This window comes from Frieseomelitta varia, unplaced genomic scaffold, assembly GCF_011392965.1.
Source record: "Frieseomelitta varia isolate USP_RPSP 00005682 unplaced genomic scaffold, Fvar_1.2 scaffold_845, whole genome shotgun sequence".
Lineage (NCBI taxonomy): Eukaryota > Metazoa > Arthropoda > Insecta > Hymenoptera > Apidae > Frieseomelitta > Frieseomelitta varia.
Window position 1 is genome coordinate 1 of NW_025110640.1, and position 65910 is coordinate 65910.

Genomic DNA, 65910 nt, shown 5'->3' on the forward strand with positions numbered 1-65910 from the left:
TTTTTCTTTTTTTTTTTGCGACCTTTTCGCGGGAAAAAGAGATGGGAAAATATAGACGAGCGTACAAAATACAACTGAGTTGGTCAGAAAGTAATTACGTTTTTTTCTTCTTTTCTAATGGACGTATAACATTTGCGCGACACATGTTCATATCTTGAATTGTAATTAACTTCATCTTAAACAGCCAATTCATTCTGTAATCTGTGATTCTGATCGTTCAAGCTTGTTTTAGAAAAAGAGAATACATAATTTCGTCAACAGTTACGTTTATTTGGCGTCGATTTCAAAATGGAAAATCAAAAGGGAACACTTTTGCTGTTAAAAAATTATTTAACATGTATGGTGAAGAGGCTCTCAAACTACAGCACTGGTCAGAATTGGTTTGTTCAATTTTTCATTACCAGTGAGAGTATCAAATCGTTCTTGGAACTTTTTTTCACCAAAAAAGATAATCACACAAAATGATCAATACATTGAAATTTAATAAAGTTTTTGTTCTCATGAAAAATTCGCCTTTCATTTGCACAAAAAAAAAAAGAAAATAAAAGAACGCAGTTACTTTTTGACCAACGTAATATATCGTGGGCATTGCATTATAGAAGATAAGAATATTCGTCGCAATACTAATTCTTATTGTGTGAATGTGCATCTTTCACGTCTGGATTTTTTACGCTCAATAGTATATTTTTATTATCGGGATACTATTTTTCACGAATAGCAGCAAAAATTTAAACGGAAAATTATTATTCTTTAATACAAAAAAGTTCATTTCTTTATATATATATATATATAATAATTATTATTATTATTACTTTATATATATATTGTATTAAAAAGTGATGTTCTATATTGAAGAATAATAATTTTCCATTTGGCCCGAAAGTAATTGCGTTTTTTATCTAATAGATGTAATATATACACACATATATATATATATATATACACTGAACCTTTCGAAAATTACCATTTAAAATTCGAATCTAAGCAAGATTAAAAGGAACCGCCGTAAACGTCAACTCGACGACACGCGCAGCGCGCGAAAACTGGCACCACGGCGAGCGTTCCTAGAACTCGGCGAGGATAATTGGCGAACCACAAGGGAATTCGCACCCCCTGCCCCATAATCGATACGTTGCCATTGTCTTTCCTTACGTGCAGGCGTCGTAAATTTAGGAGAATTTTGATCCTGGCCCGAGAGGAGTCGGCCCGGTAATTTTCGTAACCCCGTTGCCGGGCATAATTGCCACGTTTTCGTAGCCCCACGGGGCCTAAAATTCGCCGATGGATCTCATAGCCGTAGAACCTGTTGGAGAACAGAGGGAGAAAGTGTTGCATGGCCGACCTCGACCGACACTTCTTCCCTCCAACTGCCACTTTTCTCCCCCGACTAAATCGGGCCTGGTCGTTCGTTCGGTTCGTATCTCTGCTGTTTTCTTCCTCTTTCTTTTTCGTTTTGTTCCTTCCTTTACGTTCTCCCTTTTTTTTTTCTTTTTTTTTTTTTATTTTTTACGGCAACGACTGTCTCGTAATTCAGTTACCTCGAGAAAGCTGTTCACGCTTCCTTTCGAAACTGTTCACCGCTGTGCGTCGCTTCTGACGCAAAGTGCCAAGTGCTGCGTCGTAGAAGAATTTTTACGATGACTTGCGGCTCTTCGGAATTACCTTGGTCCCTCGGCGTGTACCCCTTTCGTTCGACGTTGGTTGTTTCTGAGTTATTTCCTCCGTGTATAATAATTTTCTCCGGCTGTTCCACATGTTTCGATCGTGCTTTTATCGAGAAGTATCAACGATACAACAGCGTCAAGTGTGAACCAGACGAAAGTTCTCTGTATCAATTATCCTGTCGCAGATCTTAAGCAAAATATCCATGCGCCGTGGAAATGAAGCGAAACTGTAATTTCGCGCATCAATTACCCTGTCTCGGCTCTTAAACACAAAGTGTTCGTGCATGAAAGGAGGATTTAAACACCGAGTCGACGAGGTTTGCGAGAAATGAAGATGATTCCACGGAGCGTACACGCACCGTACCGATGAAAAGTTCCGAAGAAGGAGAAGAAGAGAAACAAGATCGACACGTCCCCGGAGGGTTCGGAACCAGCGCTCCTCGTATCCCTGCTGCTGTAAGAATTTCCATCGTACCGGCCGTTTCGCTCGTCACGGAACAAAGTAGAACGAAGAGGCGCGCACGTATCGTCCTGAATATAAAAGGGAAACACGCAGGATGGAAAGGAAACGATCCTGTTGTAAAATAGCGAAACGGACAGAGGGGCAGACGAGCCGGGGTGATGTACGAGAGCGTTCCGAGCGTGGCGTTGCCTGAAAAGGAAGCCGACGGCGCCTCCGGTTAGCGGAAGTCGCCCTCCAACTAGTTTTACACACAACTGATCCGCGAGCCTCGTTCTACGCGAACTGTAACCAGCAGCAACGCGACTAACAATCGAGCCGGTGAAGTTATACGGCGCGCAAACGTCGCTAATTACGTGTTTTCGAACGAGAGGTGGACTTTTTGAAAATTTGGTGTCACTATAAAAAGTTTGGATGTGTCCGTATTGTATACTTGAAGTATCACATTGCGTACCGCGCTCGGCACATTTTTGGAACAGCAGGGAAACTGCACAATGCATATATGCACTTCTTTAATTCACATTGATAAAATCTTCTTAAATATTACTATATATTTTTTATAGTAATATTTAAGTTTATGGTAATATTATTATAGTAATTATAGTAATATTACGTTTATAGTATTATTATTTATAGTAATATTAATCTATTTACCATGTATTTTAGATTTTAATTTATATTATTATTATTTACTTCATATTTATATTAACACATTGAGGATGGTATGCTCTGATAAACATATGGCCTGTATTTTCTCGTATTGTTTGAATTATTTAATATATGATTGAAAGGGTTCAAGAGCATGTATAGCATTTAACAAGTGTATTATTCTATTAATAATTAAAATCATTAATTATTTTTCATTTTAGAGGTATATATATATATATATTTTATTAAATAAAATGAAAATACCTCTAGTAACGTTTCTTGGTGCAGTATGTTAGGAAACAATTTCCCTACTTCTTGAAAAATTATATAACATCATAATATATAATTATATATTATATATAATATTATATAATATAAATTACGTTCTCCGTCCGCAACATTGAAACACGAAAGACGAAAATTCTCGTCTCCCATCCGCAACAGTTGAAAGCTGAAAGACGCAAGGTAACGTTCGTAACGACGGTGATTTATCTCTCCGTTAATGAATTAGTATGGAGAAAACTAAAGCTTTTTATGGGAAACGAAAAGTATCTACAAATATCTTTTTGTATCCATCGTGAAAATGTTGAACTTTGAAAAATTCCATCCATGCATACTTTCACACGCTCTGACCACACGCTTCGACGCTTCCTATCAGTCTCATTCAAGAAACGCTCGTTAACGAGCTGCAAAATGGGACGCGACAACGTCCCACCAGGCAGTCGCCGACAAATTTAATAACCCTAATGAACTTCTTGCTTCGTCGAACCTAACGTTCCACCGAACGTCGCAATCAGCGGCCTTAGTCCTTCACATGTCTCCTTCGCAAGAAATCATGGTCGCTGTTTCTCCCTCTCTCTCTCTCTCTCTCTTTTTTCTTCATCGTCGACAACGATTAGGACATTAATCTTCCAAGCGGTCGAAGCGCAGAAAACGCGGCTGCGCGGAGGCCGCGTGGGGCTTATTGGCCGAGCAAGAATCCCGGAGCGATGCAGATCCACGGTCGATCCGCATTCTCAAAAGTTCGTGGCGCCGTGGGCCGGTGCGCGCGTTCTGCATTCGCCTTGCACGCAGATATGTCGCGCAGCATCTGGTCAGTACGAAATACCAGGGCCCGGTTGTACGCTTCTTCCCTTCTTTTCTTCTCCGCGCGTCCTCCTCTGACGCTCCTCCGTGCCCCCCATCGAACCATCTTCTTTCACAGACGCTCGGCCACGGAGCTCGCCCGAGCAAGAAGGATGTCGTTGCGCAATTATTTTCGCATGATTCCGATCGGTCAGCCAGATTAAGACCACCGATGGAACGCAGCGTCGCGTTCGTTTGCGATCAGCGTTACGCAGCAAAACCAGAATTCCCCGAGTCGGAGACCGGCTACGTGCGACTATGCGCCGCGACGCGGGCGACGCACGGTCGTCGTGCATGATTCCGGGTCCCCCGAATCTCGCCGCCACGATGGGACAAAGACGTAAACAGATGAAGAAGTCCGAAAAGGAGTGGAACGGGTTCCGTTTCGTGTTCCCGGACGTCTGTCGATCATCGGCCATCGTTTTTGTCGCGGCCTCGCGATCGCTTTTGCCTCTCCTCCCCGATACTCCGATTCACGTTCCGGTTATTAACCGAGTTATGAATGATTCCGCGCGATCGATCGCGCGAAACGATAATTCAGGTCGTTCAGAGTTTTTTTTTTTTTTTTTTTTTTTTTTGAAAAGATATAAAAAATTGCAGCCTAAAAATTTTTTTTTTTTTTTTTTTTTTATGAAAAGATTCGAGATACGTAATATTTGGAGAATACTGAAGGACAGTCTTTTCACAGATAATCAGATAATCTTTTTTCTGTTATCGCGTTCTCGACCGATATTTGCCTTTAGAAATGATACGGGATAGATGTGATAAAATGAAAGTTTCATTGTCCAGGGTGAAAACGTGCAGTCAAGTTCATCGTTTCGATGAAAATCGAGAAACTCAGCTTATCTGAGCTTATCTTAGCTAAGATGAAATGACGTCCAAAAGACTACTGTTGGATAAATTAATTAATTATTCCCTTACATACAGTATCGATTGACGAGGCATGGTCACACAAGGATCTTCGACACGTACGGTAGTCGTCGATTGCACAACGGAATTAACCGCGTGCACACGTGTGTGATGGAAGTTGTTCGCCCACTAGCACGCTTTCAGAGCTTAGAAAGCTATCTATAGATCGGAGAAGCGCTTTCGACGATGTGGGTGGCGACCTCAGTGGCCGTTCCACTTGGTAATTCTATAAACGGGGGAGGATCGTCAACGTAGGTACGGAAGCCGTGCGACCAGTCTCTATATCTCAGACATTTATAAAATGCCGTTGTAGCTGGATCAACAGCTCTACCGGTGTAAGGTTCATTGCATTCGACTGTACATGTGCTCCTCAAATACTGACATTTAAGTATCTTGCTCGACCGCGCATAAATAAATCGTGGAACGCGGCGATCGTTAACCTTTCAACCATGTAACCAAGATTGTTTTGCAATTGTGATTCATGAACTGCGTGGATACACGTATTTAAGTTTTCTGTTCGATATTTCCTCGATGTAACAATGAATTAATGAACGTCTCTTATAATGTCACCTAATAAAATGAAATACTTTGTATAAAATAATAAATATTTCTTGCTCAATACTTTCAATTGTGTTCCAATTCCAGGAAAATCTCTGCTTCGTCTTTTCGATGAAACTTTTTTATTCAACTGCGTCAAGTAATTGATTGAAAACAGAATAATCACGTTATTGCTTCTTGCATTCGATCGTCTGGCATTCTTCTCTGTGAATCTCTATTCTAAAAGTTTCCTCTCTCTCTCTTTGGTTGCAGTTTGCATCGGTACCAATGGCCGCCTCTCCGTTCCATCCAACAAACAGCATCACTATAGGAATCTTCGAGACCGGTACACCAACTGTACCTATGTCGACGGTAACTTGGAGATCACGTGGCTGCAGAATGAGACATTCGACCTCAGTTTCCTCCAGTATATACGAGAGGTTACCGGTTACGTGCTCATCAGCCACGTGGACGTCAAGAAGGTTGTTCTGCCGCGATTGCAGATCATACGGGGCAGAACTCTCTTCAAGCTTACCATTCATGACATCGAGTTCGCCCTGTTTGTCACGATGTGCCAAATGCAGAACTTGGAGATGCCGGCCCTCAGAGGTAAAGAGGAATTTGTCGATCTTTTTTTCTCAATGAGCGAAATTTGATATTCAAAGTTGTAAAAATTCTTCCTTTCACTTCCCTTTTATCTTTTGCTCGATACTTTTCTTCCTTCTCGTTTTTCCTTTCAGTATTTTCTTTTCATCTCTCCGTTTTTTTTTCTCTCTCTTCTACCTTGCCATCGCTCTTTTCTCTTTTGTAAGAGAAACAAATCTTATCAAGTCAAAATATCCCTAGAATCCTAAAACAATTTCATTCTGTATTATCGTTACACGTTATTCCAATTCTCTAAATACAATGTCAAACACAAACAATGCTACGAAAAGTCACAAAATAAATATGAAAATTATCTTGCAATCGTCCTTTCTGGAATAGAAAGAACAGTGAACAATATCATCTGGATATTGTAGAGAAATACGTGTAGACTTGTACCATGAATCCAACAGCGTTTCGAGCAGAAAAAAAGGTCTGCTTCGCGTTGTATTAACAATAAACGTGTAACTGTAAATCACACGTGTATTTGCCAGATATCCTCAACGGGAGCGTGGGCATATACAACAACTACAACCTGTGCCACATCCAAAAGATCAACTGGGACGAAATAATCACCGGGCCGAATGCAACGTACTCTTACGTGTACAATTTCACGTCGCCGGAACGCGCCTGTCCGCCATGCGATAAGAGCTGCGAGCAAGGCTGCTGGGGCGAGGGGCCTGAGAACTGTCAGAAGTACTCCAAGACAAACTGTTCGCCTCAGTGTTGGCAGGGCAGGTGCTTCGGGCCCAATCCGCGCGAGTGTTGCCATCTTTTTTGCGCCGGTGGCTGCACAGGCCCGAAACAGAGCGACTGCATCGCATGCAAGAACTTCTTCGACGACGGCGTATGCACGCAGGAATGTCCGCCCATGCAGAAGTAAGTGGATCCGATCCGTATCTCCTTCGTTTTGTCACGAACAATTTCGTTGCGTTGATTCCACTCGCGAATCAAGTCGTATCTGAATCGCTTTCTATTTTGATCGGCGAGTTCAACTGACAGATAGACCGCGGATTTTCACGGTACTTGTGGAAAACTTTTAAAATTGCAGAGTACGTGTAATATAAAGAAATATGTAAAACATCGAGAACGTAGAACTTTCTGCTTCAATGTTTGGCACATGAAGCAATTTTCTACACCGATGTTCTATTTTTTAAATTATATTCTCAGAGTTACAATTTCATGTAGAAATCCGCGTTTAGCATTTTTTTTTTTTTTTTTTTTTTTTAGAATATTGAATATTGTTATTTATCATCCTGAAAATTAGAAAGCAGCAATAAATTATGGTGACAATAGTAAGCAATGTGATAAATTATTATTAAAAAATTTAAACAGTGGATTCTACCACGACGAAATCAAAAATAATTGCAATTTCAATCTCACCATACATGGTTCAAATAACAAAATACGCCTTGCCATCCATTGCGCGCCACAAAAAATCGATATCCTCGCATAGAAAATCTTTTCAACCTATTCCCCCATAATATCGTCATAATCTCACGGATCTTATACTCTCTGTAATTGGAAACGCAAGAACGGTCTATCGAGTCGCGTTGATGTTCACGCGTTCGCTCAAATTTACCACGGCCTGTTCGAACCCAGTGACGCGTTTTACCCCTGGCGTTTTGCAACGGCGTCTTTATCACCTATAAATCTTCCCTGTCTACTATTGACTTTCCTGCCACGGTATGCCTACGACCCTAGGTCTTAGGTCTTAGTCGCTCGCTAAAAATCATTAGGAACGATTTTTGAGATACGGAGTAATAAGGATTTTACGACGATCGTTTCAGATACAATCCTACGACGTATTCGTGGGAGCCGAATCCCGACGGGAAGTACGCGTACGGTGCAACTTGCGTGAGAAGATGTCCGGAACATCTTCTGAAAGACAACGGGGCTTGCGTGAGATCGTGTCCACCGAAGAAGAAGGCACTGAACGGAGAATGCGTGCCCTGTGACGGACCTTGCCCGAAAACCTGCGAGGGCGTGGAGAAAGTGCATTCTGGCAACATCGACAGTTTCAAGGACTGCACCATCATCGAAGGATCGATCACGATCCTCGACCAGAGCTTCCAGGGATTCCAACACGTGTACCCGAACTTCAGTTTCGGCAAACGTTACGAGAAGATGCATCCGGACAAGCTGGAGGTGTTCAGCACGTTGAAGGAGATCACCGGGTATTTAAACATTCAAGGGGATCATAAGGATTTCAAGAATCTGTCGTACTTCCGCAATCTGGAGGTGATAGGGGGAAGAAGCCTGACCGATTACTTCGCGTCGTTGTACGTGGTGAAGACGTCGTTGGTCTCGTTTGGCCTCAGATCGCTCAAGAAGATCTACTCTGGAACGATAGCTATATTGGAGAACAAGAACCTGTGCTACGCGCAGAGTATCAATTGGACCAACATCAAGAAATCGTCCGAGCATGGGAGCTTGTTGTCGAATAATCGGAACGAAAGCGAGTGCAGTAAGTAGTGTTCACTATTATAATTCACTGAAACGAATGTTACTAGAATAGAATATTGTCGAGATACTGATACCGAATAAATTTAATGATTTACTATAGAGTAATTTGTGTAATATTACGTTATTTTAGTTAATTTATTCTAGTGTGGTTAAACAGTAAAATCAAAGATCCTTTTTCTTTTCTTTTTTTTTCTTCATACAAAACATTTACAGTGATTATCCATCTTTTATTGTCGTACAATTTTTTAAAAGTCACGCACTTATTATTCCAGTGATATTCATTCACACGAGTAATTATTTCAAATGCAATTTGAAATCGAACATAGTATAAAATTTATGAAACAAATGGCGTACATAAATACCTTGTGCAATTACAGTAAAAGATGGTTTAATATGCGACGAGCAATGTTCCGACGAGGGTTGTTGGGGGCCTGGTCCGGCACAATGTCTGTCCTGCAAGAACTTCATCCTAGGGAACGACTGCGTCCAAGACTGCACCGCACCAGGGTAAGATTCACTGAATCGAACATCTCTTCGTAAGCTCGTATATATATATATATATCGATTACATCGTGATGTAAATAACACACGTTACTTCTGTATGTTAAATTTGCCTACCTCAGATTGTGGATCGAAGGTAAACTGCAAACACCTGAGAAGGCTTCCTTAATTTTCTGCTTCGCGTGCGCACGTTTTCGCTCTCTTTCCCAACGTTTGTTTGCACGCCACGAGAGAAATTATTGTTATTTTCATACGATTTTTTTTTTTTTAGAATCTATCGAGCGGATGAAAAGACCTGCAAGGTGTGTCACGAGGAGTGCGCTGGCTCTTGCACGGGGCCGAACGCCGAGCATTGCAAGAAATGCAAACACGCGCGTGATGGCCCATACTGCGTGCCAGAGTGTCCATCCTCCAAGTATTATGACAACGGTCTGTGCAAGAGCTGTCACGAGAATTGCGTGGGTGGCTGCGACGGCCCTGAAAACAACATAGGCCCTAACGGATGTCACAGCTGCGATAAGGCGATCATGAACGGTCACGTACCTAAAGGATGTCTGCAGAAAAAGGAACCCTGCCCTGACGGTAAGTAATCTTCACCGTTTATTCCGTTTTAAAGCGGACTCGAGTTTTAGTTCAGCAAATATTTTAGACTTCTCGATTCTGGGACACTAGAAAAGAAAAGCGACTTAATTACCTCTCTGTGTATAGTAATTATTTCGTTGATTGACTGACTAATTAAAATTTCGTTCAAACACAAGTAGAGTTTGGCAATGTATTTGTTTTGCAATTGTATCTCGTGCTTGAATTCATCTGATAATTTCCAATTTTGAACGTCGAATGATGAGGCCGGATAAATCTGAAAAAATATATTTTTGTTTGATAAATAGGTAGTTATCTATTGTTTTATCACTCTGGATACACTTATCTTGTCGTGATGGATTTTTATATTGTTAATCAATGTATGCAAAGATGTCACGATAGAATTCAGAAATTTAATAAAAAAGAAAAAATTTCTGTTAAAGGATACTACTATGAATGGGTGAGTCCTCAAGAGCAAGGAGCACTGAAACTACTAGCAGGCAAGGCCGTTTGCCGCAAATGTCATTCACGATGCAAAAAGTGCACGGGATACGGTTTTCACGAGCTCGTGTGCCAAGAATGTACAAAATACAAGAGGGGCGAACAGTGCGAAGACGAATGTCCCGCGGATCATTTCACGGATGCTGATACTCAGCTCTGTATACCGTGCGACAGCGAGTGTCGAGGATGCTTCGGACCGGGGCCGAATCAATGTTACAAATGTCGGAACTACAAGATCTATATTGTAAGTGCAAGTTTTTCTCTCGGATACACAATATTTGTACCTAATTCAGCGAAGAGAAATATCCTTCATTTATGAAAATTCTATTAAATTGAAATTGATTTTCGATTGTTTCATATAATTCAAGTATCATAGTTTGGATTGAATGAGTAAGCCAAATTATTGAGAAAAGAAATTGTAAAAAAGTTACAAATGAAAAGTGATTTGACAATTATATTTTGATCCTCATAAAATGTACGATGAATTAGAAATAATAAATTAATGATGTATCAAAATTTATTATACAGTGATCTAATAATAAAAAAAATGCCCAATTTTGCTAAATATAGTTACATATTATTACAATTCCTAAAGTTTAACTTCCCAATAATTCTTGAAATTAATTTTCTATAAGTAGTCAACGATAAAAAATTCACATAATTCTACGTTCAAGTTAAAATAACCAATTTCTGTGTTTAAATTTTATTTTTTAATTTCAGGACGGAGATATAGATGGGAACACCACGTCTTTCAATTGCACGGAGACATGTACCCCTGAGTATCCGCACAAGATCTTCAATCCAGACAGCGAGCCATATTGTTCGCTGGAAACCGTCGGCTCTCTAGTGGAAAACGAACTTCAACCAGCCATCTTGGCAGGCGTTGTGGTATTTGCTTTAGCGTTCCTCATAGTAGCAGCCATAATCATGTACTTCTGGCGCGTACGAGCGAAAGCCAAGGAGAACACCGTGAAAATGACGATGGCCCTGACTGGCTTGGACGACAACGAACCACTCCGTCCGACTGGCGTGAAACCAAATCTAGCGAAATTGCGTATCATTAAGGAAGAAGAAATGAGGAAAGGCGGTATTCTAGGCTACGGTGCTTTCGGGAACGTTTACAAAGGTGTTTGGGTGCCAGAAGGAGAGAACGTGAAGATTCCAGTGGCTATAAAGGTTTTGCAAGGCAACGGCACAGGAGCGAACACGTCCAAGGAATTTCTCGACGAGGCTTACATCATGGCTAGCGTGGAACATCCGAATCTACTTCAATTGCTGGCCGTTTGCATGACGTCGCAGATGATGTTGGTGACCCAGCTGATGCCCCTTGGCTGTTTGCTCGATTTCGTGCGTAGATTTAAAGATAAAATCGGCTCGAAGGCGTTGCTAAATTGGTGCACACAGATCGCTCGAGGGATGGCCTATCTGGAAGAAAGAAGATTGGTCCATCGAGATCTTGCCGCTCGAAACGTTCTGGTGCAAACGCCTAATTGCGTGAAGATTACCGATTTCGGATTGGCTAAGCTTCTGGACATCAACGAGGAACAATACAAGGCCGCCGGTGGAAAAATGCCGATCAAGTGGCTGGCCTTGGAATGTATTCAACATCGAGTGTTCACCCACAAGTCGGACGTTTGGGCCTTCGGTGTGACGATCTGGGAGGTTCTTACTTACGGCGGTAGACCGTACGAGAACGTGCCCGCTCGAAACGTACCGGAATTATTGGAGAAAGGTGAAAGATTACCTCAGCCGGCAATTTGCACAATCGACGTATATATGATTATGATTAAGTGTTGGATGTTGGACGCTGAGTCGAGGCCCAGCTTCAAAGAACTGGCCGAAGACTTCGCCAAAATGTCTAGAGATCCTGGTCGATATCTTGCTATCAAGGGCGACAAATATATGAGGCTACCTTCGTATACACTACAGGTTGGTGAACCACACTCGATACTTTGCTGATTATCTTACCTATTATAGTGGTTTCTCATCGTTGAAACATTTTTTAAGTTCAAGAAAAAACATTTAGATGTATCTGTAAGAAATAAAAATATATAAAATACGAACATATATATATATATGTACATAAAAATATTACACAATAAAATTTTGTTGAAATCCATTAAAGTGAAAGAAAAATTGAGATATCAAGTAATCAGGCATAATAATCTGGCAAGAATAATAAGTAATTACGATTTTGTATTTAGGACGAAAAAGAGATGATACGAAATCTCGCGTCAGCTATGGACGGACCCGAGGCTTTGGTAGACGCTGACGAGTATCTACAACCAAAATCTAGGGCTCCTATTCCGCCAGGACTTTCAGCATCCAGTACTTCCGGCTCTCCGCCAAACACACCCGTGAAAGCTTGTTGGCCAAATGGAAAACCGTTGGCCACTGATTCACCCACGCCTCAGAACCAACAAAATCTAGACCGAGAGTTGTTGAGGTACGGCGCGAATCATAGAAATGGGAACATATCGCACGAACCAGGAAATTCCGGTCAACACGGGCATTACGCGCCTCCGAACGGTCATTGCGGGCATATCAGTGGCTCGGACACCACTAGTTCGAGATATTGTTCGGACCCGTTGAAAATGATCGTTGTCAGAGGTGAGTTGATTATTATTACTCTAAAATTCTTTAATCCAAGAAACATCTCTAGTACATATAAATATAATACACTATATGAAAATACATAATACTTTTTAATTACATACGTAAAATTTTTAATTATATCGATTAAAAGTTTGAAATTATTCTCAAAACCTATTTGTCTGAAATTGAAACGAAATTTTAGTTAATGTCTCATTTGCTTATTCTACTACTAGATCGTACGTGAATTCATTTTGTAAACAAACATTGATATTAGATAGTAAGATAATTTATTAATTTCCTCTCTTATAAATTGCTTATTTCCGAATAAATTTAAACAAATGGAATTCTACTGTGCAAACGTAAATTCCCAGAAACATGTCAAACATTAATTTCATTTTTCTGTTCGCTTAGACTGCGACGTGACAGACGATTGTTTCGACGGCGAAATAAACTCTGCGCACCAGCAAGCCCAAGTAGGTAATCTGAAGCTCGACTTGCCATTAGACGAAGATGATTACTTGATGCCATCGCCACAATTGCCAACAAATACCACGCAGTACATGGATCTCATAGGGGACTCGAAACCGACGGGTAAGGCTGTGACGCATTTTCTAAATCACTCGAATACAAAATACTTGTCGCTTGCCATAACAATTCTCAAGTGACGTTATTGCTTTTCAGAAATGGAACCAAAGCGAGTGAACAACGGTTATCGAAAGTATCCCGAATTCCTAACTATCCAAGGGAAGACGTCGTTGGATAATCCCGAGTACATAATGTCGCAGGACGAAGGGCCACTAACGCCGCAAACTTTAGGTATCCCAACGCCTGACCTGGAAAAGGTTCTAACGAACGGAACGTTCGGCTCTCAAGTGAGGCAAAGGAGCTCGGAAGAAGAATCTGATCACGAGTACTACAACGACTTCGATCGTTTGGAACGAGAATTACAACCGCTGAAACCCCTCAGGAAGAACGAGACGACCGTTTGACTTCGAGATCCTTGAGAAAATACGGACTGGTTCTAGTTAGAATTCGGAAAACCGGATGTCGTTCGTCGCACGAAGATACAATTTCGAACGCAAACAAGTCCGGCTCCTCGTGCTGCTCGAGGAAACTTCACAGTGTACTTAGAAAGGACACTTCGCTGCAAAAGTGCCGTGCTTTATTGTGATTAGACGTAAAAACGTGTGAAGCCTGTGCTAATTTCTCTTCTCAGCAATCTGACTGTTGTCAAGGAATTAAAAAAAAAGAAAAAGAAAAAAAAGGAACTCACGTGTCTCACGCGCCATGAACTGTAAAATCCGTCGACGAGTGCGCGTACGATAAACAAGTAGTGCAAAGATAATCTTAATGTGCCATTTACCGTGGCTTGTAAATAAAAAAAAAAAAAAAAAAGAAGAAGAAGAAGAAAAGTACTGTTTACTATTTCTGTAAGGCTATTACAAGTTGTAGGGAAACGACGTGAAGTAAATGGCATAAACAATCCTATCTCTGTCTCCGACATTTAAACATACTATCCTTCACAGTCCACCTTCAACGTGTTCTTTTATTTCGTTGATTTGTTTGACACATTCGCGCCTGTTAGAAAACTTTTATACAAAAGTATGCGAACGTAGACTCTTTTGCTTCTCAAAATTAAATCCCTGTAAATTCGATCGACGGTCGCGAGGATCTCCGTTTTACGTGATCGGGCACGAATCACAAGATGTCAAAAATTGCGCGCGGGGCAAGTTCAGAAATTACCGACTACATTCAACGAAAAATTTAAACCGCTTCGTGACGCAGAACATCTGCGCGATTCGCCCCTTGACTGTGATAAAAAAATATAATTATTGTTACTAGAGGACACTTAACGATCACATACATCTCAATCATTTATAGATCTATTCTTGCTTCCCTTCTTTTTATACATTGCAGTAAGCTACGACAGTACAACGAATTGTCCTAATTTACTGCCTTAATAGTAATAACATTTCCGAATCGTGACGTAAAGATCGATCGAATTCCAGGGATTTACCTAAGCGAAATCGAACGAAACAGACTCGAGAAAGACTTTTCTTTCAAAAGAAAAAAACGTCCAAGATATCTGTCGTTTCCCAGGATTGTCGTCACCTCTACGGCTCTACTTAAAACGACACCCTATATTTTTTTATGCCATCGCCTTTTTGTACATGGGACCAATGAAATTGGCCTCGGCCACAGCACACGGAAGTATCTCGATTTCTTTCTTTTTTAATGTAGGAACGCGTCTGTGTACATAGATTAGTGATTAGCGCGTAAGATATTCTACGTACGCGCGTAGAATACGGAAAGTACTTGAGTAAAATAAGTAATCTGTATCTGTTTTTCTTTTCGAGTAATCACGCGGACGAAAAAAGAAAACGGACGTGTGAAATAATGAAATAATGAAAAGCGTAGCGCCGGTATGCGAATTATACAGGATTGCGCTGTGCCGCGTAATCAATAGGATTAGGACGTGCCATGTTGTGTACAGGAAACGCGCGAGAGAGAAAAAATAAAAATAAAAGTATGACGAACGCGTTTCGTTGTCGGGGAATTCGTGACACGTGTTCGTGTTAAGTTGAAATTTAAAAAAGAAAATGTAAATCGGAAAATTATTCGTGCTTATTGCATTTGATTAGCCAGGAGAAGCGTGCATGAGTGTGTGCACGAAACTTACGATCGTGATGATGAATTAAAAATCAAATTCTCAACGATGTTCGAGCTTCTGTGATAAAACGGGATCGAGTTACAGAAATAAAAATCATTTAATATAATGTAAAATATACTTTTAGCAAGCTTTTACAATCGTACGAATTTCAAATCTTGTTGCACGCGAAATGCATGCTTTTACCTTTAAGGATGATAAGCCAATGCGTGTCATGTACATTGCGTTAATCGTTATTAATGGTTACGTTATTGATTTCTCTTCTGTAATATATTATATGTGTATCAATGATTGCATTGCCGAGTAGATCGACGTGTACCTCGAGAAACACATACACGTTCATTTTCGACATATTCTTGTTGAAAAAAAAAAAAAAAAATGAAGAACAAAAAAACATGTCTTTCTGTATGCTTTGCCTCATGTTGTCCCCGTCTGTATGATTCTGTGTAAAATCGGCAATGAGAAAACCGCGTGTCTGAATTTGAAATTGTATAATACCGTTCGATAGCCGGGATAAAATAACTGCGATGAATTGCATTTGCCATTCGGTTGTGGACATAGAACTTATAAAACTTTATAATAACTTTATATATCGTAAAAAAATTATTGTAATAAAGAATCATCATCATTCTTACAAAGCCTTGCTACTTTCTTTCTCTCTTTATTTCATTTCTTTCGATATATATTATTATATAATAATGTATGCTATTTATATTATGTTACATAATAATGTAACATATTAATATATATTATTATATAATAATGAATCACAATTATTATTATATAATAATGAATATCTTATCACTTGATATTCATACGATGTCTGGCAATTTGCTCTTTCCTTTTTATCACTTATCACATATGAATAATTAAATTCGTTTTTAAACATAAATTGCGAAAGAGAAAGAATATTTTTGGATAAAATATGGTAATATCGTACCATAATTTGTAGTAAAAAAAAACTTGAATACATTTTAATTCAGAATGACATAATTTTTATAAATTTTTTTATTTTAATAAGTAGTTAAATTTAATTTAATTACTATTTTAATACGTAGTTAAATTTCATTTAAATTGTAATTTTATTTTATTTCAATTTCTCATTCAACGTAAGAAGTTATGTGCAGACAAATATTTACTTATTTTAATTTTTATCATGTAAAAATTCTTTGGTCTGAAAAATTTTTTTTTCCAATTAACTAATCAATTCATATATTGAGAGTTTTGATGTATATTTAACAAATCATTTGTTTGTTTGTTCGTTAACAAAAAAAAAAAAATTGTATACATATAATTCTGTTATGTAACATTCTCTAACATGCCGCGAACGAACGAAGTTGTACAAGGTATTACTCTGAATCATAATTTTTCCCACTTTCAGTCTCTGTAACTCTGTTATCTCCAGTTACGCACAGATAGTCGCGCTGTGCGGATATTTAAGCTTCATTTGTATCGTTTCAGCCATACTTTAATGTTTATTATAAGAATAAAACAACAATCGTCGAGTCATACTTCGTATATTACTCATGAATCCGATTTTAATCAAATTAATAAAAATATCGAAAAAGGAAGTATTGTTTAAACGAGTCAGCAACTTATTTATTGAAAACAAAAGTTTTGATAAAACTCATTGGATCTCTTATCGAAGATACGCAACTTACAAAATGGAAGCAACAAGTGATCCGTATCGGAGACATCTTTTCGACGATGATACTTTATTCAATGTTTATAAAAATGAATCAATAAACTTATCGGTCGGTGCCCCTGGTCCGGATCTGCTCCAAAATTGTGTAGAACTTATGAAAAGAGCCACAGATCATCGCTTGGTAAAACGTTAAAATATATTTCATGTTTTGTTGTAATATGCTACCAGTGTAATCCAGTGTAGTGCTACTAGTGCACAAAATATATAATTTTCAGGAAGAAGAAAAAAATGAAGGAAAATATTATCTGTTTCAATATGGTGTGACAGCAGGTTTATGGGAGTGCCGTGAAGAATTGTCCAAATTCTTGAGCAGACGTTACGGTGATCCTGTGAAACGAGAAAATTTAATATTAACATGTGGAGCTTCTCATGGCTTAACACTTTTGTTGAATACCATCCTTTCACCAAATGGAGTAATTTTTGTAGAAGAAGTAACTTACATGATAGCCTTAGATACTTTCAAACAATTTCCATTAATGAAAATAGTCACAGGTACCGCCATAATAATTTCATTTTTTCCTGATTGAAACAGTGACCAATATCTTTCTTGTAAAATTATTTAAAGGATCAAACATACATTTTGATAATAATAGAATTTTATCAGTGTACCTAACACGATCAAGTACCTGCCTGATAAGTACCAATTTGATAAATCATTGATGAGTTTTGATTGATTAATGATATATTTGATCAAATTATTTGAGATATATTTTTAATTCTTACGGATTGATTTTTATTAATTACGTAATAAATAAGTAGCATATAGCAGCTAAGTAATGAAAATATATTTTTAATGCAGTACCAATGAAAGACGATGTAGTAGATTTAGATGCATTTGAAAAGATAGTCACAGAAGAAAAATGTAATGGTAATTTTTTAATGAATGAGCAAAAACTATTCTGGGCCATGTTTTACACGATTCCTACTTTTCATAATCCGACTGGGACAACCTTGCCTCCTGGTAAGTTATAAATTATATCTACGTATCATTAAAATTTGCCAAAAATTCAAGATATGACATTAATTTTCTTTTTAATAGAAAGCTGCAAGCGTCTTGTTAAAATAGCACGAATGAATTCTTTATTAGTCGTTTGTGACGATGTATATAATTTATTGCATTATGGAGACGGTTTACCACCACGCCGATTATTCTTTTATGACCAACCAACGGATCCTGAATATAAAAGTGGAAATATTGTATCAAATGGATCATTTTCAAAAATTCTTTCTCCAGCACTTCGTTTTGGATGGATTGAATGTAGCTCACAACTTGCCAGTATCTTTAGAGTTTCGTAAATATATTTGTATGCTGTTCTATATTTTTCATTTCGTCCAATATATATTAAATATAAAGTTTAAATATACAAATGTTCTAAAGAATTATTAGTTCATATTTTACAGAGGAATTTTATGCAGTGGTGGTGCAGTTAATCATTACGGCTCTGGTGTTGTTACAAGTTTATTACAACTAAATCTTCAAGATAATTATCTTGATAAACTGATTGAAACATATAAGGTACGTCTTCTAAGTTAAATTATTTATTAGATATATAATTATAATAATATATCAATATATAAATTTATATAAAAGACAATATAAATTAAAATTAAAAATATTATAAAAATATAGATAAAACATGCATAGATATATTTAAAAATAAACATAATTTATATAGGAACGATTATCAGTATTATGTAATGTATTGGATAAGTATTTACCACAATGTTGTTTATATAAAAAACCAGAAGGTGGTTACTTTGTGTGGATTCATCTACCTTCAGGTAATATATTTTCACCTAAAAATGTTTATTATAGTGAAAAAAATTTCTAATATGTGTAAACAAATTCATTTATAGGAATAAATGGTACTGATTTTGTTCAATGGTGTCAGAAAAAATACAAGGTATCTGCCATACCAGGTATACGATTTTCACATTCAGGAAAATCTCACAACTTTTTACGACTTAGCATAAGTTTTCATAGAAAAGATGTTTTAGAAACTGCTGCAATGGCTCTTTGTAAAGCTCTTTCAGACTATGTTACAGAAAATAATAACTGTATAATATAATAATTTCCCAATGTTATAATATTATAAAGAATAATATAGTAAAAAGAATATTGATACAAACTTGTTTTCCTATCTCTATGAAAATCTTTAAATAGCCATCTAATCTTAAAATTGTTATGAATGCAAAATAAATAATGCAAAGATATGAGATATCGCGAGAAAAAACTTGATAATAGTGTCTACTATGTCATAAACATTTATTATGCATATATACATTGTTTCAAAGTTTCATATCATTACACTAAGTAAAAATGAAACATTTTAGTATAGTTTTATGATTTTATGATTCACCTAAAAGTTCTTTCTGTTTGGCTTTCAATAATTGTTCTGCTTTATCTACATATTGCTTTTGTATAGCACCTATATAATTTTCAGCTTTAAACATCAAGTCTTTCGGTATTCCATCTTGTTTTTTCAGATTTCTGATATGTTCGTTTCTTATATTACCAACAAGATCTTTGCATTTTACAAAGTATTGCTTTGCTATTTTTGCTAAACCTTCTCTGTGTTCCTTAGTGACTCTATTAAATTTAATGATAATATTAATACACTAAATAAAAAATATGAATTTAATTTAATATTAACAAAACTTACTTAGGCAATGGAATATAAATAGTTGTACCATCTTGTTGTGGATTTAAATTCATTTGAGATTTTGATATAGCCTCTACAATATTTGGAATTATTTGTGGAAATGCAGATGCATCCAATACTACCATATTAGATTTTCGATTAATCTCTACAAGCTCTTCAAGATTATGTTCTTCGTCTTCAAATGTTATTGTCAGTTCTTCTATGGCACCTACTCTTGTACGTACTGCTAAGTTTTTAATCATCTCATCTTTGTACTTTTCAATTGCTCCATCAAATTGGGACATCATACGATCTACTTTCACTATATCAGATATTTCATTAAGATTAACGTGTATCACTTGTTTTTTATTGCTAGGTCGATCTTTACTTTTTAATAATATATCACCAGTAGAAAATTTATTTATGTTACATAATTTAGGTGAAAAATTATATAAATTATACAAATTAGTATGTGTATTGGTTGATATTAGTGTATTAGATATATTTCTGGAGTTTTTCAAATAATGTAAACATCTAGCATGTTGTGATAAGGTATTTAATTCTATAATACAAATTCTCAAAAAACTTAAATTCATTATTGCTTGAATACTTAAAAAACGTTATATAGTGAAAATTGATTAGAAATTATTAACAAATAATACTAAAATTCCACTATAAAATTCCGGCAATCGATGCTCAAACTGATACACGATTAATAAGGTTAGAAACCACAGTACTACACTGTACCATATATGTACATATTTATAAAACCTAACCAATTTTTTGTAACTTTAACAGTACTCTAAATTTGAAAGACTAATAAGTATTAGATTATAGCTGAAGTACAGCAGAGTGTGATAGTATACGTTATATTTATTATGTAATTTTAATTTTATTTAAAATATTTTAAATGGTACTCCAATAAATGTTGTATATAATGTGACAAATATAATACGTAACATAAAAAAGTAAGTACTTAATTTTGTTTAAAGTATTTTTCTGCAATATATATATCGGAAAAAAACTATTTTAATAAAATTAATGTAGCTGCTTTAATAAAATTAATGTAACTAATACTTCTTTTATTTATGTTATTAACGTAAATTATTGAAATACCTAACAATATTTTTTGACAGTTTTATGGATTTTTCTGGAAGTTGCTATACTTGATACGTACTGAAGAAAGAAAATTTTGAAAAAAATGCAGTAAAATATGTTGGAAAAAGAAAGTGATTAAAAATTGTATTTACGATTTGTATTTGCAATAGTTATTTATTTTTCTTAATTAAACATATTGATATCTGAGTAAACATATTGTACTGCAAATATATTTATATTTTGTTATTTAAGAGTCTTTTTTATATATTTATATATTTATAAATATGTTCAGTTGAGTTTTTTCTTTACAGATAGTTTAATATAACAGATAACAAGATACTGATATACATTTATTTATGTATCTAAGACAATAGTGCTGTATTAATATAGTTAGAAAGAATTATAAAATAAATACAAATTGTTAAAAATAAGATATATAGACTTATAACAATCTACAATGAGCAAGACACCAGTATCTATTTTACAAGAAATGATGGTGAAAAATCTATCAATACCTGCTTATGAACTTATACATGATGGAGGTGGATCACATATAAATACTTTTACATACCGAGTAACATGTGATGGTCTCACAGCAACTGGTACGGGACGTTCTAAAAAGGATGCAAAACATGAAGCTGCAAAAGCAATGTTAGAAACTATTGCTGAACATAGAGGCTATTTACAATTACCAGCATCACCAGCACAATCACCTGTAAGAACACCTTTACCACCAGTAGTTCCTGAAGTACAAAGAATTCCACCAGATGTACCATTTGTTAATGCAGTTGGTGCTTTACAAGTGAGTAATGTTAACAACGAATAGTATTTAAATCAATACAATATTGTTATTAGTATGCTTATTGTTATAGGATTTATGTGCTGGAAATAATTTAAATGAACCTAAGTATGAGCAAATTAGCGAAGTTGGTCCTCCACATGCAAAAGTTTTCACCATTCAGTGTGAAGTAACCACTTTTACAGAAATTGGTGTTGCAAGAACAAAAAAGCAAGCCAAACAAGATGCTGCTAAAAAGATGTTAGCTAAATTAACAAATTTAGTACCTGAATTAAAAGTATCATGTGACTCAGAATTAATTCAACAAGCAGATATTTCTCACGAAATTGCTAAAACTCGATACCCTATACTTTCAAAGTTACCTATATCTAAAAAAATTAATGTAGGTGTTAAGTTAGCAGAATATCATATTCAGTTAAAGAGCCAGTTTGATGATGAGCTACGCCAAGATTTAATTGAGAAATTATCAGCAATTAGTCCATCATCTGAAAATTCCACAAATAAAACAACATTACTAGCAAAATTTCAAGAGATGTTGATGTCTACTGGTTTAAATATAACAGTCACAACAGTCTCATCTTCAAAGGACATACTTGTAGGCATGACAATAAGTACATCACCTAATATTGTTGAAATAGGATTCGCAAAGACAAGAACAGAAGCTGAATTGGATGCAATATTAAAATTAGTTAATACATTGATACTTCGTTTAAAATAAGAATAGAATAATTACAGATAAAATAAATAAATGTCAAAGAATATCTTGAAAAATATGCAAATTTTCTTCTATTATATTGACATATTTCAAAATTAATAACAATTTATTGACTATCAATTAAAATATTTTAAATATATAATAGTCACAACTGATATTTAGTAATGTAATTAATTTTGAAATATATAAAAAAAATTTATAGTAACAAAATATTTTTGTCCTATTTTAAGTTGTAATATTTCTATTACAGTTTATATTTTTGCTACAAAATAATATAAGCATTTTTCTTTGATATTCCATGACAAATGATAATTGCTTTTTTAATAATGAGTATATTTTTCTAATTCAAAATTATTATAAATATTATAAAACAAATGTTGCAATAACATTAATTTTTTCTATTTAAAATTCTATAATAAATAGAATTTGACATATAAAAATTGATGGATTTATTAGTTTAAAAAATTTAAACCATAAAATCACTCAATAATTGTGTTTCATTTTCTTTTTTTTTTTTTTTTTTTACAGAATTCTAAATTTTCATTCCGAAAAAATCAAGATATATATAAAGAAATAATTTTTGTGCTGAGTATACCATCAATTATGTTTTGTACTTTTTTGGTATTATATTACTTCTGATTATTGCTTTAAGAAAATTTATTAAGGAATGAAAGCGTTTATATATCGCAGTGAAAAATAATTGGATTTACTTTAGAACTAAATTCTATAAATTCTAATTTATAACTAAATATCTTTTATTTTTATTATATTAAAATAAAATTGTGAAATAAGTGATAAAAATTTAATAAAAAATATTTTGAATTTTAAAACTTTAGTTTTTATATTTAATTAAAAAGAAAGAAAAGAGAATAATATTGAATATTCAAATATATTGAAGATCTTAATATTTTTTAAAAAATCTTTCGTTTTGTTAATCGACAGCATGTGATTGCAACTTAACGAATTAAATGGATATCATTAGAGTAGAAGGATGTGTGTTTGAAATATTTCATTTTATTTTATATCGCATAAAAGTGCTACACCTCGTAGCGTCCAGTGTCGAGGATTATGATCAGTTTCAAAATCTATAGATCCGATATACTTGGAATCTGTTCTCTGTGGTTTCCTATATATAGGGCATTCATAAAGTTTCGGATCCTTCCCTGCAGTTGTGTTTATTGCATAAATATAGATTACAGGCATCTGTTCATATAAAACTTTCGGTTTACTTTCTACTAATTTGCTTGTTTTACGATCAAGCGAAGCACCTTCTAAGAACAGGCCATGAACGTATACTCCTTCTTGTGGTGGATTTTTTATGTCTTCTTTATTATATCTTGTGATTAAATTTTGCAATACAACGGAATCAAGAGCCCAACCTTTATGTGCCCGAGTTACTTCCTGTGAAATATAGAGATTTCAGAATTGAACTTGCTATTTAGTACATACCGAACAGTAATTCAGAACGAGATATTACGAATTATACATTTTTAGTTCGTTCGAGACAGTCTATGTCATAAATAGGTGTCATTGTATGTTAAAAGTAAGTGTCATTTATAGTCTAGAAAAATTAATTTTTCGAAGAATTTATATATCTAACTTGTCGCATTGCAGTTAGAAATCCCTGAGGATTGAAGAACCCGGTCATCCAGAAGACCTTGGGTCTGCCATAGGTGATCCATTGTCTGAATTGGTGATCTCGTTCCAGAAGCTCTGTGTACCAAAATCCAAGCGTTGCCGATTCCCAGGAGATCTTCAACCATTTCTCCGGAATGCGAGCGTCGTACATTGAATCGAGTGATTTTCGCAAACCTTGACTCATCACGATGGTACCCTCGATAGCTAACTTCAAATCTGTTAAAGTGCTATGCACCTCTTTAATGACTCTGCTGATTCTGTAGAAATTCGATTGAGGAGCAAATCATCATTAGGTGGAAAAATGAGAGGAACCCAGGGAAATATACCTGTCGATTTCTTGTCTCAAAAATATATTCATAGGTAGCAGCGCACCCATTCGTTGAAGTGCTTCTTTCACTTCGAAAGAATTATATTGTTTCGGTAATTTGACCAGCATGTCATTAGCGAGTTTGTAGACCACATTTTCTCTGGTTTCACCACCTTGTGCACCCCCTTCTTTAGGCTGTACACTCAGAATTGTATCGAGTATTCCTTTTGCCGTGTTTATCTGATAAGTGATGTCCGCGTTTGGATGTAAACCAAATACTTCTGGTGTGTCCGTTGCATGTAAATTGTCGATATAGTCCAAGTATTCTTGGAGGTTTCTCGTCTGTGGCACTTTGTATCCACGGTAAAATTCGAAGCCAGGTCGTAACAGTACATCGCAAAACCAAACATGAGTAAACGTAGTTAACAAACGTTTGTCGAAGTCATCGGTAACTCTGCCACCGTATTGAACCTAAATAGATGTAGGGTAAGTGCAGGATAGTTCGACCACTGGGAGAGACCAGTCAATGTTAGCATTTTAACATTGAAAGAAGAGGAAAATCTGTCTCATTGAGATAAAACAAATGAGTCATTTCGTTGTAAATCTTGCTTCAATTGGCATAAAAGCGTATTTAAGTTATAAATTACATTTGAAGCTTTTAATAGATCTGAAAACTTTTGCATTGCAATTTTAATGATATTCGAAAGATGCTTACAGATTTATCAAATCTGCATAAAATTTTAATAGAATACACATGTATTCATTTTTACTTTACGTTAATAAGATGATTTTGGTATGGTTCGACCACTTTGATTCGGAACAATTCGACCATATTAAATCAATATATACGATAATATTACTACAAATTAACAAAAAATGCCTATTAGAAAAAGAAAATTGAAGAAGAAAGACATACCAATTAATTTTCTTATTCATTGTACTTTAGTCTCATCTGAATGGTTAGAACTGCAGGTGAGACTGGCCAATTGTAGCATTAATGTCTTTTTTTATTGGAAATGAAAAAAAATAATTTTATTAAAATATGATTTACAGATAAATAACACGAATAATATTTAAATTTGTCCAAGATAACAAAAATCTGAAAAAATAATTGTACAATGTTTTTTCAAAAGGTGGTCGAAACTTACCCTAAAATTTTCAGGTACAATAAATTTTTTATTTTCATTTCAGCAGTGTCATGTTTATGATATTTACAACGATGTATTAATTTAATGTAACATCATGTCAAGGACATAATGACAGGAAATATTTAATGGCAAAGTACTTTGACAAATAATTAAATAATTAATAAAACAGACCTCTCCAAGCATATAGCAAACAGTTGGCCACGATACACCTCTCTTTGGATCCATGTCGTCCAAATGGTTCTGTATAAATTGAACGGAAGCAGCAAAGTCAGCCTGATTAAACTCGTATGGTATGTTCCAGCCAAGAGGTCCAAATTTTCTACGTTCTTGCACTACTGTATGTAAGAACGCAACAGCGTATAATAAAGGTGGCCATTGTGACTGCGTGCTATAATCCAACATATCCTGCGTTACTCCTTGGTAAGTTCTCTTCAAGCTGGCTCTAATACCTTGCGGTGGTTCATTGGTAAATTTAATGGCCATCTGAAACGATGTTGATCGTATACGTAATTTTTCTAGATATTATTACATTCTATAAATTATTACAGCTGTAAGAAGAGACCTGAAGTAAACCAATGGGAAATTGCTGATGCACTTCGGTGGTCATCCAAAGTCTAAACGCCTCGTGGACAGTGTCTGTTTCAACCAGAGCGTCCATGACTTCCGTGCAAAAAGGAAGCGACAGGTGAATATTTTGCAACAGTACCCAACTACCAGTGTTCATAGCGTCTGAGATCAATCTTCGAGCGTGAAATTCTTGGCCTTGGCCCATGGACACTGATCGCAGTTCTTAAATATAAATTCCAGTATTAGATAAAATTGCAAACTTTTTCAGAAATTTCACATTTACATAAGCTACATTTCTCAGCTTGCTTACGGATTGATTTTTGTTTCGCCAGTGCAGTAATTTGTGGACTAGGATCTGATCCTATGGACAATATGCATATAAGCGGCGTTCTAACTTCAGACTCTAACCAAGTAGCTTCTAGATCCAAGATCTTGGTTTCCCCGTATTCCTTTCCCAATGATTCGATCACATATTTTCTCGCCTGAGACAAAGTTCTGTCTGGACTCCACGATCTGATCAGAAGCAATTTCCTGAACACGTCGAGTTTCTTCTGATAGCCGCAAGGCAGTTCCTCTTCCTCAGGTTTTTCTCTTTCGTACCACACTCGCCACTCTCTTTCGCTGAATTCGATCTTCGTTAGAATATCTGAGAAGGAGTCCAGTTTGCTGATCTCGACCAAATTCAGCCATGTTATGTCGAGGATCCACTTGAATGGTTTTGGCGTGACTGCGTTTAAATCCAAGGAGGCACCACCTTTGATGAAAGCGTTGAATTCCGCGTGAGAAATGACACCTCGGTGACAGTCTATCTTCATAGCCAGCATCAACGTGAACAGCGATTTGTGTCGTTCGTATAGACTCCTCAAAGTGAAGGCCCACACTTCGTAGGTAAGGTGACGAAGAATTATGTTTATTCGTTCGTTGGTGATGGGACTCTTCACCGATTTGGTGATGGAATTGTCGAATATAGTCAGAAACTGTCGCAATGAATTTTGATACATTACGTTCACGTTACTCATTTCCACAATGAGAAAGTACAAGATAGATCCTCTCGATGCGACAGCGCGGAATTCTTCTCGGGCCAGCATGATTTTCTTTTCTGTCAACGCAGACACCTTTAGTTTTTCATTGACCGATTCTGCGGTTACCTTAGTCTCTCTGAGCACGTTTATAAGCGCTTCGTCGTCCACTAAAGAGCCTTCAGAGGACGTGAGTCGATGTAACAGGGTGCTTTCGAGTTCCTTCATCGATCGTTGATTCGTCATCACAGATTCGAACAGGGCTACCCTTTCGGCCTCCAAATCTGCTTTTTCCATGAGGATCACTCTGCCAAGTAGCTGATCCTCCAAACCTAGCATCGTGACAGTAAAATCGATTATAGACGTTTTCGCTGAAATCTCTGGACTGTACGCGGGATTTGGTAATTTCGTGGTGATGTACAACATGAAACCGGGCATCACGTCGCACTCTTTGTCACCAACGATCACTTTCTCGATGGAGCCTGATTTGATAAAATTCTTCTCGAGCACATTATCGAGAACCGGATCTAGTTCCTCTGCAATGTCTTCTATCAGCAATGGCCTGCCTAAAGACAAACTATCTTCGAGGTGTGTTCTAAAATATTTGTGATTGAGAGACGTGATCTGTAATTCGTTCAAGCATTCCTTGTTCTTTATCCACATTTTTCCTTGATTTTGAGGATCGACTAACAAAGGGTACGAGGAGGACTTAGTTACGACAAGCGCGTTTTGCACAGATAATTCGTCGTTCGGTAATCCTTGGAGCGTCCATTCCGAGATCGTTGCGCTATCCACGAGCATGCTCGTAATATTCAGATTTTTAGTAAAAGGGATAGATTTCGTTGCCAAAATGTTCATCCAAGAAGACACTAGGCCGGCCCTGTACTGTTGATTGTACGGCCCGCAGTACGATAAGAAGCCAGTGGCTAGTAAAACATCTCCAACCAATCGTCCCAGTTGGATCTTGAATTCGCTGCTCTGCTCGGTCCAACGTATCTTCTCGCCACCTAACCCATTGATCAACGCAGTCGCGGCCGTCATTTTCCTAAGGCACACGTTCGCAGCTTCTGTCAACCTTTGTTTCTCCGAAACAGCCGAGTCGTACTGTTCCTTCACCGCTTGCAGAGCCATTTCTCTTTCTGATAGTTCTCTCTCGGCATTTGCTAAATCCTCCATGGCCACCTTAAGTCTTGCTTCTTGCAACGCCAAATTGGCCTTCAGTGGAAGGACCTCCTTATTCACCGAATGGAAAAACGACATGGCTTTCGTCCATGACAATAAGCCAGCCACGTCGCCGCAAACTCGTCTAGCTGTTTCCATATTGTAGTCCTCCATCTTGAAGTAAGGCTGTAGTAACTCGACCATCTCGTTGTTTATTATGTCCTTTGGATAATTTTGCAGTTGAAGCAGGAACGTGGTACTGGCCATTAACTTCAACGATTCTGCCCAGGAAGGCTTCGGACACGGCGCAGTTGTATCCGGAACGACCGGGCCAATTTTACGTTGAAACAGAATCAACACGCAGTCCATGATTCTCATAATAAGATGAGGCGGTCTGCCCAATTTCCTCACAGTGGCTATGTGAGCCGGTTTAATAGTGTTCAAAGCAGCCTCTGCTTCCTCTAACGCCGGTTTAGCTGCTTCCAGTTTCTGTTCAGCCAGAGCTTTCTCCTCCGCTATGCAAGCTACCAATTGTTCAGCTTTCTCCTTCACTTTTTGCACCTGATTTTTGAACGCTTCCGCTTGCATCGCCCTCTCTGTCACTTCCAAGAGGACGGTCTCTGCCTTTTCAGACGCTTGAACCAGTTCTTTCTCCATCACAGCCAGATCTCGTTTTAAGATCTCCACTGATATCGATGCTTCTTCCAGTTTCGCCAAGCCGGTGTCCATTCGCTTGGCCCCTTCGCCGAGTTCGTGCTGTTTGCTTTGGTAGATGTTCTTATAGCCACCGATGAAGTTTAAGTACGATTTTGGCGTGACGTGAGTAGCACGACGAAATCTTTGGAAATACTCCGCGGACGTGACAGAAACGATGTCTTGTATGGAGCCTAAGGCGTTCACCAATTCGACTTTCACTTCGCTGGTGCAAGCTATGTTAAAATCGTGTAGAAAGTGTTTGGCAACCAGGACTAGAGCATCCTTCGGCCAAGGCTGGAACCAGTCGATAGTGCAGCCAGATATAAGAGCTGGGAAACGTTGAGCACGATTTCTGAACTTCTCCCCGACCGGAGAGAAACAGAATACCACGTGTAAATTTTGACAGGTTCTCTGAAGAAAGAAATCCATCACGAGTTCGTTGTTGATCGTTCGTTTCGGATTCTCGCGTCTCAGGATGGGTGTCAATTCCGAGATGATCTCTTGCTGCTCGTCGCGAGTGAACAAGTTACTGATGACCCCCGAGCTTAGAATGTTGTTCAAGTATTCCAAGAAACCCTCCTCTTTAATGTCTAGATCGGTGAATATAAACGTGGTGCCCTTTCCTTGTGCCCCGCACGTTCGATACAAATATCTTAGATCTTCCAAGAAATTTGCCACGTTGTAAGATCTTGTCAGAGTGATTTGAAACGTTTTGTAACCGGCGATGAAGGACGATAACTTCGTGAGACTCTGCTTGCCAGATCCTCCAACGCCTACCAACATCACATTTCCTTTTGGATGTCGGATGACTCTGGATATTTTAACTAAGTGTAGCATGGCGTCGGGGAAGAAAACCAAATCCATGCCCGAGCCTCTTTGCATTTCATTGAATTGGGAGAGAAACATTTCTAATCTGTCTCTGAGAATTTGTTCGTCGTAAACCGGTTCGTAGACTTTTGGTAATTCGACGTCAGTGTCTTCACCTTCCTCACCAGTTGGCTCGGGAGCATCTCTGAAAATTATTGCGTCTATTGTTAATTATAACTTAAGGTAAATTAAGGTAAATTAAGGTAAATTAAGGTAAATTAATAAATCAAGTTAAGTAAATTAAATAAATCAAGTTAAGTTTGGATTATAGTTCCAAGTTAAGTTAAATTAATTTATAAGGTAACAAAGTTAAGTTAAATTAAGTTATAGCGTAAGTTAAAATTATTTAAGAAAAAATTTAGGTATGATTAGAACCGTATAGGCTAAATATAAATAATAATAATTTTTTACCTCATGAAATCTACGAATGCAGGACTTTGGTTGAGCATGCTCGTGTAATCTTCTCCCAACATTTCGTTAACAGCTTTTACAATTTCTTCATCGAACCAATTTTTATCCGCTTGTATGGTGAATCTGTCGCTGAACACGCGACTGCATTCGTGTTTCCACAGCAGCATAAGAACGCTCTGCTTGTCGATGACCGTGGACAGCGTACCGAGCATACCTTGCCAAATTCTCGACAGATCTCGAAGACTGAAGACATAATGAAACTTTGCCGGTGTGGGCAATAAGTTAGTTCTAGTCCTTTCCCAAAGTGTCCTCGTCAGTGGAACCATCTTCTTTATCAGGTTCCTGACTTCTATTGAAAATCCTCTTTTGGCATTATAATGACCCTCACCGAGGACACTGAAGATACGATCAATGGACGCTTTGTCAGGTAGCGTACAATTAAAGATGCAAAATTGTCTCTTTAATCTTTGAGGAATGTCGTTTCTTCCACCGCCTGGTTGACACATTGCTGCCAGAAACGTCATGTCTACGATGCTGGTGAAGTCTCCTGGCTTCTCCAAGGAATAAAACCCTTTCATATCCATTGTTTGACGAACAATCTCGTTGGTTACTTGATCGCCCCACTCGTTTATCTGAGGTAAATTTACATCGTCAATGAAAACCAACATCTTTTTCCCTTCTGCTGGCCCGAACGTGTTACCTAGACGTTTCTCCACGTAACTTTCTATGGTTTTCTGAAACTGATACGGACTCGTAGCCGAGCTGAAGTTAAACGATCTGCTCAACGTGGTCTCCGGGTTCGCCTTCTTCATGTACGACTTCATCATGACAGTTTTCGCGGATCCTTGCTCGCCTATCAGCAAAACTGCTTTATCTTGACGACCAATTAGATCGATTAAGTACTGTATCCTCACGTTGTCGGGGATTGGAACCAATACGTTGCTGTAATCAGGTGTCGAGTACTCTGGATAAACGTAGTTGGTCACTATGCTTGTCCACGTATCCCATTTACCCTTTTCAGTGACGTAGAAATCGAATAATTTCGCCTCAGGATGTTTTTCTGACATTGGCAAGTCTAGACTTTCGAAATTTTGTCGCAGGTAACAGTCATACTTTTCTCTGTCTGATGTTTCTAACAACGCCCCTATACCCCACACTAAAGCGAAAACGTAGAAACGTTTTAGATGTTCGGCTGTCATGGGTTGTCGCTTCTCCTCTTCTGTTTCTTCGTCTTCTTCCTCTTCTATGCATGCTTCGGGTGGAATTAAACCCTCGAGGAGACACAACATCTGTCGCACTATATTGGATTGTAGAACGTCTATGGTCAGTGATAAAGCTTGGGTGCTCCACGAATAAATCTGTAAAAATATCCGTACGTAGATGTTATCGTGATATTTTTCATATTGACTGATTGATTCTTGGTATTTCGTACAATATGTTTAATATTTTTATATTAATTTTTTAATGATATATGAGCAATATTTTTACGATTTCTAAATATTATCAGTCACATTGAGAGAATGTTATGGCACGACAAGCACAGTCAAACACGCACGAATTACTTGAAGAAATTTTTTTTTTTTATTATTTTGAAGATTGTTATAAAAATATGCGATAATGAACATAAATACAAACATACAGTAAGGCATATTTTTCTTCAAATGTAGACTTCTTTATCAATGTTTGAAAAATATAAATTTGTATAAACATCTGCAATTTAATTATAAATAATATTCCCATCAATTAGATTCCCTTACCTGTGCAAAAGAATCTGTAAAACATTGACCGAATACTTCCTGTTCCAAAGGTGTCCGACTTCTCAACCAAGCAGTCACCACAGGATCCCAATCCAATCCTGATGAACTCATGTACACCATCCCGTTACGAGATACTGTCGCTGGACTTGCATTATCGATATTATGAGGCTCAAAGATGATCTTACAGTTAGGCGACATCGACAATCGGTCACCATTTGCAAGAGTCAATGTTTTATTGTCGTCCAGTACAGAATTCAAGTTCTCGATCCATATACTGTCAACAGGTCCGTCAAGAACCATCCATACGTGTTCTTCCTCTTTTAATTTCAACGTTTTCCTCCACAAAGCTGAAAATATCCCGTCTGTCCAATCATTGGTCGCCACGTCCAATCGGCCAAACATTTGCGCGGCTGTTATACTTTTTGGGTTCATTCTCATCTCTCTGTAAGATATGATATTGAATTGGTCTATTATTCCAATTTTGCGTTGCGTTGAAATATTTATAAATAGCTGTGTGCATACGATGATATAGAATAAAATAATTTCTATATGACAAATTAATTTTTATTCTGTAGCGTGTCAAAGAATATTTTTAAATTTGATTATTTGTAGACATCGCATTGCATTGAAGCTACCATCAAAGTTTGATATAGATTTACCAGACAAAATGTAATAAGAAGATTTGCAAGTTTTTTTTACTACAATTTTATATTATATATTATTTAAAAAGTATTTTTAAGAATGTTTATACCTGTGGAAGTCGCCGCACTGCGTTAAAGCTTTCATCAAAATATGTATACAAGTGGTTTTTCCTGCACCAGTCGGACCTAGGGTCATTATCCCGTGTCTCACCCTTTGTGTCTCGTATAATTGTATCAATTTCAACACCCACGGTGGATGGTATATCAATCCAGCTTCTTCTACTTGTTGATTAATGGCAGCTTCTAATTCTGGATAAGAAGTCTTTTCAAGGGCCTGATTTGGAAACAGATCAGCCACCAATGAAATGAACAATGGTTCATCCTCGTCTAAAATATACAACGTAGTTAGACACTTTATGTTGTATAGTTTTTTGCAAATAGTATACTGATATAATTAACGTACCTATGAGTTTCGAAAGATTCATATCTCTTAAAACACGCATAACGATCGTGCTCTCAGAATCTTTAGAGTTTACCCTTTTAGACGCTCCTAATGTTCTTAGCACGGATAATATGTTTCTTAGGCCGAAATCGTAATGAACCTTCGTGAATAAGATGTTCATTGAAACTGTAATTTACATTTGAACGACTTCAATTCGCATCGAAGCGAGTTACCTGTTTCGTAAGTTGTTCCTCGCAGAGTTTATACAGAGTGTAAAATTTCCGAGCAAGCGTGATATTCTCTAGAAAACCACAACTGGCTAGTTTCACTCGAATAATGATTTGTCTATCAGGCACCATCATAGCGACTGTGCGGAATTGTATCTTTAGATTCTCCGGAAGTTCCTTTCTGCCAGCATATCCGGGATTCTGCAACGTTTATTTCCTTCATTACATTTTTAACTCTTAAAGTATGTCTCATCTTAGTAGTCTCGTTAAAATTAATTAATTAATTGACTTTTTTTACCATTGTTATAAATATTCCAAGCTCAGGGCACATGTCTATCAAATCGCCATCTGTAAAGACGAACTGCTTCTTCTTCTCCTTCTTCGCCGCCAGGACAACTGCAACTTGTTGAGCAGCGACAGACAACACCGGTAACTCAATTCTGTTGAATTCATCGAAGCAACCCCAAGAACCGCTTTGTGCTAGTCCTTTGTAGATTCGTCCTAATCCTCTGTAATCCATTTGATCAGAACAATTGAACACTACTACATATTTGGCCAAAGTTTTGCCCATATCCTTGACAGTTTCAGTTTTGCCTGTTCCGGCTGGCCCACAGGGTGAACCACCCATAGACATTGACAATGCTTGTGCTAAAGTTATGTAACATCTAGAAATATAAAATAAAAAGGTAACTAAAATTTTAGATTAAGATTCATTGTTATTTGAATTTCTCTTCACATAGTTACCTGTCTGTTAATGGAGTAATCACAAGTCTTTCTGTGCATCCTAGATATTCGTTTTGATATGTGAAATTTACGTCTGTTATGGAGATCGACGTTTTGTCGAGGTCTTCTTTGAAGTAAAATCTGCATTGCTTCAACCATTCAAAATCGTTCACCGATCTTACATTCAAACGACACTGTGCATGAAAATTCACAAATTAATGTTCTTTGGGGGCGAGTAAAAATAGAATTTCATTTATTGAAACTTGTAATAGAAGCTTTTACTAATCTCTAATGGTCGAAGTGAAAATTTTATTTTTGAGAAAAATAAGACTAACTCTTTATATTTTTTTATTGTCTAAAATAATAATTTTATATCAAATGTTGTGTTTTATTTAAGCTGTTCTTGTTCTATTATTTACTTGAAACATAGTGCACTGCTACTTATGAAATATTTCACATTGTTAATATGAATAAAATAATTGATTGGTTTCCTTTCACTTACTAATATATCAAATATATCACGTTGGTGTACGTGAATCGTTATCAAAGTTTCAAATTTCGTCCTCTCAATTTTCGCGAGATCTCTGGTAGTCTGATCGATCAACGTATTCAATAAATCCAGGAATCGGTTGTTTGTTTCCGCCATAATCTTTTTATCCGCACGAGCTTGGGCCAAAGCTAGCTCACTGTCTCTAGTCCAAATCATCTGTATTCCCAGCAAACCAACCTGGGCGGGCATTTTGTCCAAGAACGTAAGCAGATTAAAGTTTGCATCGTTGATCATGGCATGAGACTGCCGGATTATCGAGTGCAAGGATTGTTGCGACGTTTGCAAAAGTTGCGTTAACCACGTCTCCACTGAGCCTTCTGCTCTTACAACCTTCTCCAGCTACGTTTAAAAAAATATCACTCATTGTTATTTTTGACAGAAATTTGTTAGTAGTATTAGAAATTTTGTCTATAATGAATTTTTCAATTTTCTATTGCGCATTTATGAAAGATTTAACGGTGACAAAATCCATATAATACGTAGAAACAGATAAAATGTTCAAAGTGTAGAAAATAAATTTTTTAAATTTTTACATGTGTTCGCGAAAGTATAATATATGTAGGCGTACCAAGATCGTTTCACCTTCCGACGAAATAATGGCCATCATTTTGTTATACTCGATATCGTGAAACTTTACATAACGCGTATTGTCGAAGATAGACAGCAGGTGATTCTGTATCGTATGAGAATCGGAAGCTTGACCAAGTATCTCCAACAGAGCAGGATCTGATACAAAGAAGAACCTTGGAAACATCATACGCTTCTTTTCTAGATATCTGCAATCATATTGATTCGTTGTAATAATTACATCTTTGCTAGTGTGTAAAATAAAAAAAATTGTTACTTTGGATATATTTGAATTTAATTTGCATTTATATTGCTACAAAACAACGCATTTTATAAATCTTATATCGTGAATTTACGTATTTATACATTCGTCATTGTAAGTATGCATAGGAACTGTCTGACATATCATGGTTCGCGGACTATTCTACTTGAAGTCGCGTAACGCCGAGTTGGACTGTTGTTTCTCTTGAATAATGTATCTTTATTTGCATACTTTACTAACGTACAATATTTTCCAAAATGAACTAAGATACTCGCATGTATTTTTAAAAAAACACATAAATAAACTTTTATGTTCTTTATCATATTATAAACTTGTCTGTTCCTTGACGCTTTAATTTCTCTCTGTTGTAACTTTTATATGTCAGTCTATTGTTCTATTATAGTTCTATTGTTAATATGATGAATTTTATGCATTCATAAGAAAAGAATCAAAAAGAATATACATAGACTACACATAATATATATAAAAATATACAATCTCCGGCTAAATTTTACTGTAGTCTAACTTATATTATTATTAATAACCTAATTAATTAAATCAATTATTATTAATTAATTAAATTAATTATTATTAATTATTATTTATTAATTAAATTAATTATTATTATTAATTAATTAAATTAATTATTATTAATTACATACACACCCACTAAGAGATTTCTGACACAATTCAAGCTGCTCCTGCAAGTGTGGCAAAAGTTGCTTCAGCAAATCATCTCCCACGCAACATGGCACCACTCCCGGAGTCTCGTGCGCTCTCTGCATGATTTTCTGCCAGCTCTTATCGATCTTGCTAAACCGTTTCGCTTCTTTCGGCAATTGTTTCGCTATGTCACCGCCAACGAACACCGCTTCCAAATAAACCCACATGTTCTGCACCAGCAGCCATCTTTCCAAGATCTCGTTGGTGTTCGAGAGATCGTTGAGCCACTGCTGTATCTGTTTACGGAATGGCGCGTTGTATCGATTCGACATCAACGATCCAAGCACCATCAGACTGTCTTCCAGTTGGCCGATCGTCTCAGCAGTGGTATCTCCCCTCAGTAATAATTCCCCTCTATTGTTGAACGTCATGAACGTCAACTCGTGAGAGGACCATTCGTTCACCACGGTCCTCAATTTAGCTTCGATGTCCTTCTCTTTCATAGCCGAGATGCAAATGTCCTCGATGTCTTCTTTATACTTCAACAGAGGCGCCTCCAGGATATTCTTCAGGCAGAAACCCTCGCTTTCGAGGTCAAAGGAATAGCCCGTCACTTCTACGATCCTGTGCCAGTGGCGAGGTTTCATGGCTTTGTTGGCCATTAATTCCAGAAGCGGACACATGTCGTTAAAGTCGTCGATGGTCTTTTTCAGGGCGAAGAATGCTGGCCATTCTTTCAAGCCTTTCGGAAGTTTGCGGCAGCGGTTTTGGAATTCCATTAGCTCGTTGTTTATGTCTTCGATATTTACCTGAACATTGCCTTCGTGTTAAACGTGACGTAAAATTATTTCGATACGTTACGACGAACGACACGTGTCGTCAATATTAAGTGTGATACGTGATCAATATCTATCGCGAATGATTATTACCAATACAGCATATAAAATTTAAAATTTAAAATTTTCTCATTTAAATGTTAGTTATTAGAATTATATAATTTGAATATATTTTGATTCAATGTTCCAATTTTTATTGAAATTAAATTACTAATTACCGTATTTCTGACGAAAGAGAATTAAGAAAATTACAATTATTCTATAAAATTTTGTACGAGTTACTATTCATACAGAATGAGTCATAAAAGTATTTGAACACTTGCCACAGAAAATTCTAATAAATACTTTCACGAGTCGCTTTAGATGTTAATTTTTGAAAAAAAAAAAAAAGAGATACTTCACCTCGCCCCACGGAATATCGTAGTAGCTGTTCACTCTATCGATAACGTCATTGTACAATTTGTACAATTTCTGAAGTAAATTCAGCTCCTTCCTAATTTGCGACAGTTCAGGATAATCGGTCGTAGGCAAACCAAATAGTTCTTCACCGCTCTGATAAGTCTGCAATTTCCTCCACATGCCATCGAATCTGTTCTGGAACAATATCTGTCTGTCTGAAGCTTCTCTCGGACTGAGACCCGGCTGCATAGGCCCGGAAGATCTATATTCCTCGCAGTACATCCTGCTATCTGTACGAAAGTTCTCCAGATTGTTTCGAAGATCTTCCTCAAACTGCGGCTGCAGCCTCAGCAACAACACGTGACTTTCTTGGGCTCTTGCGAGCAGCTGTTGCCACGTATACCTCAAATTGTCCACCTGTTCCAGACATTCTTGATCCACTGGCACTTCATACCTCGTGACGATGTTGAAAGCCTCCTCGATCGGATCGATTTTCAGCTCCATGTCAACTTCCTGCTCCCGAATTTTCTTCAACGTGTCCATAATAAGCCGCACGTCGTCGAGATCGCGTATCTGACGATCCAATTTACGCTCCATTTCGTTCATTAACGCGTAAACGTACTCCATTTCGCGTCGATACTTCTTTTTCATCGCTTGGCCAATTTTGTGCGTGCAGGCTGTGAACATTTGCGTCAGAAAAGTAATTTTTTTTTCTTTTGTATTTTTTGCAGTAGCTTATTTTAGCTTAATGATATCTATTATTCTTCCGAAGTGACGATTGAGGGTCAGAAAATGATTGAAAAATAATTTTGTTTCGCGAAGCTTTAGCAACACATTGCACGTTACTTTTTTCTACATTTAAATTTTCTACAACTTGTGTTGATGTTATTTTTACCCTTGATTTCGGTGTACAAGCCATATTTCAGTTTCTCCGTGGAGACAGCGATGGAACTTCCGAAAATGATCGTGTCAGGCTCGGTTGCTAAGAGATCTTCGAGTTCACTATGCTTTCGAAGAGTAGTCTCGAATTCGGACAAAGAGATCTGTAGCAATTCCCGCATACTTTTCTCATTCTTCCACAGAAACTTGTACGGCTTCCATCTGTCGATAAATTCTACAAGGTCCTGCAATAATTATTAGAAAACTAGTATCGAAATGAAAAGTATATGAAAGTTGTATTAAGATAAGCTATACGTGACATTGATTGATAATTAATAATTCATTGCAAAATAATATTCACGGAAATGTATGATTTATTACCGATTTGAACTCTTGCATACACGTATTTAGTATGGATAACAGTTTCATCACTTCCTTGTTGTCCATCACCATGGCGTGAAAATTCCGTTCTTGAACAGGAAACATTAGCCTCTCCTCAGAGATAATTTTGTACAATCTTCGCCTTCTAACTCTTGGATCTTCCGGTTCCTCTTTCTTCTTCGCTGCTTGCATCTGAGCGCGCATTACGATGTCTGCGAAATTCTTTCTTGGATAAACTTGACCCCATGTGTTCTGCATTGTTAAAAAAATATTTCGTATTACGTGTTTAAACATAGAAGCTATTAGTATTAAAATCATCAATTCTGAATTTCTCGTAGAAATTAAAGTTAAATTTATGTGAACTTTTATGAAAATATACGAATAAAATATTTCTCCTTGTATTATTCATTCTTCCACATACCTTTCGTTTTAATTTGTTTTCGCAAAAGTTTATTGCTAATTGTTGGTAGTTCCAATATTTCATAAAACGAAAATATTGCACGGTTCCATATTTTTTAAAACATATATGTACCTTATTAGTTCTAGAGTTCCATTGCGACACTCCTCTTGCAACACCGACAATAGTTTTCCCAACCAAAGTTAAGACTTCCTGCACGTCGTCCAAGCTAGGTTTCACGGTCACTACCGGTATCATCAACGTTGCATGAAGCAGAAATATTGGACACGGTGTCTCGTCTGTTCGAAGAATAATTATTAATTCACGCAAAACTTCCGCCGATGTATCCATATTTCATTGAGCAGAAAGGCACCTGGATCGATTTCTCGAATGAATCGCTTCCTAATGACGTCCAATGAACTTCTGGTGACCTTTATCAGAACATCTACGACCTTTCTGGAGTAATATCTTCTCATTTCGGTCACGGCATTTCTAACCATGTCTTGCATTCCTTTCGGTAGACTACCAGGAGTGATCAACAGCTGATGAGGATCGTCAAACAAATTCCACACCAAGGACCAGTCTTGTTGGACTGTTTGCTCTACTGTTTCTTCATTTTCTGTAGCCACGTTGTGTAAATAAATAAATGAAATTGTAAAATGTATCGTATAAAAAGATGATAAGGATTTTTATAAAGAAATTATTCAGAAATATATTATGCAAATAATTTATAATTTAAAAGAAATAATTTTTATAAAGGAATTATTCAGAAATACATTATACAAATAATTTATAATTTAAAAAAAAAATACAGGGAATTATCCTCTTGTAAAATTTTATAGAAGGATCTAAGAAAGATCCTTAGATTACAAAAATTGCATTTGTATGATAAAAATATAAAATTTAATTTTTGAAGAAATGTAGAAAAATATAAAATTTAATTTTTGAAGAAATGTAGAAAAATATAAAATTTAATGAAAGAAAAGTTTGCGAGATAATGTGCATCACCTTCGGTATTGAAAAATTCGAATTGATTGGAATTAGCGGCTCCTTTGAAATTCTCTGCCGCATTCTTAACGAGATCCAGCACTTCCTCTACAGCCTCTTCCACCATCATACTCTTGCGATATAAATCTACCGCTGCGAGTCTGCATACTTCTTCGGTCTTCTCTACGAATTCTTCTATGGTCCAGAGTTGATCAGATTCTGGCATAGAATGTAATGTTATCTTCTGCATAGCTGTCAATACTTGCAGAATCCTTGCAACAGACGAAAGAATACTTGTATATTTACCGAATGAAAACAGACAGACTTCTTATCATTAAAAAATAAATTTCAATGTTGGTACAATTATTATTAGACTGTGGGATTTTATGAAAATTTAGTTTCATCTATTAACTAAACTTAATGTACTTTTTCATCTTTAAATTTATATGTATAAAAATTCTTAATTTAATTATTATATATATGTTAAATTAAATTAGGAATTTTTATACATTTAAAATCATATATATCTATATGTGTACAAAAAAATACTTTTTTCTCATAAGAATTTGTATAATTTGCAAAACTAAATAAAGTAATATAAAAAGTATAAAGCACATATATAAGCAACATAAAACATGTCTGTCTTAAAAAAAGTCTCACAAAAATTAGAAAAATATGATTCACAGAACATTCACACAGAAAGTATACCTATTATCATAGACATCGTGAACCCTTGTAATAAGAATATCAAACTCCTTGATCTGCTCTTTCGTGTTCTGATAAAATTCTCTCCACTCTGGGTTGGTCCAATTCAAAGAAGTCAAACCAGGTTCCAGCAAGGATGCAACCCGCACCAAATGCGGTAATAACAACGGTCTCACTTCTAGTTTCACGCGTCTTGCCGTGAACACGAACTCTTCGATCATCAGTTGAAGAGAATTTGTCACCAATGTAAAGTAATCTTTCTTTGCCAGGATTGTTAATGCGACGATAGGTATTTCGAGGTTCAATTTAGCCAAGCAATCAGCCTCTCGGAGCAAAAGAGTGATGCGACCTCCTAAATTGACTTTGATTTTTCCTGTCTTCTCGTCCACCGTCAGCAAAGGCCTGGATCGATCATATAATATATTTATTTATTTGAATTGGATTAGAATTGAAAGGGAACCAATTGATCTGTTAAACGGCGAGGAAGTGTCGAAATAGAATTAATTAATGCGGTTTCTCGTTGTAAGAGATTCAAATACCGTTTCAAACAGTCTTCGATGACCCAGGAGTTCTGATGAGTCCAGACTTCAGCAATGTCCGACTTATACTGGCTCAAAATGCTGAGAGCGTGATTATATCTTTTTTCTAATTCCACAGTCAGTGGAAGATTTTTGAGGACTGGATGATTAGAGACCGATGTAGCCAATTCGTCCAAGTGTACTCTAAATAGAAAATAATTCGGATCGGTGACAGGAAAAAAATGAAAAAAGTTAGATAATAAAGGATAAGATTTTTCATAATTTACTTCAACGAATTTGCCCAGGTTAATCTTCCAGCGATAGCAGGCATGTGTCTCGGCAACGGAGGATCATCCCTCTGCCTTTTGAATAATTTCAATATCCTGTCCACCTCTTTGTCACAATATTTTACTACTATGTTGTACTTTTCATCTAGTTTCGTTAGCGGTATTTTTTCACTGACCTTGGGAGCAAACAAATTAATTAAAATATCAAACACTTAAAAGATCTGAAAATTAAGATATCAAGGTATTAATAAATTTATGAAATGAATAATTTTAAAATTGGCTCGGACACAAGTTAATTTGTAATTAGTTTTGCATGCAATAAGTGTATCAATCGTGATAATTGTGTAAATTCTCGTGCGTTATTAGTCGACAATAATGCATCACTTCACTTTTTCGAAACGAGTTAAAAATCGTATACCCTGAAGTGTTTCCCAAACGTCCGCGTAATTGTTTTCAATAATATTACCGATGTTCTGTTTTAGGGTATCGGTTTTTGTCATGAAGTCGTTGTAATCCGTGTCAAATTCACTATTCCTCGGGTCCAGATAATCGTAACCTTTAGTGGTAGCAATTTTCTCAGCCTCTTCGAAAGTTCTTATAGCATCGTCCAATGCTATCGAAATAAAAAAAATCAAAAGAATTATACTCGCGGCACCTATAAATTAAAAATGAAATTATATACCATCTATGAAAATTATATCTCACCTTCTCCCAATAAGAGACCCTCCATCCTTCTTTCGAAAAGGCTTTTGTAATCCTGTATCAATTCGAACATAGTCAAAATCTTTCTTATTCTGTCGCAAAATAAATCGAACCTTCCGAACACGTGAGTCTCTGAAAACGAGAACTCCTGCTCGGTTACAGCTGGAGAACATCGAACCAATCTGTAAGTTTCTCTGTAAGCCCTAGAAATTATTGATACTATATATAAAAAAAGAAGAAACGACAAATCAGCAAGTAAAAAGTTTCTACTATGATTTTGAAACATTCTGGACACATCAATTTTTCTTTCATACGTCAAAAATCAGACATTACTTGTTCAGTTTTAAACAGTGCTTTAGCTTCGATCGTGCAACCGCACGATCTTGACCCCAAACGGTTTCTCGACTCCTGTTCGTGACATAATCTCGACAAGCAACGATCATTTGGTTCGTGATCTTTATCATTAACGAACTAGTTCGTTCCGACGTGTTGTAATATCTCGAGACACTGTATATTAAACGAACTGTTTGCAACAACGACACAAGGGAATCTCTCATTTTCACCTGAAAAATATACTTATATATATATATTTCATATGGAGGTTTAGAGTCGCATCGACTGCGAAGTCTTTAGCGACACTTATACATTAATCGAGCAATTATATTATAATATAATTATATTCTATGTATACGTGTAACGATAACACGTTATCTCACTGGATCATCCAAATACAGACAGTGGCAGCATTTTTCCAACGCCTGTATAAACTTAGCGTTGTCTTTAGCTTCGTTGTAACAATATGTGACTTCATCCTCCGCGTCGACCCAATCTTTTATCAACTTCGAGCGTGCAACTTGCAAGCAAAGAAGCGACATTCGTATCTCGTGATCCTGAATATTTGTACGTAAGCATAGTATAAATGATCTGTTTATTGTTGCGTTTGATAAAAACGCGGCATGGGAATGCAAATGAAACCTGAAGTTTGTTGACTAGCTGACTGAATTGGGCTCCTCTTCGTTTCCAATATTCCAACTCTTGTTGAGGACCGGAATTATCATTTTCTCGCTTCACCTGTTTGCTCTCCACCATGAAGTCCTTCAATCTCTTGATCCACGCTCTTACTTTCTCTTCCACGATGTTCACGGCATTTTCTTTGGCTACAAACGCTTTCGCTTCCTCGAAATTATGCACTTCATTCATCAGAGCTACGTCGTCGTCGAATATACGCCCTTCGTGAGCTACTTGTTCACACACTGCAGAAATATGGGAAATACGTTTTTTATATAGTTATTCCTTTACTGTTAAAAATCAATGTGCATGTTTCATTTGTATCTTCATAATTGTTACCTTTTAGAGCACTGCAGAAAGATCTTAAACCAGGTAACAGAAGGCTCTTAATCATCGGGCAATCGTCCTCTCCTTCAGAGCCAGGGTGCGCAAGAGCATCCATGAAAACATACTCCACCACTCTCTGTATCGCTGTTATTATTCCCACCTTCATTGTGTCTATCACACCCGTATAAAGATCTTTCTGGAAACCTTCCTCGGGTAATTGTTTCGAGACATTTAATCTAACGAAAGTTCCATGCTTATATATCAGTGAAACGTAAATGCAAATTGCATTGTATACTAGGCACATTATATTATGTTTGTACCTGAACATATAAATGCATATTCCAGTGCAAGGAACTTGCCACCCATCGGTGAGAAACAACTTCATTTTGCCTGGTTCCTTCACTTCCTTCTGTTCCTTCACTTTTGGCGCCGACGTGTTCGGGCCTGGTCTGGAGGTCGAGGTTTTCATTTGCATCTGCAGAAAATATAATTCCACAGTGAATCTCTGGACCACTGATGAATATGAAATATGAAAGTGCAAAAGTTTCAGCTTTTCTCTCTCTCTCTCTCTCTCTCTCACTCTCTTTTGAAAATAAAGATTTGACCATTTCTGTGGGACGCAGAGGTTCAGACTCCTCCGCTTCCTGATAATACCAGACGAGGGTGGATTTCATATGGGGCAGAAACAGTTGATTGATTTCGTCGAGCATGTCCCCTTCGAAAACGTGATCCATGACCTCGTGGCGGGACAGCTGCGTAGCGTCCATCAAGAGTTGAAAGGCAAATTCCAAACGGGGATCCATCTCCCCACGTCTCGCCTTTCTCTCGCATTCTTCTCGCCGTTTCTACGAAGAATGGCAAGAATATTATTGTCGTAAAAAAATTATCGTCCGCGATATTAATTCTGTGTTATGCCCCGTGATCGTAGAGTCAGTAGTAGCGCTCTGTCATCGGTCGGACATGAAGCTGCGCGTGTACCTTTTTCTACTTAGTATATATTATTTATTGAAACTGTGTCGCAGTTTGAACAATTTGTGAATTATTACGATTCACACGATAATTGTTGAATCATTGCAAAAATTGGTGAAACTATATTATGCGTTCAAGTTACAAAAATTGTTTAATTCCACAAGGGAGGGATTTTATGAACCTACGTCTGTTGGAAAAAAGCTTAGATCTATTATTAATAATTATCTAATTTAATATTAATAATTATCTAATTAATTTAAGTATTTAACTCAAATGTTCGAATAATGAATACTGCAATTACGACGACGTTTCATTGTTGAATAATCTGATGATCAATAGATTGTAAATTTTCATGCATTTAAGAAAAATCTGCAAGATGCAAAAATGCATGGAACACAGTATGAAAAATTACGTAAAATATTCAAAATTAAATATTCATAGGCAATGCAATGTCTTATTCGAGATTACAGTTTTTTAACTGTATTCATAAAAGAAAAAGAAGTGAATCTGTAGTAATGTGACTTGCTCAGTTAACAGTCAAGTTAACGAAATAGAAATATTACAACGAAGTAATAAATTAATAACGAAGAGGAGAAAGAACGATCAACCTGCAGGACATCACCGGTTCCTTCTTCGTCACTGCCTTCTTCAGAGTTCTCTGACTTTTGTTGAATCAACAAGGCAGGAGCTTGCACGAACATATTGCCGAACGAATTAAACAGCGACAAAATTACACGATAGGCGACAAAATTACACGATAAACGAATGGATAACGCGATGACGGGATTCAACGATGATCGTACTGGCAGACTGAAAGGGTTTCTAAATGGTGTAAGGAACGAACACCCAGTGCCACGAGTTCGTGTCTGGTACCGCCCTTCTACGTATCGTTCGTGTCGTGTGGGAATTTCCGCGCGATTCTCTCGACGGTAGTCGATACTGATATAAACTGACATAGTGTGGTATTCTTCTTCCGATGTCGCGAAACAGTTGCTACAACGGTGAATACATTGACAACAATGGTGAATTACATCGTGCACGTTTTAACAGTAGAATTACCAACGATTAGAGTAGAAAATTTTCATTTCATACATTAAGAAGAAATTGAAGTGCGAGAAATAAGAAAACGTTTGCGATACAATGAAGAACACAAGCTCCTATTGTCACTTCTTATTACGAATCTTAAATTATGAATTCTAGTGTTAAGACTCTGGTCATCAGTTGATTTTGCTTTACATATTTTTTGAAATAACGATTGTCCTAATTATTATACAGTGAGTATTTCTCATTTGAGGATCCAGTAGCTGGTGGAGCTAACATTTTTGGAACGAACATTACGTATGAAGTATTTGCACGTAATCTCGTCTTATGAAATGTTCTTTTGCTTTTGTCTTTCTTACTATTTGCTAATAGTTAAATGGTGGTGGCGTAGATTCTTTAACGAAAGTTGAACGATATTTTTTATGTTTTAAAATTTAGATAGGTGCCTCGTATATAGTGTTCTGTCATCTTTTGCAGTATCATTTGTATTTATTGCATGGATTGACTCTGCAAAAAACAATTCAATTAATGGTACATAAAATACTGATTTCGCATCAATAAATATAATTGCAAGCACAATTATTAGCGCTGGTATTATTCTACACGTGTAATGTATATGTATCTTTGATGCTACAGTTATATTATGTGCTATATATTTTGTTTGTATAAATACAATTATTATTTATACACGTAGCAATTAAATGCATATGCCATAATAAAAGATGTATATATGGCACAAATAAATGCATTAATAAATACTTCTCAGAGCACATTCTAAAAATAATAAGTAAAATTAAAGTTAAAAGCAAAAGTAAAAATTGGACTGGATCACTATATATAATATTATCTATTTAAAGTTAATTAAAATTTAACGATTGCAATTTCAATCGATCACCTGCGGTATTATAAATACCTTTCAGTTCATCCTCTTCGCTTGTCAACAATTTCATCTTTATCGATGATTGGAAAAGGAACAAATTACTCACGAAAATTGCACGTTCCACGCGATCGGTTATATTAAATAACTCAGGTCGTTATCAACAAACAAACAAAACTATTATTTTCTGCATGATTGTTCCTTGCGACTCATCGATCAAACCCGGTACTAAATACGATTCGTATCGTATTAGCTGACGAGCACGCGAATATCCACTTAACACGAAGATCGAGAGCAACGTTTATCGTTAATCAATCAACGTGCCAATATTTGAACAACATTCGCTCGTTATATCTCGGTTATATTTCCCGAATTTATCGGTACGAGCCTCGATACGAAAGGAACTGTGTGTTTCTTACTAGCGTAGGAATTTACCGCGTCGATTCACGTGGACGCGATAAAATCAAAATCACACGAGCCTTAAAACGAATCTCGCGTGAAGCAACGGTGAAAATTTGGAAAGCCTGGAGTATCGTGCTCGTTATCTAATCGAGATCTAAGGGCACCAATCCCGAAAGAACAATCCGGCCAAATCGTTCGTGCGAAATGGAATTCTTATTTACCATCTCCTTGGCAACCGCTCGTTACCGCGTTAATTACCATGTTAATCGTTTAACTTTGTCCCCAACGCGAAACACCCGTTAATTCAATTCGAACGTCTCCCATTCTTACTTTGGCTTCCTCGGTGGTTTCCATCATCACCAATTACAGATTCTTCTTCTCCACTCTCTTCCTTCACGCTTCCACGATTTCGAACAACCCACGCCCTTATGCAGTCCACGCCGTAATGCGACATTAACTCTGTTACCAAGTCTCTTAGCTAACAATGCTTTCGTGTCTCGCTTCTCCGCCACCCCTTTGTTTCTACTCCCTACTGCAGCTATTAGCTTGTATATCATTACCGTGTTGTTAACCCCTTGGCGATGAACCTACCAAAACAATCAAAATTCGTGATTTTCTTTTTTTATAGAAACTTGACAGATCCGAAAATGGCATATATCTAGGGATCTGAATAATATTTTTCTAAAATATACGAGTGAAAGTTTGTACTCATTATTTTTTTCTTATTTTCTGAAGTTTTGTACTTTCCTGAATTTTCCTTCGCTCATGAATGGAATAATTAAATTAATTAAAGTAACCAATTAATTTCTTTTGTGACAGGAATAAAATCAAACGATTAACGAAACGTTGGGATGTATGAAATTTATTGCATACTTAACGGTGTAATATTTCGTATTTTGGAAAGAAGAAGAAAAATCAGGAAATGTATTAAAAAGTAGATAAGATATTCAGAGAAAGTATTTCGAAGGAAGATTTTATCGAGCGAGGAAGTATTATCGTGACAAGGAGAGAGATAAGGTACGAGTAAGAATAGATAATGATAGATTTATCAACCAGTATAGTTCTTTGTTCTTTGTCTCGAAGGTAGGAAACCCTCTTATCATTGCGTTGTTCTCAATGTTACCGATTCAGCATAAGAATAAGATTACAACATTAGCAGTGGTTGGAATTAAAACTAAATATTACAGAGAAATTAAGGAGAGATACAAAACATGTAGCATTTGCTTTTATACTTTCCTATTTTACAAGTTTAATATTCTACAAGTTAAATTTTTCAAAGTCATTTAATTGACATATCCTTTGAAATAATTGTTTTGGACTTTAGTACACTCTTTTTTGTAAGACAAGGAATTATATTAATTGTGCATAAATATTATTGGAATTTACTACTTAGTTTAGAACTTACTGTCAAAATGGTGTATTTATAGTGTGAATTGTAAAAGACTAATTAAATGGAACATATAAAGATACGTATTTTCTTTCTCTTTTTCATATAACTTTACATTAACCATTTCTTGACCTAGATTTTGATTGTTCAAAATCTTATAATATAATTCTCATCCTTTGATAACCAATCCGTCGTCAATACTGCAACTATCCTCAAGATAGCATCACTGGAGCATAGTATTCTCTACTCTAATATGGAACAAACGAATGTAAAAAATCTGTGATATAAATTTCAAAATTATCATATTCTTTCAAATTCTTGTCCTTAATTTCTTTACCATAATACCATAATTCATCTCTTTAAATTCAACATTAAACTCTAAATCAAACTAATTAATTAATTTTTTTAATTCTCACTTATTATTCATTTACTACTCCAAACGTTTGAATAAAAAGCACATCTGGCGTTAAAAGAACTTCAAAATAAAATGATTTTGCATCAAAGAGAAATCTTATTTGTGAAAAATTTTAAAAACATTTACAGGAAAGTCGAATATTTGTTACAATATTTAATACACGAAACAGAATTCTGCCTAAATTCCATTTCTCGAATCACGTTCACAAAAATCCAAGTTTACTCGTACATTCGTACTCGTCGTGAACGTGGAAAAAATCTGCGACATTTCGAGAGGGAAAGATTCCCTCGAATTATCCCTTTATTCAAATTCTCCTAGACAAGAAGAATCTAAAGAAGAAGAAGAAAAAAAAAAACATCCCTGAAACAAGTCTCTACTCTATCTCCGCCTCCCCTAAAGCGAGCCAGAAAACAACCGGGAGGCAATAAATCGGCCAAAAAGGGAAATCAAGAAGCTCCATCGCGTTCGTATGTATCCGAGGAGCGCAGCGAGAGAAGGAAATGGCCGAGCGGCGTGGAAGATTTGCACACGCGGGCAATAAAATGGTATCGATCAGTCGATGAGAACAATGGAGGAGGCTGGCAAGAATTCAAAAGTTTGCCGTAGCAAGTATCGTTCCGTTTTCCAGGAAGCCAGTCCGATGGAAGGGGTTTTCGACCTTATTCCACAGCCTCGTGGTTGCTGCCGGCTCGCGGACCAGCGGCCGCCTCTGTGTATCGACTAATGTCGGCGTATTGACTAATGACTGGCGCGCTGCTGCAAGTAGTACCACTCCGTGTCAGGACGGACACACTCGAGAGAGAGAGAGAGAGAGAGAGAGAGAGAGAGAGAGAGAGAGAGAGAGAAGCTGTGGCCGTATTTACGGCGCGCGTCCGCCGCCCAACACCAGGGGTTAAGGCGCATTTATGTAACACGTTGGCGAGGGGCTCCTTCGTCGTCGCGCGACCTACATTTCCTGGCCAATGTCTGGGGGAAAAAGAAAGGGTCATGAACGTGCGAACGGAGCTGACGCGCGCGCGAATGTTTGCGGGAGGAAACAGGTGTATCTCATTTTATTACTATCTACAGATATCGCTTCGATACTTGTTACATAGCTCGTTGCACTTTTATATTCGTTCGAAGAGTTCTTCGATGCATGCGCAAAGCGAAATGATAAAATAGCACTCTGGTGAATCTTGAATATTTACGGAGATTCCTGCTGATTCCTTTGTTTCAGATTACCGTAACATTATCTGGAAATCTTGTGAAATTATAGTGTCTATGTGGAAGACAGATTGAAGAGCTTGGAACTTTCTTTCGTTGCCTCGGTACTGGAAAATAGATAATTCCAAAGACGTATAAATAAATTTGTTGAAGAAGATTTCATTTCATTTAATGCTCGTAGAAATCGCAATAAATGATAACGAGAATGACAAAGTATTTCGGTAGACAGAATTTTCCCTGATTTTGTCCTCTGTAAGTATTAAGCCTTGTAAAAGATACTTGTTAAATACTGAAATAAAGAGGAAAATTATCAAATACGAGAGGCTAGTGCCGAATGGTGCATAAAGTTACTTAAAGGATATTAAACAAATACAACGGTATTTAATAAGCAATCTTCGTCAATAATCGCGTGGCGATTTTGCGTTTTATTTAAAAAAAAAATAAAATTGAATTGTAACGAATCGTAGAAGCTCGTAAGTATACAAATCCTCAAAAAGTTTCGAGGGGAACATCGCGAACGAATCGATGCGTACCTAAGGACGATTGGGATAAATGAATACAAAGCGGTCGTGTATCGAGTCGTATATCGAGTGGAATTTTGCGATATCTACGATCTCGCCGTTTATTATTGGAATATCATCTTACTATTCTATTGCGCTAGGACAATAATCGTTAATATTGTACCGTTATCGTCGAATTCGTATCACGACGTATCTAGTACACCCGTCATTGCGCTCGGACAACTAGAATCGCACCGTAGTCCACCGTGATTCGAGTTTCCCTGCGTCTCGACTGCAAGTTTCCAACGCATGCAGGATGAAAGCACGCGAAATTAAACGCTTCATTAATAACACGCTTAACTCGTCGGGTCCCCGTTTAATTTTTTCTTTTTTTTCTTTTTTGTTGTTGTTGCTTTCCGCTTGCTTCTCTCGTTTTCTTCTCGTTTCAACGAAAAGCGCTCGACGGAAAGATCGATGTTAATCTAAACACTGGCGATAGACAAAACAGGCAAAGCGTGAATAAAACGCATGCTTGCATCCTAACAACGGGGGTCTCTCCCTTACGAGTTGATTCATTGCTTTTGATTGCTTGCGCGCGATCGAGCATTTCAGCGATCAAATAGAACACTGCGTTTTAGGATCGGTGAATTCGCGAACGCGAGCCACTTCCTCCGCTCTAGGTATTACAGATTACGATAATAAATGGATAATTAATCAATCAGGAATTCATTTCTCACTTTTTCATATTTATTTTCTCCTCTCTTCTTCTTATTGTTATCATCATTCTCGGATGTTTCATTTGCAGCGCTGAAATGACTCTTTTAAAGTACTCTCGGCCCGTCGAAGCCGGGACTTCGAGGATACTGTGTATTGTACTTTGCAACCTTTTGTGTAAACCTGTCTCGTGTGATAATCAAGACGCGACGAGTACTTCGAAAGGCAAGAAATTTGTATGTGTATATATATATATATATATATATATATATATATATATATATATATATATATATATCGTTCCAAAAAACGATCGAACATGGGAAAAAAAAGCAGTTCTCAATGAATTCCCGTGTGATCGACGAGTTTCTTCGTGTCTCACGCCGGGTAAATTTCCCGGTAAAAAGTCGAAGATACTCGCGTCGACCTCCACGTCTTCTGATCTGATATCTAACTTCTCTCGGTCGAGAAAACCTTGCCGGAACGGAAATGAAATATTCTCGAAGGTTGTCCTCGGTATTGTCGTATTTATCACACGGGACAGCGCGGGTTTAGCATCGCGACCGATCATCGATCGTAACCGCACAACCACATTACGACGCCGGACATCCGTGGCTGATCGATCAACCTTCCATTTTAACAACCACTTAAAATATGCAATAACAGCACGTCCGGTGGTGAGGTACGTTACAAAACTAGTACAAAACTAGCAGCTAGGTACAAAAATGTAATTAATCGTTAATAATGGAGGCCGCCCGGAAAACTGCCAGGGACCAATTTCGCGTTTTTCTTCTTCTTCTTCTTCTTCTTCTTCTTCTTCTTCTTCTTTTTATCGCTTATCCCCCCTCCCCTTCAGTTCTTCCATCTTTTGTTCGTCGTCGTCGTTTATTTTTACGCGCGTTGCGTTTATAACGAGACAAGAAAAAGGGGGGGAAAAAGAAAACAGAGACGAGGGAAAAAGAAAGTCACAAAAAGAAGCAACGCTTCGGATCTTCCTTCTCTTCCTTTCTTTTCTTCCGTCCTTTTTTTTTTCTTTTCTTTTCTTTTCACAATGCAGGTACCATTACCTATTTTTTTCTTCTCTCTCTCATTCTTCTCCTTTTGTTTTTCTATCCCGGTTCTATCACGGTTTATTTATTAACCCCTCCTCGTTCCCGTTTCCTTCGCTTCCCCTTGAGCGACTTTAAAGTATTTAGAATCTCGTTATCGCTGAGGAATTTAATACTGCTCGGTTTGGCGGTTTCGCGGGTGCACGCTGACGTGGGTGGCACGCCCGGGGCTTTTGACAGGGAACACGCCCGGAAGCTGGTATTTCGACTGGGCTGTCCCCTTTTGATAAATGTTTTAAGCGACCGTCGCTTCGCTCCTTCGCCTCATTTTGTGCAGCCTCGCCGGAATAATTGAATTCTGGTTGACGAACGACCATTGCTGAAAGCTTCTGCGATTTAGAGAGGTGTTTGTTGTTTGGAATCATCGTTAGGTAGGACAATGATTTCAGCTTTGATTTAAAAGGTCAATGATGACTTTCTTTTTTGTATTTATGAGAAAACGAATATTGGAAAGATCATTTTTGTGTGTCAAGTAATTCTGTTGGTGGAAAAATTTGGACAACTAATGTAATTTAAACATTTCTTCGAATAAGAAGTTTGACTCCTCTTTTACTGAATTTTACGTTGTGGTGCAATTTCAATAGAATTTCGAAGATGCACATAATAATACAGTTAATTATTATTGAATGAAATGTTACAGGGATTATTCCAGCTTGACGCAAACGACATCAAACGTGCTCTTCAAGATAACAAGAAACTGTAAAAAAGCTTAAAACTTCCAGATTTTCTTTCGATGTCAGGAGTACGAATACGATTACCATTCATTGAAAGCACAATGAATTCGTCTGATCTGGATGAAAAATTCACCCCGGGGCGAATTTCTGGTTGAACTCGGTCATCCTTGTGACAGCGTGCACCCGAGACGTTGCATCGTAAAAGTTTAAAGCTTGCAACGATAGATCTGGACGAAAGAACCGCGTCACACGCGATGTAATATGTACATACACACACGAAGAGACACTCGGAGCGAAATCATAGCGTTATTTATTTATTTTCGTGTTTCTTTTATTTTTCGTTCTTTCCTTATTTGCGTTCGTGCACCACGATCAAACCCCGGCTAAAAAACTCGCGAGAACATTGCTCGCTCTCGATGTAGAAAAGAAACAGAACAGAACAGACAGAACGAATGGAAGTTTTGTTTTAATTGATTTTATTGGAATTATTAACAATACGACGGGTGACGGTACCCTCTTTCGCGATTACCTCTTTGAATTATACATTTAACCCTCTACTGGCCAGACGGAGTATCAGATATTCGTTGATTTCCTTGAACAAGATAAGGTTACGAGTTATATTAAATACAGTGTTTATTAGAAATACGTGTGATAAATAGGCTGCGAATATTTTTATACAAATAACGAATACGCCACATTCCCGTATTAAACGCGTATTCCATTTAAATGCCCCATTCAATGCATTTCTAAATTTTGTACAAACGCTTGGAAATCAGCAATCTGATAATAAAGATAACTCAGTAAGAAGAACCGTCAGAAATGCTTTATACGTTTATCTGTAAATTAACTGAAGGATGAGAATCCTCGTAGACTCCACCACGAGCTTTATTATATCTCGGCAAGTACAGTAGAGGGTTAAACTGAAGTGCCACTATCGACACAATGAAATACAAATAAAAGATCAATCGTTTGATTGCATCGAGTTATCGTACTACATCGTACCGCTTCTTGCTACTTCAATTTCACGAATCATCCGAAACGATGTATGAACGAAACGAGTCTCCTCGGAAAGTATTTTCGTTGTTGCAGTGCAAGAACTCGTTCATACCAGCTTCTGATCATCAAACAGGCATGTACGTGTGTATCTCAGGATACGTATCTTATCTGATCGTCAACGTCCTAGGATAAAAATCATCGGTGTTCTTCGAAACAGGGAAACGTCGATACCGTGACTCGTCGAACTGGCAAATAACTCGCACGAGAACGTGCTATCACGCTCGGCACGGTAAACAATCACAACGCACGGCGCACACGTCGTGTATAACAATTATTAAAATTCGTCGAGCGAACGACGATCAACAAATTGATTCGCATCGCGTTTTTTTTTTTTTTTTTATTCTGCTGCTTTTTAGCCGGGGCGCTGCATCGGGTTAGCTAACTGTTTCAACTATAACGCAGTCCAAAATTTCCTTTGATTCAGTTCTATGATTAAGACGTCGTTAACACCAGCGACGAGAGCCGTCGAACTCGTACTCTCGTTACCTTATGTCCGTTTCACAACCATCAGTTTTTCACACCGTCGAGTAGTGACGTATAGTTGTTAACCCTGCCGTTAATCCTCGAATTTTTTGTATTTACTTCGAAATGGAAGTTTTGAGAAAACTTTGACCATAGAATGGAACACCAACTAAACTTTTTCTTTTTTTTTTTTGTATTTGGTTCAAATGTGTTTATCATCGCTACCAAAAAAAAAAAAAAAAAAAAAAAAAAGGAAAAGAAAGAAAGAAGGAAAAAAAAAATCACTGGATCGAAAAACAGACGACCGGAAAGAACGGTAGCAGGATTAATTTCACAGCGTTGGCGGTGATAAATTACCGAGAGGACGTTTCGACGCCTCGCGTCTTAAATATCTCCGTTTTCAGAGCACCTCCGGGCACCTTAACCCTTTAATTTATAGCTTGGTATATCAAAATGGCACGATAAATTACCGTCGCGCATCTAATGGTATTCGTAGCCCCGAACGGGGCGTTCTCTTACAATTTATTTTATATTAGAAGAGCCTTAGTAAGTATAATAAAACACGAAGTCTAGAGTAAAAAATAGAGTAGAAGCTGAGACTTTCTAGACACCGATTTGCGTATTGGATTTCTTTCTTTTAACAGGGTTTCTTTTTTTTTTTTAACGTTCGCCATTCAAAGAAATCTCAGGATCTTTGCCCACTTGCTTGCGCGTGAGCATCGCTTTTTTTTTTCGAGCGTTAGCGGGAACAATATTTTTTCTGTACTTCATTCTCTCTCTCTCTCTCTCTCTCTCTCCTTCCTCTCCCTCTTCTTCTTTTCAATAATATTCATATTCGTTTTGTCAATTTTGCCAAATTTAGATAGTAGTAATTCATTTCTCTCCTCTTTCGTAATTTTCTGTGAAATATAAAGTAATTTAAGCATCGTTATATTATTTAAGACACGTAATGTGTGTCAAGTAATTACTGGATCACTTTAAAAAATTAAAATAATAAACAAATTACGCCAAAAAGTAATACAGTCGATGCTACGTCTGCTTCTGAGAACGTTCCTGAATCTCGAGGACAACATATGTACTTACAAATCGATGGAACAGTCTATAACTTCCAAGTGACACATTCTCTACAAGCCTGTTAAATTTTTAATAACAATTCGTTAAATGTTATTCTTTCATGTTCTATTGATTCCAAGATTCCATCCTCGTTTTTAGTTTCATTATTAACTCACTATCAGAGTTATCAAAAAGTATTTCGTTTCAATAGCTTTCAATTTTGTTACAACGTATCTTCTTGCACTTAAAAATTGGAGTATTCTCTGTTGATATCTTCTTACTTTTCAAACATTTCAATTCAGTAATACTTGTTATTCCTCTTTAAAGGAAATTTAAAAATACCTGTTATTCCTCTTGCTATTCCGTTTGCAATTACTAATTGTTATATATTGTCCATTAAAATCACGTTTGACACACGAAATAAATTATCACGTGTACAATTGAAAGTTGCTAAACGATACGCAGCACTTCAACAATTAAACAACACAATTAAAGCAAACTAGCTGAAGAATTTCAGCAATAACGGAACAAAAGTCAGGAAACATCTCTGCAACAGACGATTCTCATTTCTCAGTTATTCATAACAAACGGCGATACTCTGCCTAATTAACGAAACGATTAATTACACGCGTTTTCGCGCCAATTACGTGTAGCGCACGCGCGTACACCGCCGATGCATAAATATCATCGTGACGGAAACGAGAAGTTTCGCTATATAAAAGCATCGCGAAACGGCGCAACGCTCGTACTCAAACAACGAAGTTTATTCGCTGCAGAAACAACTAGGTTTATAAATGAACAGCGCGTTTTATTAATAACCCGGTTGCTTTCTCTCTCTACCAACGGAGAATGATCTCCGCCCAAGCTTTTTTGCCCGTTTGAATCGGCCGTTTGCCGATCGAGCCTGAATCGTAAACTGGGGCGAGTTTCAAATTAGATTCGCGTCCGGCAGATTTATGGAATAACTCGCGAATAACTACGGAATAACGACGCGAGATTCATCGTCCAACGATTCGATTCCAACGAACGAAAGTCACTTCTTTTTTTCGACCGTGCTCTTTCGCAGCTCCTTCTACGTTCATTCAATTAATCCGACGCTTTTATTGCTTCCGTCCGCGATCACGATCACGTAACGCAGCCACCGGTGAAAGTTTGATTACCATTTTAATTGGAAAACTGCGAGTTCGCGTACGATGGGCTACCTTTCAATTTCACGCTCTATAATCGAGTTTTTGTCCTCGGCCAGTCGTTTATTTTCAGATGCAGATCTAGAATCGAGTTGTATCATTTCTGATTCGTTCATTTCTTCGCCGGCGAGGAATAGGCTCGTCTTCGACTAAAAGAAAGATCGCTCGAAATTACATTTGGAAATGTTAGCTGCAGCTGTGAAAACTAAGCAGAGAGAAATTTTCTGTCTGTTCGAGCAGAAAGATACATCGGAATGAGAGAAAGATTTTTCTAGGAACGTTTAGTAATAGCACTGTTCTGAATCAAGTAATTGCGAAGATTACTTGAAAAGTTGCTGCAAAAATGAGTACAGGCTATCCTGAAAGTTTGCTTGTGTTTGAATCGAGAAACCTCACTTTGGAGGTTTGCGCTTCTTAAATCTATATCTAAAAAAAAAAAAAAAAAAAAAAAAAAAAAAAAAAAAGAAAACAGAAGAACATTAAATATTTACCTGAGAAACCTCTGCAAGGGAAACAGTTATCAAAGAGATTTGATGTAACTCTTGAATTCGTATTCTTTGAACAAACCACCAATTCATATAACACAACAAAGTTAGTCCAACAAAATCAATCGTTCTCAACAGAATTACCTTTTCTTAAAATGAAACACTTGAAACCACAGAAACTTTCAAGACCTCACATCTGACATAATAATAACATTCAACAATCGTATCCGAAAGAATAAATTCACGAAATGGAAGAAAATGAAGCGTGTCGCTGAAAGCTCGATTTAAAAACCAGAAAGAAGGAAACAGAGAGAAAAAAAGAGAGAGAGAGAGAGAGAGACTGGAAGGGAAGCCGATCGCGAGGCCGAGTAAAGGAGGAAGCGCGTTAAAAAAAGCGTGTAGCCATCGCGATCGAGAGCTCCCGTCCGCGAGTCGTTCGTTTTCACATGGGCGTTCTACGGGCGCGCAGATCGACGCGGCGTCGCATTCGTAGAGGCATCTCCGTTAATTGACCTAGTGTTCTCTTGTATCTCGTGTGTTCGCCTGGCGTAGTCATCCACGATCATCCTTTACGATCCTCGTTTTTTTTTTTTTTTTCCTCGATCGACAAGTTGTTTCGCGGATCGAGCGAACTTACACGTCGTCGTAAGACCGCGACTCGCTTCGTAAGATACTTGTGTGTTTTTTGAGCGTGAGCTTACCACGTAGATATAGGCAACGATAAATAGTGTTCTCTAGGGATGGGTCACTCGAAACTCCTCGATAGTCCAGGAAAGTTTCGAAAGACTTTGCACGTCTTTCGTGACACGGAGCTGTCGAGACTGTCTTCAGGTGAGAGAAAGTACGAACGAATAAAGTAATCGTTCGCGAGAAATTGAGAATCGAATTCGCTTCTTTTCGGCGCGCCACTGAGAGATTGTTCGATAAATCATAGACAAGAACGGGTAAATTAGATCCAGAATGTGTTCCAGATGCAAGTACTTTTCCACGTTTCACCTTCTTGCTTGTACCTTCACTTTTGTTCGTACTTTGAAACAACATTATGCGAAATAAAATGATAAGTTCCGTGAGTTTCGAGAATTCGGGGATCAGACCCATCCCTGGGGGGTCTCTCTTTGGGAACGCTGTTGCGAAACGACGGAGAGGAGAGGAACGCGCGAGAGAGGCTCTCCGCGTTTCGCCGACCTTCGAACAGCGTGCCACAGTTCAAGAAGGAAAGAAAGCGGAAAACAGGAGATAAATAGAGCGTCTCCGATTATAATTGATCTGCGGACTGCGGCGATCAGCGTCGAGCGAATCGTCGCGAGAACGAGCAGGGGGGAGGGGGGAGGGAGGGTCGACGATTCGCTCGCGATGACCGTGTCCCTCATTTCCCTCCGAGAATCTTCGCGGCGCGACGAACGCGCCCCACCAGACTGAGTCCTCGATTCTTTCTTTCGATCGTGCACCACGCTCGTTCCCACGCTCCCGTCGATAACGCCGATTCTTTTAATAGCAGACACGTGATCGTGTATATCAGTATATCAGTATCAGTGTATGTATATGCGATACAATCAGTTATAGTTAAATTGAAGTCGTATAGAAAAAGGAATAGTCCAACAGTTTCGCGCGGTTTCTTTATTGACGATCCGAATAGTTTGACAAAGAAGCGATGAAACACGTGCACATGTCTCTTTAGATCTGTATTCTATTATTCTCTGAATTTTCTCGAATCGCCTCTCGATTCGATACCTAATTGCACGCGGTGAGGTTTTGACGGTTTTCGGATAGACTCGAACTGACACGAGAGCGATACCCGGTTCGAAGGAGAAAAAAAATCGTACAATTAGTGTCCGAAGTTTATCATCGAGCGGTTTGTTCGATCGCTCGTTCACCTTACGTGAGATGTTTGCTAGATTTTAGCCGACCGATCGATCGTTCGCTCGGCTGGAAATAATTCGTCCACCGTGGCGCGAAGACAGAAACGGAAAAATAGCAATCGTGATCGACGCGCGTCCGATAGACGGGATGAAGATCTCGATGATCGTTCCTGAAAGAAAGCCGAAATCGGAAAGAAAGGATTCTTCTCTGTTTGAAGCGGGGAAAGAAGTTTGGCGGGTTCGTTGATTAGAAGTCATTCTGTCTTGCGGAAGATTTTTTTTTTTTTTTCTTTTTCGAGACCTCGCTCGTGTTCTCTGATCGTGTTCTGATCGGTCGGACTGGTGAGTGGGTAGCGCCTTTCGGAACAAAGAATCTCAGTCTCAGCGGTCGAAGAGGGCTCCGAGAGAGAACTCTTGCGGCGGATGCAAGAAACGACCTCGAATGCCGAGAATGAGTGAAAAGCGATGCTCTAGGAATGGGGCGCGTGTTGTAAAACGCTCGTAGCGCGCATAAGGAAAAAAGCGTTTCCCCTTCTGTTCTCGTAGGCGTTTTTGGCGTTTTTTTCTCTTTCTTTTTTTTTTTAATCGTCGTCGTCGAGGCCAAGCAGTTCCGGCGGAAGTCGCCTGTGCCGGCAGCACAACGTCAGACAGAGCACGCGAACGGCCAGACGAAATTGCGGGCTCAGAGTCCCGAGGACCACCGCTTTCCAGAAACTGTTCGTCACCCCCAGCCACACTACCGCGAAATGGAGAAACGGTACCTGCAACGTGAATCATTAAAATCTGTGAATTATTCGAGCGACTTAAAATATCAAGCAAAGGTATACCTTTTTACAACATCGACAATGTTACACGAGACTATGGAATATTATTATTTGATGGATTAGATGGATAGATGGATACAGTATTAGCGAGTATTATATCGAGGAATTTATCTAATTGTTACTCTTGTCAATCGTCATTTTTATTTTTTAAGAATATTGTTTCTTCGTATCGCTAACCACCTTTCAACTAACGTTTATGTGGTTTTTTTCCTTTAACCTCTTGCGCTGAAATGAACGTATCCACGCATATCCAGAATTTTTTTGTCGCAAAATTGCAATATTTTTTCAGTTTTAAGTATATTTAAGTATAAACCAGACAAAACAAATAATAAATTTATTACTTTTCAATAATTTCTATCCAGTGATGTCGTACCGACGAGTTCAAAAAGAATGCGACGAATTATTGTATACGGTTTGGTATGCTCGTTATGGTCCGCGATCCATAGTTTCCAGCGCAAGTGGTTAAAAAGTAAAAGTATTTATAAATAAAAGTGGTTGAAAGATGCGCCGTTTGCTGCTTCTTTTCTTAAATCGCTCCCATAACGATGAATCAAAGTAAAATAATAAAATCAGCGCGACGTGTGCATCGACACAATTACAAAACCGTGTTAACAACTTCTCGAAATCTTGATTAAAGCAGAAAATATTGATAGCAGAGTTACGCACACTTTTAACCGACACGCGGAAAGAAAAAATAAAAAAAACGCACCGCGTGAAAGAGACATAGAAATGTATATAGAAAGAGAAGGATATCGATGTAACACACGAGCTTTTCATTCCGCGTAAAAGCTATAATTCTCGAAACATTTCGAACGAGATAGAGAGAGAGAAAGAGAGCGAATATACGTCCGTATCAACACACATCGAGACTGACCTTTCCCCTATAGATATGTATTCCAACAGCATTCGCGCGACAAAGGACGAGCGACGTTTAAATTACCTGCGGCGGTCCGTTAACGACAGCGTATATCCGGAGACCGGCATACGGTGCCCAGGACACCCAGAAAGCCATCACCAGGACAAAGGATACGATATGACTTGGATTGCTCAGGTTTTCCGAGAGCGCGGTCGCGTATTCCTTGTCGTGTATCAGCACGCCGGATTTTAGCCGCCTCATCATCGTGAAGATGTAGCTGTAGGTATAGACGATGGTGATGACCGACGGCCCTAGCACGAGGATCGACAGTGTGATGGTGTAAGCAGCCATGTTGCCCCAGTCGAGCATGCAGATGAACGCCTCCCGGTCGAAAATCGGCTTTTGGAAACCTAGGAGAGGCGGGCAGCACATCATCGCCACGCTGATCCACGTGAAGACCATCCAGCACTGGCATCGGGTTTTCGTCTGCACGGTCTCGTAACGCAATGGTTTCCTGCGAAAGCAAATTGCCTCGTTAGTTGAAGTTCGCACTGGGAGAAGTTAGCTCGAAATTAACACTAAAACTACCGACTTGTGCAGCGGAGCATAATAATTCCCATTCGAAGACGTTGGAGAAAGGAACTAGAAAACCTTTATGATTCGATTACACAAGCTTGTATTTATATATTTTACGAATAATTTAAATCTTTAAATTAATTAAAGCTTTTCAAATTTTTTTTTTAATCTTAATTAAATCTTCAAAAGTACACTGTTTTCTATCTACAAAAATTCCAACAGAAATGGCCATTTTGACTATTTTGGTAGTTCTAGTGTTAAGAGTAGAGTCTGAAACATTTTTACCTGTATTATATATGTAGTTTGTGTAAAGTACAGTCCATTAGTGTTTATATGTATTGGAATATTTATCGTATAAGGATTAAAAATGCAAAGAAAAATCTGTTAAAGTTATTTGCCAGAGATATATTAATGCCCATATTTATTCGATTTTAAAGTTTGTTGAGAAACTTTTTAATCGACTGGATAAAATAAAGTAATTAAAGTAAGTAAAGTAGTAATTAGGTAAATCAAATAAAATAATAATCAAATAAAGTAATTAAGTAAATCAAATAAAGCATTATTCATAATTGACGAGATTTAACGTTGTAACGTAATAATTTCACAAGATTTCAAACAAAGTTCCAAAGCGTTACTTATGAACAAAGAGTGTGGCTAGAAGAGTTGAAGGTTGAAATTGAATTTATGATAGTGAAACGAAGAATCGAGGGTATAGAGTTTGTGTTCTAATAAATAACATGGATAATTCGTTCGTAAGTCGAAAGTTTGTTGAAGGTTGTCTAGATTTTAGTTTACCTATAATCTTGACATCGGTCCACCTTAGGTCTATATTTAATTAGTAGATCTAACTTGTTAACCTACATGGTTTTGTCAACTAATAAATAGTAAAGTTATTACAAAGAGCATGAGGCATACATCATTTATTACGATATAATATTATTCCATTCCTTTCGTTTATAGATACACTTTGAGCTACACATATATATCTATGTACGCAAAACTTTTTCTCCAATTGTATAGCCATTAATCGTATACCTAACATATTCTACATATTCTTGAATTAGGCAAATATTAAAAAGTTATGTACTCGACATTCTTTCCAAACTCTTTCGAAGAGTAATAAGAAAAGAGTAAATTTTTAAATTTTACAAACTTCTAGATTTCTTTAGAATTGCTTTTAAATTTTACCAGTTGATATCACAAAGTGATAAGAAAAAAAGAATTTTACGACTGGGACGTACCTGATGGCCAAGTACCGGTCCACAGAGATCCACATGAAGGTGTAGACGGATACCGCCCAGAGAGTAACCTCCAAATAGCCAACGAGACGACACACGACGTCCCCGTAGACCCATTTTCGTGCGTACGCTGGATACACCGAGAGCGGAACCACCAGCAGACCACAAAGAAGGTCCGCCGACGCGAGAGACAGCAAGTAGTAGTTTATCACCTCGGAGGGACCTATGCGGTGTGATTCTCATTTATATTTACCTCGGGTGTGAATCACCGGACGTTCGGTTTTTCAGTCAAAATAGAATTACGGTTTTGCTTTTTCAACGGTTCGAATTAAAGGGAATGCGCGAGGAGAAAGAAAGTAAGAAAGTGCGAGATATCGCAACGACGATTCTAGAATAATGACAGTGTTAATAAATAATTTTGTTTCGCTCAAATTCTGTCTAAAATTTAGTCAAGTATACGCAAAGGTTCATTAAGTTTTAATGAATCGTTAAGTTTGTTAATCGTTGTTTTGATCTGAAAATATATTTTGATAAAAAAAATCTTTTGCCAATATTGATTCAAGAATTTTTAATACTCCTAATGATGATGCATTATATATACGTGTATTTATGTAACAAGATCGTTCAAGAACATTCAATTAACAAGCAAATATTTATGCAAATTAATATTTCCATAATTAAAGAATTGCTAAATAAATTCATGTGGCAAATTAATATAAATCTCAAGACTAAAAAAACTTCTCCCTTTAAAAAAACTCCTTTAAACTTAGCGTTTCATTTGTCATCCCCCGTCTCGTGTGTCGTTTTTTCAATGAAAGGAATATTCATTTTGTCCATTCTCGTCCAAAACGTTAAAATAACGTACAGGTTAAATATCCTATGATATTCAGAATTACAATCAAAATAGTCTGACAAAGACGAAATCAACGCCAATTTCACCAGAAAATTCACGTTTACACGTTCCTAATAGCTACAATAAAAAAAAAAAAAGAGGATAGACAGAAATAAATCCGAGACTCGCGTTGTTCAACAAATTTTAAATAAATCAATCGCTCGAGAATCCGCCTGAAAACCGAGATAAAACTTATTAAAGCACTCACCACGGAAATTAAGGTAGGTAGCGATGATGAGGAGATTCGATAGGATGATGGCGACACCGACCACGAAGATGAGGCCCGCCTGCATGAGAGCCTCCAGCGAGGGCTCCTCCATGCCGCCACCCTTTCGAGCTGCATCCCCCCACCCGCCCTTAGGTGCTGTTACCCGTCACCCCCCCTCCCCGCCCCTTTGTCAACAGCCACAAAACACAGCCAGGTGCTAGGCCCTCCTTGGTAGCTGGGGCACCTGGTTCCCTTTCCGCCGCTTCCTCTGTCCTTCCGCTTTCCTTCGCTTCGCCCCGAGAGACCTGCCCTGCCGGAGGCTTGTCAATCCTCCCTCACCAGCAACCACAAACCTTTCTCTCCCCCGAGATCTTTACGCGAACGTACACTCTCTAACGATCACGTCGCTTCGACGATCTTGATGGACGATCGATCTAGCTACGTTGCTGCAAGCAGAGAGTAGAAATCGAGCTGATGTCTCGTTTGATTTTTATTTCTTTTTCTTTTTTTACATGAGGTGCTGTTTCAGGTCTTGATGACTGCGAGAACGATGACGATGACGTGATGTCGGTGAAGAGGTGACCGATGCGAACGGGGGATGAACGACCAGCGTTGAAGAGCGGAGCAACTTTGTTTCGCGGCATCTGCGAGAGATTTACGAGGAATGCTGCCATATTTGATTTTCTGCGAGATCGAGAATTGAAGACACTCGTTGTTCCGTTCTTTACGTTTCTACATTTTTAAAAAAATACGATTTAGGTGCGATTTAGGTGTGAAGCGATTCAGGGCAGTGCAGAGCTGTGAATCGAAGAGAAGCAATTAGTATTGGCCAGGAGCTTGCCCCTTAAGTGGATCGTTGAGACCGCTGTGGACCCATTTAATTTCAAGTTGATAATTACATCAACACGTGAGACACAGTTTTCATCGTTATTAAGTAAATTCACGTAATTCTTTATTATCTCTAATACTGTATAGAAAAATTTCTTTCTATTTTTCAATTTGATATAAATTCCAAGTATTAAATTAAAAATTGAAAGTCCACTGAAGGATTAAATAAAGAAAACGGAACGAGTATTTCCGAAATGAAAGTGAATATAATGGTTTTTTTCAAGTAATAGAATTCGCTGGAGTCATATTAAAGGCAGATATTGGATTTGATAATCATGAAAGAGTAAAAATCGAATACTCTCGTATTTGACTTTCTGGAAATTAAAGACACATATTTTTTTTTTTTATACTTTGTATTCAATAGTGCGATTCGATTAGATGTAAAATGGAGAATGAACAAGAAATTGCTGATTAGAAGCCTAAAGAAAAAAAGAGAGAAAAGAGAGGAGTGAATATTTACGAAGTGGAAGTGGTTCTTTGAAGTAATACAATTCGTCGAAGTGAAATCGAAATCAGATATTGGATTTAATAATCGAATGCATAAGAAAGCGTGGCGTACTAGAAACTTTCAATTCGTCCCGAGTGTAACGTAATCAAGACACTCTGGTAATCAGCACATTCAGAAAACTGAAGAAAGATTTAACAGATAAGTGATTTTAATAAACGACGACAAAAATATCTCCGATAAAATCTCATCCATATTCCAACGATCCACTAATAAATATTAGTCCATCGAGAATCAAACAATAATTCATCGATGTTTTTAAATTTTATAAAATTATGAACTCTTGGTGAAAGATAAAATAACGAAACAAATATCAAGTAAGTCCTTCCGTAGCATTAAACATTAAAAAATAGGATAAATCGATTAAAAGGAATTGCAACATTGATCCTCGACATTAGCAGGCAATAACTCTTCGATATTTTTAAATTTTATAAAATTATGAACTCTTGGTGAAAGATAAAATAACGAAACAAATATCGAGTAAGTCCTTCCATAGCACTAAACATTAAAAAATAGGATAAATCGATTAAAAGGAATTGCAACATTGATCCTCGACAGTAGCAGACAATAACTCTTCGATGTTTTTAAATTTTATAAAATTATAAACTCTAGTGGAAGATAAAATAACGAAACAAATATCAAGTAAGTCCTTTCGTAGCACTAAACATTAAAAAATAGGATAAATCGATTAAAAGGAATTGCAACATTGACCCTGGACACTAGCAGGCAATAACTCTTCGATGTTTTTAAATTTTATAAAATTATAAACTCTAGTGGAAGGTAAAATAACGAAACAAATATCAAGTAAGTCTTTTCATAGCACTAAACATTAAAAAATAGGATAAATCGATTAAAAGGAATTGCAACATTGACCCTCGACAATATCAGGCAATAACTCTTCGATGTTTTTAAATTTTATAAAATTATAAACTCTAGTGGAAGGTAAAAAAACAAACAAATATCAAGTAAGTCCTTTCATAGCACTAAACATTAAAAAATAGGATAAATCGATTAAAAGGAATTGCAACATTGACCCTCGACACTAGCAGGCAATAACTCTTCGATGTTTTTAAATTTTATAAAATTATAAACTCTAGTGGAAGGTAAAATAACGAAACAAATATCAAGTAAGTCTTTTCATAGCACTAAACATTAAAAAATAGGATAAATCGATTAAAAGGAATTGCAACATTGACCCTCGACA

The 65910-nt window shown here is 37.2% G+C and overlaps 6 protein-coding genes and 1 long non-coding RNA gene across 11 annotated transcripts; 4 read left to right on the top strand and 3 right to left on the bottom strand.

Annotated features, from left to right (window-relative positions):
• Positions 1 to 5519: 5519 nt before the first annotated feature.
• LOC122536533 (epidermal growth factor receptor) lies at positions 5520 to 15929 on the top strand (the record flags this gene model as incomplete). The annotated part of the gene is made up of 10 exons (XM_043668968.1): positions 5520 to 5952; positions 6480 to 6864; positions 7776 to 8452; positions 8829 to 8958; positions 9224 to 9534; positions 9975 to 10276; positions 10753 to 11961; positions 12237 to 12642; positions 13039 to 13218; positions 13309 to 15929. Coding segments are annotated over 10 exons (4341 nt in total), but the record flags the coding sequence as incomplete, so codon positions are not given.
• A 753-nt stretch (positions 15930 to 16682) lies between these two features.
• LOC122536535 (uncharacterized protein YER152C-like) lies at positions 16683 to 19106 on the top strand. Its single transcript, XM_043668972.1, has 7 exons — positions 16683 to 17121; positions 17216 to 17492; positions 17800 to 17961; positions 18040 to 18292; positions 18402 to 18516; positions 18677 to 18782; positions 18858 to 19106. The coding sequence occupies exons 1-7, from the start codon at positions 16822 to 16824 to the stop codon at positions 19067 to 19069; spliced, it is 1425 nt and encodes a 474-aa protein (XP_043524907.1). The 5' UTR covers positions 16683 to 16821; the 3' UTR covers positions 19070 to 19106.
• Positions 18675 to 20848, bottom strand: LOC122536537 (ribosome-recycling factor, mitochondrial). Of its 4 annotated transcripts, none has more exons than XM_043668977.1 (4): positions 20759 to 20848; positions 19664 to 19964; positions 19361 to 19590; positions 18675 to 18797 (listed from the first exon to the last, which is right to left on the bottom strand). In XM_043668977.1, the coding sequence occupies exons 2-4, from the start codon at positions 19948 to 19950 to the stop codon at positions 18769 to 18771; spliced, it is 546 nt and encodes a 181-aa protein (XP_043524912.1). In that variant the 5' UTR covers positions 19951 to 19964; positions 20759 to 20848; the 3' UTR covers positions 18675 to 18768. The 4 variants fall into 4 exon arrangements, with proteins under 4 accessions (XP_043524912.1, XP_043524911.1, XP_043524909.1 ...); XM_043668976.1 differs by lacking the exon at positions 20759 to 20848 and adding an exon at positions 20031 to 20407; XM_043668974.1 differs by lacking the exon at positions 20759 to 20848 and having other exon boundaries at positions 19664 to 20407.
• Positions 20411 to 22308, top strand: LOC122536536 (interferon-inducible double-stranded RNA-dependent protein kinase activator A-like). The gene is made up of 3 exons (XM_043668973.1): positions 20411 to 20610; positions 21052 to 21542; positions 21613 to 22308. Exons 2-3 carry the CDS (start codon positions 21198 to 21200, stop codon positions 22255 to 22257), a joined length of 990 nt encoding a protein of 329 aa, XP_043524908.1. The 5' UTR covers positions 20411 to 20610; positions 21052 to 21197; the 3' UTR covers positions 22258 to 22308.
• Positions 22309 to 23268: 960 nt separating this feature from the next.
• LOC122536534 (dynein axonemal heavy chain 5) lies at positions 23269 to 47173 on the bottom strand. 2 transcript variants are annotated; one of them, XM_043668969.1, is made up of 34 exons: positions 46946 to 47173; positions 43932 to 44171; positions 43647 to 43801; positions 43339 to 43562; positions 42967 to 43244; positions 42708 to 42881; positions 42325 to 42554; positions 41995 to 42194; positions 41679 to 41902; positions 41290 to 41465; positions 41024 to 41206; positions 40488 to 40886; positions 39801 to 40051; positions 39166 to 39411; positions 38928 to 39091; positions 38396 to 38647; positions 38031 to 38259; positions 37139 to 37812; positions 35904 to 36709; positions 34977 to 35184; positions 34361 to 34747; positions 33880 to 34052; positions 33434 to 33800; positions 33142 to 33336; positions 32930 to 33068; positions 32577 to 32853; positions 31826 to 32267; positions 30069 to 31426; positions 26225 to 29802; positions 25910 to 26136; positions 25519 to 25830; positions 24219 to 24670; positions 23855 to 24149; positions 23269 to 23655 (listed from the first exon to the last, which is right to left on the bottom strand). In XM_043668969.1, the coding sequence occupies exons 1-34, from the start codon at positions 46970 to 46972 to the stop codon at positions 23269 to 23271; spliced, it is 13929 nt and encodes a 4642-aa protein (XP_043524904.1). In that variant the 5' UTR covers positions 46973 to 47173. The 2 variants fall into 2 exon arrangements, with proteins under 2 accessions (XP_043524904.1, XP_043524906.1); XM_043668971.1 differs by lacking the exon at positions 46946 to 47173 and adding an exon at positions 44904 to 45337.
• On the top strand, positions 23653 to 29892 carry LOC122536538. The gene is made up of 4 exons (XR_006308412.1): positions 23653 to 23797; positions 23869 to 25767; positions 25896 to 26032; positions 29385 to 29892. It is a non-coding gene; the product is annotated as an uncharacterized LOC122536538 (long non-coding RNA).
• Positions 47174 to 54770: 7597 nt separating the features above from the next.
• Positions 54771 to 63464, bottom strand: LOC122536529 (G-protein coupled receptor 52). The gene is made up of 4 exons (XM_043668961.1): positions 63314 to 63464; positions 62217 to 62436; positions 60484 to 60913; positions 54771 to 59480 (listed from the first exon to the last, which is right to left on the bottom strand). Exons 1-4 carry the CDS (start codon positions 63423 to 63425, stop codon positions 59301 to 59303), a joined length of 942 nt encoding a protein of 313 aa, XP_043524896.1. The 5' UTR covers positions 63426 to 63464; the 3' UTR covers positions 54771 to 59300.
• Between the last annotated feature and the right edge of the window lie 2446 nt (positions 63465 to 65910).

Bases quoted from the DNA above. Each gene is read 5' to 3' on its own strand.
- LOC122536535 (XM_043668972.1), top strand. From the start codon at position 16,822: ATGAATCCGATTTTAATCAAATTAATAAAAATATCGAAAAAGGAAGTA. The intron at 17,962-18,039 runs GTAAGTTATAAA...TCTTTTTAATAG, and splicing joins TGGGACAACCTTGCCTCCTG to AAAGCTGCAAGCGTCTTGTT. The intron at 18,517-18,676 runs GTACGTCTTCTA...TAATTTATATAG, and splicing joins AACTGATTGAAACATATAAG to GAACGATTATCAGTATTATG.
- LOC122536537 (XM_043668974.1), bottom strand. From the start codon at position 20,238: ATGAATTTAAGTTTTTTGAGAATTTGTATTATAGAATTAAATACCTTA. The intron at 19,591-19,663 runs GTAAGTTTTGTT...TAAATTTAATAG, and splicing joins ATTTATATTCCATTGCCTAA to AGTCACTAAGGAACACAGAG. The intron at 18,798-19,360 runs GTGAATCATAAA...AAACATTTTTAG, and splicing joins CAAACAGAAAGAACTTTTAG to GTGAAAATATATTACCTGAA.
- LOC122536536 (XM_043668973.1), top strand. From the start codon at position 21,198: ATGAGCAAGACACCAGTATCTATTTTACAAGAAATGATGGTGAAAAAT. The intron at 21,543-21,612 runs GTGAGTAATGTT...TTATTGTTATAG, and splicing joins ATGCAGTTGGTGCTTTACAA to GATTTATGTGCTGGAAATAA.
- LOC122536534 (XM_043668971.1), bottom strand. From the start codon at position 45,251: ATGTCAGTTTATATCAGTATCGACTACCGTCGAGAGAATCGCGCGGAA. The intron at 38,260-38,395 runs GTAATAAATCAT...TAATTATTGCAG, and splicing joins GTATGCAAGAGTTCAAATCG to GACCTTGTAGAATTTATCGA. The intron at 24,150-24,218 runs GTATATTTCCCT...GAATTTCTACAG, and splicing joins TTGAGACAAGAAATCGACAG to AATCAGCAGAGTCATTAAAG.
- LOC122536529 (XM_043668961.1), bottom strand. From the start codon at position 63,425: ATGGAGGAGCCCTCGCTGGAGGCTCTCATGCAGGCGGGCCTCATCTTC. The intron at 62,437-63,313 runs GTGAGTGCTTTA...CACACCGCATAG, and splicing joins TACCTACCTTAATTTCCGTG to GTCCCTCCGAGGTGATAAAC. The intron at 59,481-60,483 runs GTAATTTAAACG...TTCACGTTGCAG, and splicing joins TCGTTAACGGACCGCCGCAG to GTACCGTTTCTCCATTTCGC.